Genomic DNA, 72,089 nt, shown 5'->3' with positions numbered 1-72,089 from the left:
TTTTTTTGAAAGTCCATGAAATGCTAGAGAGGTCGGCACCCACAATGTTGGTATTCTTTACCACTGCATTCAGTTTTATCTGCTTTGGAAACTAAAAAAGGAATGATTACAAGTTATTTGAGTTATATTATGAGCCGTGGCCATCACTCCCCTATAATAATGCTTTTGAACGAGTAAGATGGAAGTGGTCTTCATCCTCATATCTTGAAAAACATCTGTTATTGACCATTATTGTTCTGACCTGGCAGGCGAATCTCTGTTGCCGTTCTGTTTCTCGCTCTGGTTCCTCTGCTAAATGCCAGCTGTGAATCGAACACCTGACACCCTTTTAAAGGACACCCTTATATACACATACAGCAGTGCATACTGTGCTGTAAATTACCTAATGCTAAATGTGGAATATATTGGTTCAATATCAATAATTTCATCTATGAGAATGGGAATGTTTTTCTTTGAAAACATTTACATATTTAGATATATGTCTCTGGAAATAGGCCCACTGCATGAAATGATCAGAATGCGTATTATCATAAATATTTGGTAGAATAATTCATATTCTAAAATTCTGGAAGGAAAAAATAAACATAGTATAGGCAATAATATGCATAGTGAAGATTTATCAGTTTATAAATCTCTTAAACATTGCATTAAGTTGAAGAGAGATTTTTCAATCCAATGCGTGAAATGTGAAAAGATTATAAATCCCCTTCCAGATTTAGCTGGTCATCAACTGCAATAACATCACAATTCTGCTATTGATTGGATTTCAGGGATAGGATGGCTGAAGTAGCGGAATCATATTTTCTCAGTGTGTCATCACATTATTTAGTTAGGCAATTTCCAACGTTTAATGGATGAGCTTTATATGAAGGCATGATATACTGTAAAAACAAACACTATTGAAGGAAAATGTTAAAATCACAAATTTTCTCTGAGCAGAATAAAAAGAGCACCTATCATGGATTTTTGAATGTAGTGTGGAATATAGCTCTAAGGGAATGAAAACATCCTGCAAAGATTTATATCTGAAAGCGCACCGTATATAAAGTTATTGTCTTTCAAAAGTGAGAGTCGACTCTGAGTCTATGAAATGAATTGTTTATGAAACGAGTCATTAGCTGTTACATCGTGACGTAGATAGGTCATTGGCCGCTCCCAACAACTGCGCGTGCATACGTAAGTGTAAACTTGAAGTGACATCTAGAACACATTCAAATACTTCAGTATTTGATCAGTAAATACTGAATCGCATCATGTCGAGAAGACACTGTGTTCTACATTGCAAAGACAGTTCAGCCACGCTCGCATGTGAAGAATCAGTGGTCAGAGTTCATTTTTTCAACACCCGAACCTTGTGTTCTCATCGTTTTAATGACGAATCATTCAAAATTCAAAAACCTAAATGAATTCAAATGTGTTGACTCGCAAGCCGGTTGTTCCTACGCTATCTCACGAATTCGTACGAGTGATTCAAAAGTGGCTAATTTGTACTGATTCATACGACCTCACTCGTACGAATTGGTACGATTTGTCTAAACCCGCGTGACGGTTATGTTTAGGGGCGGGGTCAGGGGTAGGTCATTCGTACGAATTCATACGAATTGGCTAATTCGTAAAATATGTACGATTTAGCAAAATCGTACTAATTCGTACGAGTGAGGTCGTACGAATTGTTACGAATTAGCCACCTTATAAAATTCGTACGAATTCCCGTGAGATTGGGTTGGTTGTTCCTGAAGGAGGGCTCAGTATCCAGTGTATATGGATCAGGTTCGTCCTCCTCCGAATCACAATCTGTAAGTAATATTAATTATGTTTGCTGTTATGTTTTCTGTAGCATGCACAATATAGTTATATTGTGTTGTGTGTGTTGTGTGCACTCCGTGCAGCTTCTAAGCGAGGTAAAGTTAGTTTTGTTTTTGATATTTACCAGACATTCATTGAAAAATGGCAATAACCTCCTAGATGACTTAGCCAAATATGATTTCGCTCTATATAATAAGCACTGTCCCTCAAAAGCCGCCGCAATGTGAGTTTCACCGGGAAAGCTTGCTCTTTACGGAGACGCGAGTAAGGGACCGTGTGGAAAGTGCACTTTTTCTGACACGTTTGTTCAAACACTATACAATTTTCAACACTTGACAAGCTATAATCCTGGTTATGGGCGTTCCGTTGCCGACAGTCTCTGCCTACCGTTTACCAATAACAACTGACTGGGTCATTTGACCAATCGCCGCAGATTCACGTCACTCAAAGGTGTTTGGGAAAATGAATCGTCGAAGGAATCATTTGGGAGTCGTTGAGCAAATCAGTTAAAAATAAATGTATATTATAAGACAAATAAAGTGTTTTTTATCCTGCACGTTAAACTGTTTTGGGAACTCCTAAAACAAAAATAGGAACATTTCAAATGCTACGATAGGGGCTCTTTAACACATGCCATGCTGCTAAATTCTAAGCCATGCTTATATATATATATATATATATATATATAAAGGCTCATCCTTTTTCTTTTTGATCAGATTTGCTATCTCTCTCTCTGCTATTTAAATCAGGTAGTGTTGTTTACAATCACACCATGTGACTATTGTTTTTTTTTTCTGGAGGCGAATGCATGCTAGATTCTAGATGTGTGAGGGCAAAATTATCAGTGAATAATACATTAAATTTACAAAACAAATAAATGTATTGAATGGCTTCAGCAAAAATGAAATACAAGTTAAATAGACCACTTTTGGGTTACATTTTATTTTACGGTTGCATTGACCTTAATCAAATGGTTACTGAATTAACTACATGTAGCCTACTAACTATAACGGTTATGGTGGTTAGGTTTTGCCTTAGGGTTAGTTACTTGTAATTATGCATACAGTAATTTATGTTATTACTCTAGTAAGTACATGTAGTAACTACTTCACCCTAAAATAAAGTGTTGCCCACTTTTGGGGTGATACGACTGTTGAACCAAGAGATGAGGAAGAGTAGCATGATAGGATCTAAATGTGGCTTTACTTAATCAAACAATAGTCCAATCACAAGGAACAGAAACCAGGAAACAGGAGCAGAGCTGATCAGGACAACAACTGACAAACAACACGGAAAACACTGTGGCATAGAAAAGCAAATTAAGATTTTCAACAATACAATTTTCCAGTTTTTCCTTTGTGTTTTTACAACACAGTCTCAAATGCGTATCTATACCACAAATGTCATTTCTCGTGGCATTTATACACCAAAAATGTTTTTTGCGTGCATATGCTACGCACTAAAAAACCCTGGGGTAGGTTTAGGGGGGAGGGGTGGGGAGTTTGTGCGTATTATATGGCAAAAATGCGTATCGTATGCACGTGAAAAACGCATACCATATACACGCAAAAACTGTTTTTGGCGTATAAATGGCACGAGAAATGACATTCGTGCTATAGATACGAACTTTCATGAGATCGGGCTCGTTTTTCTTGTACAGATGACAACAATGTCAAAACGATCCCCCGTTCACACGGATCCACTATAACCGCTGTATTATGCATGCCAGGCCAGTAGTTGGCGATGTCACTTGCTGAACTGAACATGTAATATGCTTGCGCATTTTTTTCAGAAACATGCAGTTTGAAACCCATTTTCAAAAGTTTTGTTTTGCTCTTTCAGGCCCTCAAAACGCAGTTGTCCTGTAAATGAACGGCCAAAGCGCATACAAATCTACACGCTTTTCGTTAAAACCGTTGTTGTGTAAACCAACCCTATAACAAGTCACAGTAACAGCATATGGTTTTGTAACAAATTGGGAGTGAGGAAATGAGCCAGTATTTGCATTTTGTAGTGAACTATTGATTCATTCACATCAGTGTTTCCCTGCAGTTATTTTTGCATTAATAGTTATGCATTATTAAATTAAGTCTAAAAGAGATTAATTGTTTTCAGGAGTGTCTCACAACAAGTGCATTCTTTGAATTATTTTACCAGCACCTCTTACTAAGGAGGTAATATCCAAATAGTTTTATTTTTTTCTGCAGGGAGTGCTGGATAAATGGGAATTATCTCCAGGTGTGATTAACTCTCTAGATCTCTGCATTGGTTTATGACCTGATCTGAATGCCTAATTTAATTGAAACTGCATGTGTAATGAGGCTGCTTTAATTGGTAGAGGCTAGAGCAGTCTATTCTTTTTGTATTTGTCACTTGAAGCCTGTTGAAACTATATTACAGTGCAGCAACATTATGAAAATGATGCTCATATACTTATATTTGTTCAAAATCTGAATGATAGAATTGGCTTGTGTTTGTGTAATGTAAACACAGAGGCAATAATAAAAAAAAAAGAATATTGGATTGCTAAAACTTGCAATAATGGAAGTGTTCCTTGAAAATTCATTTAGGGTGTCGCATAGCAAACTCATTTGTGCAAAGCATCCCACTAATGACTGAGCTCGGGGGGCAACTTCTCTTCTACAATTTAAATGACATGGCTCACATTTTATTTTATCCCATAATATTGGATTTCATTTAAAAATGACATTGCATTTATCTGCCCTATATTTAATTATATCTGTCTTGTCTGATATCCCCTTGTCTAACCATGTATAATAAGCTGTGTTGGCAATGTGTGACACATTGTTCAATAATGTGCAATAATAATTCATGCTACAGTACATTTGTGCAATAACAATAATGTTGTTTACTCAATTTTTTTATATTCTGAGCAACATTTTGTAGGATGGTTCTGTTGCCACAGCTTTTATATTGCATTTCATTATTGTATTGTTATGATAATTATTCATATTTTATCTATTTTCATACTTTCATATAACTATTTAATCTTGTACTAAGTATTGTTAACTACTTGCACTTTGATTTCACGTTGTCACAAGAGTAACTCCACAATGACAATAAAGTCAATAAAGTTGAATTATCAGTAAACCACCTTCCTTTCAGTTTATTTAGTCCTGTTCAGTAGCTCTCTCTGTTAGGATGAGTGGAAATCGCCTCGGTTGCAGTTTAATGCTGAGAAGGGCATTGCTAGGGATGGTGATTCTATGTTGTTATTGACTAAAATGTCACACAGATTGAATGCATTACTCTAAGCATGCCTTGATGTTTATTACATTCATTATTATGCTAAAATGGGCAGTTTTTTGAGTGATAAGAAAGAAAAATTACAATTTTGGCAGATTATTTATGCTTTGATTTTTATCTATCATTTTGTCATCTATCGTGCAACACTAGTTAAAAACATTAACATTTAATGCATTGTGGATCTAAAGGTCTGAGATCACATTGCACATCACATGGGATTCAAACTTACTAAATACTGTAACTAATAAAACAATACAATGTCATTGGACTAAATTAAATTAAAATGAATAATACTAGTACTTTACACTAGCAATGAAGAATACATTCGTATTTATACATCTTTGTTAATATATATGAAGAGTTCAGATGCAAAAGCCTCTAAATGCCATTTGAAATTTTCATCTTTAATGATGATTTTTATCAAACTTGTATATTTAAGTTCAGTAATTTCACTTAAATAACAATTAATAGGTAATTATCATTGCCATTTAAGTGAAATTACTGAACTTAAATATACAAGTTTGATAAAAATCATCATTAAAGAAGAAAATTTCAAATGGCATTTAGAGGCTTTTGCATCTGAACTCTTCATATATATATATATATATATATATATATATATATATAAAAAATCAACCGTTATTATTTTGATCATTATTAGCTCTGGTCAATTAAATAATATTAATGGTAACTTTTGATTTCAATAATGTATTAAATGTTGAAATTACCATTAATTAACATTAATGAATGCTTTAGTTAAGTAAATGTTAACAAGTTCAACCTCTGTGTTAACAGTTAGGTCCTGCAATATGATTGGGCGAGAGGCGTTTATAGAATGTATGATATACTGTAGATAGCACATCAACAGCACTGGGACTTTTCACTGTTTGTATCTCTCACTCCTCTTTTGTGCATTAGACTGCAGTCATTTTGTGCATCAGTGAGTCATTTGAATCATTAAGTGAATCGATTTGTTCAAAAGCATGGAATCATTCAGCAACAAAACACTATTGTGTTGCAACAGTTATGCTGAGGCTTTTTTTGGGAACTATTTTGCTGGCAGAGAAAAAAAACAAAACAAAAAATGGGCTTAAATTATAAGTTACCCAGATTAACCTTTTTTTCTGTTGTATTAAAGGAGTAGTTCACTTAAAAAAAAAAAACAAAAAAAAAACAAACTAATAATTTAAAAAAACTTTAAAAAAAATAATAAAAAAACCTTTAAATAAAAAATAATTAAAAAAAAAAAAACTTTTGCTAATAATTTACTCACCCCATGTCATCCAGGATTCCCATGTCTTTCTTTCTTCAGTCGAAAAAAAATTAAGGTTTTTGATGAAAACATTCCAGCATTTCCAGCAGTTCAAGGTTCAAAAGACAGTGTCAGTCCAAACTGCAAACTGTTCAAAGGGCTTTAAATGATTCCAGACGATGAATAAGGGTCTTAACAAGCGAAGCGATTACTCATTTAAAAAAATAGCAAAGTTTAAGTTTTCTAAGCTCAAATGGTCACCTTGCTCTGTTCAGTGATGCGCGTTTGTTACTCTCCTGTTCAAACTCGTTCATCAAAATGAACGAATCTTTTTCCAAGTTAATTCGTTCATTTCATTTGTTGAATGAACCAAATGACACGAAAAAAACAGGAGAGTAACGAACGTGCATCACAGAACAGAGCAAGGCGACCATTTCCCACTCATTTGTTAACAAAAATGATTTTTTGGGGAGCGGGGGGCAAAATTTCACTAGTGAAAAAGCCTTTTCATTAGTGCTGTCTAACTAATCCTATGTTGACCATATAATATTAACTATTATATGAACAGTATCCGCAACTTCAATAGTGTTTTTTCTGCATGCATGTGCTCCTGTCCTTGTGATTCCAGTGCAAAGTGTGGTTCAACAATCCTGCCTATGTTCATATTGACTAATGACACTTTACCCCGGTTGCTCCATGGAAACTATCCCTGTAATTAGTGTTCTAGTGCAATTTCAACAGCGCTCAATGGAAAGCTTCCACCCTGCAGGTAAGGAATTAACACTGAAATCTGCCATGATTCAATTGAGTGGTGTTCCATGAATGCAGATTACAAATTTTAAGGCCTTACATTTGACACGGTCAAGTCGGATTTCAGAAAGTAATTTCTAGCATGTACTGTATCTAAATGATTAGATTTGAATGAACTTTGAATGAAAGCTACAAAAAAATAATAAGACAGTATATCTATCTATCTATCTATCTATCTATCTATCTATCTATCTATCTATCTATCTATCTATCTATCTATCTATCTATCTATCTATCTATCTATCTATCTATCTATCTATCTATCTATCTATCTATCTAAGTTTACATGGAAATAGAAGCAGGACTCTAATCATCCAAAGTTTTGTTGTAATCTATCAATAGATTTGCAAAAAATCTGCATATTTTTGTTCTATACCCATTGCCACTCTTATCTAAAGGAAATATGAGCATTTTCAGAGCAGAAGGCCAACTGGGAGATAAATGACGACCCAACAGAGAGTAAAACTCATTTAGTTGTCCAATTTGAATTGACACATGTTGATTGTTTGATGTTTCTAAGCTTTAAACCAATTGTTGCAGAAGTGATAGTTTGGGTCGTGTTATGTGGTCCCTATTTATCTGCCAAAGTCTGAGGAAGAGTGGCTAAACTCATGGGTAATCTGCTAATGTTGTGAATGTCAAAGTTATAAATCATTGCATATTGAGAAATACAGTTCAGCAGTGTGCCTCTTTTTAAAGATATTGTTCTGTTCAGATTCATTACTAGAGAGCAGCTGGATCTACTATGAAATATATTAAAAGTAGATTAAAAAGGACAAGGGCTTTACTCACTTATCACTTGTGATAAATCGAAACAGTCAAGCCCATTTGTGGAAAGAAAGTAAGATAAAGCTTCACATGAAAGTTATGTTAGTGTGGGACAAATCAGACAGATACATTACTCTCTGCAACTTGGACTAATTGAGGGTGCTTGATTAATGATATGCCTTATTGCAGTAATGTGAAAACAATAAGAAATCAATTACCTAGTCTTCTAAGGAGCAGCCTTCCCATTTAAGATGTCAAGATGCTAATTAGCAATGCGACTTTATGGTTGTTTGCGTGTACATGTATTTTTAAAACACTCATCTCCTTATAAACGTGGAATCAGTTGATATGTTGCTCATGTAAAATAAATGAATCAGTAAGCGGTGGAAGCAGGAATTATTTTTGCGTTCTCAAACAGCCCATTCTCACCCCCAAGGCGTCACTTAACTGACGCCTTGGGAAGCATTTGGACATGCTTCAATATCTGACGCTTTAGGCGCCCTTTAGCGTCAGTTAGATGACGCCCTAGGATCGCGTGTACCCTACCCCCACCCCACACCTAAACCTAACCGCGTCCTCTAACTGACGCTTTCCTTTGGCGTCAGTTAGATGACGCCGTAGGATCGCGTCATGTAAGTGACGCTAAAGGGCGCCTAAAACGTCAAATATTGAAGCATGGTCAAAGGTGACGCCTTGGGGTGAGAATGCGTTGTCTCAAAACTTGATTCAACAGGATTGAATCTAACACACAATAGGACTTTTATTCATCTCAACAAAGTGTTGAGACCATCTGTGCAATGTGACAAATCAGTCATAACAAGATTCCAGCCTTAACAAGGAAGATAGACAGCAGTGCACTGCCAGGATATTATAATATACCCTTGTAATAAATACAGCATATCAAACTCTCATATCTCCATAACCTTTCCTGTTTTGTTTCATTTTGAAAGGGATTTCGTCTTGCTTGTACCTGCAACATAGTGCCACTTAAAAGAAATAAAAAAAAAAAAGCAAAAATAAAAACCCGGTTGCTGCCTTCATGTCCTCTAAAATGTGCATATGGAAGAATGGGGTTAGTGTTACGTTTCTAGGTAATATAAAGCACACAACGAAATACATTCAGAGAAATCAGGTAAATCACAAGAGAGGAACTTAAATACACAGAGGAATGAAGGGGGAAACAAGACACAGATGGGGCGAATGAACTCAACAAAGGTGAATACACAGAAAACTAACAGGGAGTGGGAAAACTGGGACACAGGACTGAACCAAAAACACTAAGCAGGGGGAAACACAGGACACACATTTAACAGTTAGTTGGCAGATACTATTTTCATTATTTGGTGAAAAAAAACACACAAAAAAACTCAGTGCAAATGTGTAAAACATAAAAACTGGATGTAAAGTTTTGAGAGAGGAGCAAACTAAAATAAAATCTAAAACTTATTGGCTGCATTAAAAACCGCATACTGTCTGGAATTTGGGAATTTGAATTTACTTCGCTACTTTTAAAAGGTTAGTTCACCCAAAAATGTAAATTCTGTCAGTATTTCACCATAAGACTTTCGTTCATCTTCGCAGCACAAATTAAGATATTTTTGATGAAACCTGAGAGCTGGATCACCCCTCCAGGCTTCAAGGCAATTTCATTCTGCCGGTCAAGAAAAGTTAGTAAAATCATTGTTAAAATAGTCCAAGTGACTAGAGTGGCTCAACCTTAAGTTTATCAAGCGACGAGAATACTTTTTGTGCTACTTTAATTTTTTTCTGTGTGGGCCTCTGATGTGAGTTCACAAGAGGGTCACGTCACATGTGCGAGAACAGAGAAGATGACGCTCACGATCGATCATTTTTCGATCAAACTCAGATTTGAACAACAATAAAGGGCCCTTCCACGAGGCCGTTAGCGAAGGGTATAGGCGTTGGTCACTTTAAGGAAGACATTTTATATTTGATGGTCATGTGACCCAGTGAATAATCATGATTCATTTTAAAGCTGAATATAATGGTCAAGAAAGACAACTGTAACTCATATATCGGTAACACTTTACTATACGGGTGCACTAATAAGCATTAATTCATGCTTAACTAATGCACAAATAATACTGAATTAATAACTAATGATTATCTAAGCTATTCATTAATGATTATCACATTAGGAATTAATTAAGAGTTTTTAAGGTTAATGTATTAGTTCACACATGAATTGTTTATAATTAAATATGTAATTGTGGATTAATTCCATAATAACTATTTTTTTTAACTAATAGTGTTAATTAATATGTTAATTACCAAAATGAGCCAAAGCCTTGTATTTCAATATGACAGGATAATATGACAGGTACACTAATTTGCATTAATACATGATTAATTACTTCATTGTTAGTGCAAACTCATGTGCAAATTACTACAATTACTAAATGACTAGTTAATAATGATGTGCCTCAACAAGTAAAGTCATAGCATAATGATACCTTTGCAAATCATTAGCTAATGATTAATTAAAGCAGACAACTGGAAGCTTGAAGTGCATGGCTTTGACTAATTGTGGTAATTAATTAACACATGCACTCTAAAAAATGCTGGGTTGTTTTAACCCAATTTTGGGTCAAATATGGACAAACCCGAAATGTTGGGTTAAAAATGTAATGTAAAAATTTAACCCAACGGCTGGGTTAGTCCATATTTGACCCAAAGTTGGGTTAAAACAACCCAGCATTTTTTAGAGTGTGAATTTACACTATTAGTTAATAAAATATGTTATTAAGGAATTAATACACAATGACACATTGAATTAATAGCAATTCATGTATTACTTAATCTATTAATCATATAGACTCTTTATTAGTTGCTGATGCACTAATCATTGATTAATGGGCTATTTCTTAATTAGTTATACATTAACTCATGATTATATGTGCATTAGTTAAGCATGAATTAATGCATATTAGTACACCACTGTAAAGTGTTACCCAAATATCACTTGTTACAATATGTAGAAGAGCATCTCTGAACACACGTACCTTGAAGCAGATCAAGACTACAGCAGAAGAAGACACACTGGAGCCAATCATATCAGCTAACAACAGGAAACTGAGGCTACAATTCACAAAGGCTCACCAAAATTGGACAATAGAAGATTGGAAAAACATTGCCTGGTCTGATGAGTCTCGATTTCTGCTGTTACATTGAGATAGGGTCAGAATCTGGTGTAAACAACATGCAATTATGCATTCATCCTGCATTGTATCAACGGTTCAGGCTGTTGCTTGTGTAATGGTGTGGAGGATATTTTCTTGGCACACTTTGGGCTTCTTAGTACCAATTGAGCATAATTAAAACATCACAGTCACCATAACTTTTTTGGGCTGTGCTGGAACGGAATCTTCAGATCATGGATGTGCAGCCGACAGATATGGTCAATATGGACCAAAATCTCTGAGGAATGATTCCAGCACCTTGTTGATTCGATGCAAGGAAGAATCAAGGCATGTTCTGATAGCAAAAACTGACACTAGCAAGGTGAACCCGGGGGTAATCCACCAGCCGGAAACTGAAGTCACCCTGGGGGCCGTCATTGGCTAACAAGCAGGGCCTGAAGTTAATTTTTTCGGCCACCGGCCATTGTGGCAGGTGGATTTAAAAATTCACCTGCCAAAGAGACTTTTTACCAGCCATTTTTTTTTGCCTCATAAACGTAAAAAAAAAAAAAAAAACCCAGGAATTTCACAATATTGTTCTTTAACTTCTGCTGTCAAGTAATAATAACTCTAATAACATACATTTAAAAAAAAAAAAATCTTTTTATTCCTTGATTTTGACAGACACACACACACACACACACACAACATATAGTATAGGCTATAATATATACTCAACAGATAGACCTACCGCAGCTCGTAAACAAATCACACGCGGCTGTGTTGATGGCGGATTTAACAGCTTTTAGTTACAGCGTTCAGGAACGGTTAAACATGAACTAAATTGATACTGTTATCACTGATAAAATTACCGGGTACCGGACATTTTCTCACCGGTTCCCAACTCCCAACATGCACAGTTGCACACGCACACACATCTGTGCAACTGTCATTGTACTTTAACCTACAACAGCGACGCGTTACATTATCTCATCCCATCTCACCAACAGTTTAATACTCGCACACGTAATCAGAAAAAGAGCCTCATCTTCTTTCTGATCGCATGAACGTTACGAAACAACAGTCGCTGTCATAAATCAGCCGCTCACGAACCTTGCCATTGCCGCCGATTGTTCACTTTGTATTAAAATGTCTTCTTTACTTTTCTTTTTCTCATCATCTTTTTGTTGGCTGTTTTGTTTCAGCTGGCCTCTTTACCCCAGTAATGTGCCGCCACATTTTAGCTAAAGTCCAACGCAATAGCGGACTTCGTTGAAATGTAAAAATCCTATGAATCACTCACAATTCTCATTGGCTACCTGCCAATGTGGCAGGTAGATTGACAGTGTTACCCGCCAATAGCAAAATTCACCCGCATTTGGCAGGTGGTCGGGTGTTAATTTCAGGCCCTGCTAACAAGCCAGTTAGCATTCCATTGACTCCCATTCATTTTGGCGTCACTTTGAGAGCGAAAAACTTTACATATTATAAAAGGCTCCATTACCTTGTATCTGACATTATGGCCCCGTAGAAGCAGTTTTTGTAAAAATAGGCTAACAATTGCATCATAACGCAACTCTCTGTCACACAGTAGAGAAATGACCATATAGACAGAAGTAGAAGCTTGCACGCAATCGGGGGGATGTGGAGGCATAAAGTCAAGAGAAAAGCCCATAGAGAGTTGTAAAGTTGCTCCTTCTTCTAGCTTATGGACAGCTAATACTCACAATCTCCAACTCTGCAAGATTCGGAAGGGAATGATTCAGATTCTGCTTGGCACAGCTACTAGAAGACATACAACTGTTAGACAGGTTGCTCATGTCACATCTCATCAAGCTCAGTTTGAGAAAGTGAGGAAGTGAGTGCTTCTAATTGACTTCACTTTTTTCTGTTGAAGTCTATGGGGTCGCTGTGTCCGTTTCTTTGACTATCTATGGGTGAACATAATAAAATGGCCAGTGAGTGGCCAAAACATTTTTCTGATATACAATTTTATGATCAATTTGATTCATGTTATATAAATAAGTAATTTCAAAAGGACTTATAATCTGTAATAATAGTTTAATGGCTAGGTTTGACTACTATTTTAATTAGAAAATCAGCCAATAAACCATTGAATCACCATCTTTGTAAGCTTTTTCTTTTTTACACAATTGCTATTTATGTAGCTGCACTCATTCACTTTTTCCCCCCCTTGTTGTGTAACGTGTGCTCATGTAAATCTATTAATGTGCTTAAATCAATGGATGGCTTAATAGCAAGCCTGTGATGTTGAAAAGAAAAAGAAGCCCCAGGCAGAAAAACCTTTTTTACCTCTTTACTTTTTTTGGAGGATCGATAAGCCATTAAAGGTTTCCTACACCCTTAATAAGACATCCATTGAACTACACAGACCCTCTTTATATGTATCTCGGGCAGCACTGTTTTCATTTTCACGCCTCTAAGATCACAAAGTACTCATTTCAGCTCCCTGAATTGGTTGATGGGATAGATTCAACATTAAAGTATTAAGAGTGAAATAATTTGCCTGTGGGTCAATGTATAGCATCGCTCAAGCGCTGACCTTAGATTGGATTTGGCTCCTATTGCACCTCTTAAAAGTAAATCAAGTCTTTAAGCGAAGTACTTTTTCCTTTACACCACTGATTGGACCATCATGACACTAAGTGGTATGCTTGAGCAAATCCAAACACACACTGAATCATGTCAAGGGGCTACTTCCTTCTCTACAAAATGTTCAAAAACGCTAAGATGATGTTTTGTCAAAAAGGTCATCAAATCTGGGACATAACATTCAACATGTATTTTTTTATGTAGGCCTACAATGTACTTATGTTCATGTGTGTATTGCAAAACACGCTTGGTGCTATTGAGTGAAATGGTAAGGTTAGGACAGTTTGGTGGTTGCCTATGGTTAAGTTTAAAGGTGCAGTGTGTGATTTTTAGCGACATCTAGCGGTTCAGTTGTGAGTAGCACTAAAGGCTCAGCCCACTTCTCACCCCTCCCTTTCGAAGAAGCTATATGGTGGCTAAAACGGGACAAAACTATCGTTGTCTGGGACAGCAGAGAATATAGCCAGAGTAAGCCAAGAGCGTGTAACATTGTCACGGTTTCTGTACCACAGTCCATTATGAACCACATCATGGATGAAGTTTACAAAGCCATAGTCAGGTGAGGATCAAGGGTCTTAATATATAATATGATAATAGTAATCAGCTGATTGTCTCACAATCAGCACAACTCCCTACATCGAAAACCCATAATACAGCGAGAGAGAAGATCCATGTGAAACTATGCAACTATTTATTTATTTTTTAACAGGGTAAAAGTTTAGCTGGCTAAATATGAGCTGTTACTGTGGGTGAGCTGGTTAAAGCATAAAGCCTTGTTTAAACTCCGCGTCCGCATGAGCCCAAAGTTGCGCATGTTGAAACATGTTGATATAAATGTCTCGTTCTAAGAACAGGAGAGTCACGAACGCTCATCACAGAACAGAGCAAGGCAAGCATTTGTGCTTATAAAACGTAAACTTTTTTATTTATTTTTGAAATTACCAATCATTTCGCTTGATAAGACCCTTATTCATCGTCTGGTGTTGTTTAAAGCCCTTTGAAGCTGCACTGAAACTCTCATTTGGACCTTGAACTGTTTGGTTCCCATTGAAGTCCATTATATGGCGAAAATCCTAGAATGTTTTCATCAAATACCTTAATTTCTTTTCGACTGAAGAAAGAAAGACATGGACATCTTGGATGACATGGGGGTGAGTAAATTATCAGCAAAAGTTTTCTTTTTTTAAACTACTCCTTTAAGATTAATCAATCAGAATGTAAGCTGTACTGTATTTTATTTGTACTGGGATGATTATAAACATCCGTTTCATTCTAAATGGAAGTTTATTATATGTCTCCCATCTCCAGTTCCTGCCATTATTTATTAAAAAAAACCCACAATATTCTCATAACACATTTAGCCATAAAATAAAATCTTGTAACATTATTATTTAAAAAAAAAAAACCTATACGTATTTTTCGTACAACAAATAATCATATTTTATGACGTTCATTCATTCTTTTATTAGTACAAAATAACTATTTTTAATGACTTTTATTTTGATAGAAAATTGAAACCAGAAAGACAGGGGCGTTCATCACGTGTGTTTTTCTGGAGCACACAAGTTCAAGTTGACAGTAAGTTGTTCCACTTTTCCTCGTTGTTGTATGCAGGCTCTACCTAAAGCGTTTTTAATTGTGAAGTATCTAGGGTGCTCAAGCGTGAGCTGCGTTTTTTATTTTTTATTATCATATTTACGGTCATTTATTAGACTTACTGCTGCACTGAATTACCTTTACACTCGTCACGTGACACGCTTTAGACCCATTTTCAAACGTAACTAAATTAACGTCATATAATACATCCTTATGATCCAAGATTAATCGTTCACTGCCTCGGGGACCCATAAACTTATTATCAACTAAGTCATTTGTTTGCTGCAAACGATAACTCTTCATTAAACTCATTCCTCTGCATTGTAAAGTTATGTCGTGTTGCTCATTCTGAATATAAAAGGTAACGTAAGGCTACTGTCTGGATATTTTAGTAAACATGGGATATAAACATGACTTTTCATGGAATATAACACTTCCATTGGGATGTTAAAAACCAACATGACTAAAAAAAATAATCCAGTCTTTATATATTTTAGCATTTAATCAAACTAACCAACCTATGCTTTTTCACACTTAGGTTATTATCGAAGAACATGGGCCGTTTGGACGGGAAAGTGATTGTCCTTTCTGCAGCAGCACAAGGCATTGGAAAAGCCTCTGCAATAGTAACCATTTATTTTCCTTCCATCACTTCCTCATTACAGCTCTATAAGTTTGCAGCACTCCTTTGGCATATTGACAACAGTGTGCCACTTTGATGTGTATAATAAATGGATTTAGGCTACTCTGAGGGGTTTCCCTTTTGAATAAAAGCTTGTCATACAAGGGCTTTCAGCATGGTATTTATGAGTCTGTCTGTCAAGTGTAAAGTGCAGTTCTGACATAGTAACTGTGGTAAATGTTAAACCCATCTCGAGGGTTGAAGTATTCTAGCTTTTGCAACCTGTTTTCTATTTTTACCTGAGTTTTTTTATTATTAAAACGCTATAATTAATCAAGGGCGGGGTGAAGAAAACAGTGTTTCAGATAATTTAGGCAAATTTGATCTCTGCGAGTCAATGGCATGTTATCAGCAGAACGCTAGAGGTGGTTAAGATGCACACCTGCTAGGTGAATACATTTCCATATCAAGTGAATATTCTAATGATTATTAAATCAGAGAAACTGCAGATTGAGGAATCACCATAGCCCTGAGCCAGTTGGCAAATCACATGGAGGAAACGCATCCCATTGCACATATTTTTGTCAAATGAAATCTTATTTGTAGTGTTTTTGAAACATTTATTTGTGAAAAATGTACTGTATATTACCCAAGCCCTGTTGTTTGCTCTAACCCTGCTCAATATGAGTTGTGCTGTTAGGTGAAATTGGTTTGATGAATTTATACCCACTGCCATGGTATTGCATTACATTTGTCCATCTTATTGTAAAGAGGATGAACTTGACTCAAAGACGTTGAGAAAGTTAACAAACATCATGTGGTTTAGTAGTAGTGTGATGAATTCGGAGAGTCAGACTCGGAACACGCACTGATTGCTCTTTCACTGAAACAAGTGCGTGTTTGTATTTGTACTGTTAGAATTAGTTCATCTTAATTATGCATGTTGTTGTTTATTTACTTTGACTGTAGTCTTCTTAAATGTAACAGGCTTTTGCCAAGGAAGGTGCTCAAGTCACGGCTACAGATATCAACGAGGAGAAACTTAAAGAGCTGGATGGAATTCCAGGTAACTCATTGCTATGTATTGCCACCTAGTGGGAAATGTGGTGAAAAAAATCTAAACAGAAACTAGATCTTTAAAGGGATGGTCCACCCAAAAATGACAAATCAGTCACCATTTTCTCACCCTCAAGTTGTTCCAAACTTGTATGTAATGTATTTTGAGGAATGTTGTAACCAAACAGTTGGTGGGCCTCATGGTTTTTTCTCATACTATGGAAGTCAATGGGGCCCATTTACTGTTTGGTTACCCACATTCTCATTCAAAAAATATTTTTTTTTATATTTTTTCCAGCTATTTTTTAGGTGTCTGTGAACTTAAACTGAAGGCATCAACTCAAACTGACTTTTGACTCGAATCTAGACTAACAACGCAAATTTACTCAATTATGAATGACAATGATTATTTCATTAATTAACATGCTGTAAAATCTTAATGATTGGAACCCAATGCACTTGACTTCAAAAGGATGGAATATGAATGTCTGTCAAAATTGTATTCATCACTATGCAAAATCTAGCTCATGCTTTACCATTCACAAGTTTGGAATATATATATATATATATATATATATATATATATTGTTTTTTTTATTCTCATCAAGGCTGGATTTATTTGATCAGTAAAAACTGTAATCTTGTGAAATATTATTCAAATTTAAGTTAATTTTATTAACTAATTTCTATTATATTTTGATGAGTTGTGTGATATTTTCCTGTGTTGGCAATGCTGAATCGTCAGCATCGTTACTTTAGTCTCGTCACATGATCCTTCAGAAATTATTCTAATATGCTAACATTATAAATGTCTTTACTGTATCTGTTGAAGTATGTTCAGTATGCTAGTATTTATAGAAACATTTTAATGTTTTTTTTTTGTCACATTTTTCACTATTAAGTAACTATGACTTTTGCCTCAATAAGCTTCTAATTACTGCTTATTAATAATTAGTAAAGTAGTTGTGAAGTTTAAGAATTGGGTAGGATTAGGGGATGTAGAATATGGTCATGCAGAATAAGACATTAATATGTGCTTTATAAGTACCAATAAACAACGAATATCCTAATAATATGCAACTTAATGTGAATTGGACCCTAAACTTAAAGGGTTAGTTCACCCAAAAATGAAAATTAAGTCATTAATTACTCACCCCCATGCTGTACCAACCCCGTAAGACCTTGACGGCCCAGAAAGTCAATGAAGAAAATGTTTAAATATCCCAAGTGACTACCGTGGCTCAACTATATGTTTATCAAGCGACGCGAATACTTTTTGTGCGAAAAAACAAACAAAAATAACGAGTTTATTCGACTATTCCTTTTCTTCCTTGTAGGCCAGAACGAGACTTCCTTAGATTTCCACGACGCATGCGTGAGAATTGCGATCTGCTTACACCAGCTTACACTACTTCAGATCGCAATTCTCGCGCATGCGTCCTGGGAATCTAAGGAAGTCTCGTTTCTGGCCTACAAGGAAGAAAAGAAATAGTCGAATAAACTCGTTATTTTTGTTTGTTTTTTCGCACAAAAAGTATTCGCGTCGCTTGATAAACATATAGTTGAGCCACGGTAGTCACTTGGGATATTTAAACATTTTCTTCATTGACTTTCTGGGCCGTCAAGAGGCAGTCCTTTAGGAGCCAATGTGGTAGTTATACAGCTCTCAAAAATATCTTCATTTGTGTTCCGAAGACGAACGAAGGTCTTACGGGGTTGGTACAGCATGGGGGTGAGTAATTAATGACTTAATTTTCATTTTTGGGTGAACTAACCCTTTAAGTGTTATGTTTTATTGTATCGTTATTACATGAAATGTCTAAATATCTTTATAATCCAAACTTTTGTGATGGACACCTGGTCATATGTGTTTGGTTCTTAATTTGCTCAAGCATCTTCCTTGATCTTTGAGCATGTCTGTACTCTGTATCATACCGCTCTGCTTTAACACATAATCCCATTATGTAACAAATTGTTTTAGTTGAAGGGTGCTTCTCCCCTTAGGCCATTGTATGCTCTTCTGATTCCTGGAATGTCGTTTTCCCCCTTGCTTTATTAGGTATCAAAACCAAAGTTGTTGATGTTACCAAGAAAGACCAAGTTGAGGCCCTGGCCAAGGACTTTGACCACGTGGATGTGCTCTTCAATGTAGCTGGGTTGGTCTTTCTCCTTAAATCAGTGAATATATAACTTTAGCTAACTTTTAAAGACACACACAAAAAAAATGAATATTAAATGGGGTTTCTATATGTACTGTAGCCTATCCTGCTTAGTTTCAGAATACATCCCCCTCCAGAAATCACTTTTCAAGAATGACTTTGTTTTATTCTTGGGTGAAATATTCCTATTCTTTTAGAGTGCATAAAGGTTCTCATTCTTCTTTCTTTCTCACAGTTTTGTCCATCACGGCTCAATACTGGAGTGTGAGGAATCAGACTGGGATTTCACCATGAATGTGAATGTTCGTAGCATGTACCTGATGATCAAGGCCTTCCTTCCTAAGGTCATCTTATCCTTCTCTTCTCTAGGATTAGACCAGAACACATGCTAGTTCTTACATTTAGACCTTAGACCTTCACATTTAGGGATTATTCTTTTCATCCCCATCTCTTTTGTTCTTTTCTTTAAGAGTACAAAGCCGACCCGTAACACACAGTTAACTACTTAATCCCTCTGACGGCATAAATGTGCACAAAACATTATTCCTTCATTGATTAAATTGAAATGTCTGTCAAATGCGTAAAATTTGTGTACCTTACTATGTCACATGATCCTTCAGAAATCATTCTAATATGCTGAATTGGTGCTTAAGAAACATTTATTATTATTAGGTGAGTTCACGCCATGTTGGAATTACCGTAATTGCGAGATTCTGAATTTTAAAAAGCAACACCTCCTCGTAGAACTCGTAATTACAACTTGCACAACATGACCTCTTCACAGATTCATTTTGGCATTGATAAGCATTGACATAGAAACGCATAATTTCGAGGACAAGGGCAGCTCCGAGTTGAACTTCACGTTATCATCCTGTAAATACGGTAATTCCAACATAGCCTACCTATTATCACTATTGAAAACAGTTGTACTGCTTAATTGTTTGTGGAAACCGTGATGCTTTGATTAAATAGGAAGTTCAAAAGGACAATTATTTGAAATAGAAATATTTAAAAATATTATAATATTAAATATAACATTAACACTGTTTTTTTAATGTAATATTACTTTAAAATATCGTTACATTTACAGTTTTTAAAGTGAAAATGAACAACTCATTGCATAATTTATTATTATTCATTGTAAATTCAACATTATATCAGATAAGTCTGTAAAACCTTGTTACCGTAAAGTCTTGCTACCGTATTTTATACGGTACATTTCTGGCAACCACAGCTGCCGGTATTTTACCGTAAATTGAACACATTTTTTTTTTTTACAGTGTTGTCCAGTTTAATGTATCCATGCTGAATTCAAATATTAATTTCTTTGTGCTTTGAAAAGTAATGTATATCAGGTTATGAATCTGTTCTGCATGAACATAATCCTGTCATCTGATTTGAAGAATGTTACTTCAACCAGTCAGCCAATTTAAACTAAATTCCCCTTATCCTTCTCTTTATAGATGCTGGCTCGTAAATCTGGTAATATCATCAACATGGCATCTGTGGCATCTAGTATCAAAGGTAAATATTATATTATGTTGCAACCCATTTGCATTTTGATGCTGAATTATAAATTGGCTGCTGTAATAAATCATGTTGTATATCGAGTTTTGGCCATTTGCTCTTAATTACATGTGGTGATTGACATTGTTCTATGTAGCTCTTGCCATATTATTTTACCCTCATTATCTGTAACTTGGCTGATGTATGGATAAATGCCAGGTCAAATGAAGTTTGCCCTCTCCTAATTGCTCATCCTTAATTGCATGTCCAGGAGTTGCTAACAGATGTGTCTACAGCACATCTAAAGCTGCCGTCATTGGACTGACCAAATCAGTGGCAGCTGATTTCCTGGAGCAAGGAATCCGCTGCAATTGTGTCTGCCCTGGTAAGCTACTTTATTGATTGTTTCCCTCTATTGATTCCCTCTGTATCTAATGATTAAATGGGTCATTTTGCTTCTCTTGAACTTTTGAACTCTACAGGAACTGTAGATACTCCATCTTTACGTGGGAGAATTCAGGCTAGACCTGATCCAGAGCAGGTACTGCTTCCCCATTACAAAGACATTGTGCTACACAGCCAAGTGACAGTAATCTAAAGCTGTTGGCGTAATTTAAAAAAAAAGGTGTTTTTTTTACAAATGCAAAACTCAGTTTTTTATGTGAGAGCTCATAGGAAAGATAGGTAACAGCCAGCTGACTGAAGCGGTTCACACATGAATCATAATGGCAGTTAGTTACTCTTTATCGGCTCAGTTAGTTACTCTTTATAAAGAAAGGTGATTTAAGCAATTTTGAGCGTGGCATGGTTGTTGGTGAGAGACAGGCCGGTCTGAGTATTTCACAATCTGCTCAGTCACTGGGATTTTCACGCACAACCATTTCTTAGGTTTACAAAGAATGGTGTGAAAAGGGAAAAACATCCAGAATGCGGCAGTCCTGTGGGCGAAAATGCCTTGTTGATGCTAGAGGTCAGAGGAGAATGGGCCAACTGATTCAAGCTGATAGAAGAGCAACTTTGACTGAAATAACAACCGAGGTACACAGCAAAGCATTTGTGAAGCCACAACACGCACAACCTTGAGGCGAATGGGCTACAACAGCAGAAGACCCCACTGGGTACCACTCATCTCAGCTACAAAAAGGAAAGAGAGGCTATAATTTGCAAGAGCTCACCAAAATTTGACAGTTGAAGACTGGAAAAATGTTATCTGGTCTGATGAGTCTCGATTTCTGTTCAGAATTTGGCGTAAACAGAATGAGAACATGGATCCATCATGCCTTGTTACCCCTGTGCAGGCTGGTGGTGGTGGTGTAATGGTGTGGGGGATGTTTTCTTGGCACACTTTAGGCCCCTTAGTGCCAATTGGGCATTGTTTAAATGCCACGGCCTATCTGAGCATTGTTTCAGACCATATCCATCCCTTTATGGCCACCATGAACCCATCCTCTGATGGCTACTTCCAGCAGGATAATGCACCATGTCACAAAGCTCGAATCATTTCAAATTGGTTTCTTGAACATGACAATGAGTTCACTGTACTAAAATGGCCCCCACAGTCACCAGACCTCAACCCAATAGAGCATCTTTGGGATGTGGTGGAATGGGAGCTTTGTGCCCTGGATGTGTATTCCACAAATCTCCATCAACTGCAAGATGCTATCCTATCAATATGGGCCAACATTTCTAAAGAATGCTTTCAGCACCTTGTTGAATCAATACCATGTAGAATTAAGGCAGTTCTGAAGACGAAATGGGTTCAAACACAGTGTTAGTATGGTATTCCTAATAATCCTTTATGTGAGTGTATATGCATGCATGCATGAGTAAATGTAAAAATATTGGGCTGTAAAAATTGTAAAAACGTTTTGGAACGTTTGAATTTGGATTCTGTAATCCAACGGCCATGACACATCTGCTCTTTGCAAACCTCTAAAAATGATTGTGTCTGTGCCTTTACAATGCGCCTCTGAAAATAATTTTCTTTTTCCTTTTTTTGGCATTAGCGAACAATGAAGAATTTTAATGTAGTTTTTTTTTTTTTTTTGCCTGACTGAATATAAAAATCATTTTTTATTTTTACACGAACAGTAAAACACTAACCAACAGCTGTGCTAATCATATAAGCACACTGTTCAGTCTTTCAGTCTCTTTGACAGTTCCTGTCTTTCAACTCTAAGGCTTTTATAGACTTCATGGCCAGACAGAAGACTGGTAGAATGTGCACGGCAGAGGAAGTGGCACATCTGTGTGTGTACCTGGCCTCAGATGAGGTGAGTATTTGACCATTGTACCTTCTTCTTTTCCCTGATATCATTTTAAGACACAATATTTGGTACTGATGTTTTTTTTACTGCTCACTTAGATATTTATATGGCTTTTTACACTTATTATTAATGCTTTCAAGTTTAAAAATAATTTTTATTCTTGCAGTCTGCCTACGTAACAGGAACAGAAGCCATCATTGATGGAGGATGGAGACTCTGAGGATGTTTTATCACTCAAAATCTAAAAAGTTAATGCTGCTGTGGGCTCTTCCTGAGTCCTGTGAATCCATGTCTTGATTGCATTTAATATGTATTGAATCATTCTTAGCCATTGACATTAAAAGCCTCACAGTTTATAAACTACAAATTATTCTCCTAATAGGTCGTGTTGGGTTCAAGTAGTTCACTTATTGCTGAACATCTTACAATTTTCTGCTTGGTTTAAAAATGAATTGCCATTTTTAATTGAAAACAAATATAATAGGCCAAATGTAATTAAATGATTGTCAATTACAATCTTCTTTTAGAATTTTTAATCAATATTCAAAGTTAAGAATTGTAAACCATGTTTTGTGTGTGTGCTTTTTTTATTATTAACTGAAACCTATAATTAAAAACAATAATTTAACAGAATAATCTTTGAAACTCTTAGGTCTGGTTTTACAGACAGGGCTTAGTTTAAGACAGGATTAGGCCCAGTTCATTTAGGGCAGTTAAGTAGCTTTTATAAACATGCATTAGAAAAAAAAAACCTTTCTTGTTTACATTTTGACGAAATAATGACACTAACATATAATGTATGTCAAGGAAAGTCGCTATTAACTAAAAACGGCTCAAACATGCATTTTTTAGTCGGGGTCTAGCTCGTCTGTGAATCCGGCCATTTATTTATTATTATTTTTTTTTATTAATCCCCTGGTTTATTTTATTTCGTGTCATTTATATATGTTCAGAACAGGTTCAGGTCGTGGATGCCGCATGATTAGGGGATCATAATGATCATAATAAACTAAAGTTTTTTGAAGACGGCTTGTGATTGGTCAGTTGTTGTCAAATCTAGCCAATCATGTTCCGCAGGAGACGGGACTTGTCAGAAAAGGGGCTGTCTTCGGTTGTGAAGATAGCCTGATTGGATCATTTTATTTCTTTGGGTTTGACGAACGGTAAAACAACGGTCACATACTTCCGGATGCCTCCGCCGGGTAAAAGATTAATCTTATTAAATGTATCCATTGCACGCATTTTGCGATCAAGCGCGAGCGCCTATATTTTCAGTATTATGTGTTATTGTATGTGTAGTGCTCTCCACGTTCCGGTTAATCACTTGAAGACATACTTATACACTTCAGCATGAGATTTTGTTTCATTTCATGTCAGTCAACTGATTTATTTTTGATTACAACAATTATAATCATCACATATGAAAAGACAATGTCTCTAGGGGGAATAAAATGACACCATACTAGTGGACCATTTGAAGAATATAGTGTGTAAATTGACTTAACACGTTGTAATGTCTATGGTGCTCAGATGTTCAGTGAGTGGTTTACTACAGTCTTATAAACAGAGACCATATGCCACGCGCTCTTCAGTCTGATAAACCACCATATGGCCCAGGCGTCGCGTTTAGTCCTGCTTCAATCCGATTAACTTGTTGAACAAACCAGTCGCTTTTCCCTCCTAGTAACGTTACTCGGGGCTATTTCCTCATTGATTACACCTTAGCGGGATTTATCGATAAGTTGATGTAGTAATAGCTATTTATTATTATTTACACAGGTGAAGTTTTAATGAACAGGAGTCGGTCTTGAGCACCAGCAATGGCTGGAAGACTAGAGCGAAGATAGAGCAGAAGAGTAGTGCCATGGAGGATGCCCAGTCCAGACCTCATTCAGTGTACTCCACATACTCACAGAGGACTGAGGATGCACCATCCGCCCTGGGAAATCATGCTGAAGTAGGTTATTTGTCAGACTTCCCCACTTTATGCTGTCTATTTTGCTGTAAAATTGGTTCTATGGAATGGGAGAGTTGCCTTTTATTGTTGTTATCTATTAGCCGACATGTTATGTATCCTCACAGCTGATCTCAAGACAATATGAAAGATTTAAGACTTTAATAACCTTAATTTAGATAATTAACAAACATTCTAATGCTTTTGAATCAATTTATGTACCTTCAAATATGAATAAGAAAATACTGTGAGTGTTGACAATATATTATTCTATATTGCACTTTTTTTAATTAAATTCCAATATGTTGTTTACATATTTGTCAGCATAAAGTTTGTTTGACTGGAAACAAACTTTGAGGTTTTTTTTTTTTTTTTTTTACAAAATATAACATTGGCATGTTTAATATTTTGGTATGTCCCCCTTTAATAACAGCAGTCTAGCAAAAATAATGTATTTTTTATATTAACTTATTGTTGTTTTAATTTTTCATCCTTTCCCCCAAAAAATCATTTGTTTATGTCCAGGTTTACATCACCATGAAATCAAAATTGACAATTCTTATTTTTATGGTAAAATTATTGCAGTATTTTTACTAATGACTACAACTTGTACCCTCATAATCTACTCAAAATAACTTCCCCTTCCACATTCAAATAACATCTTTTCGGTAACACATTATTTTAAGGTGATGTACACGTTACAACATGTACTTACTTTAGTAATAACAGTAAATTATGCATAATAACAAGTATCTAAACCAAAACCTAAACGTAACTCTATAGTAAGGACATGTATATACGTCACAATAGGGAAAGAAAGAGTATGACAACTTCCGTTTCTTGTTGACTTCAAATAAATGAATGTTGCAACTAAGACACTGCTTCTCTTTTCACTCTTCATTTTCTCATACAGCATCACCTTATTGTCAATCAGACAGTCCTCGTGGTTCCGAAGCGCCCAGAGAGCCCCAATCTGAGTATGACTGAGGAGACGGCGTATGTCCCACGACCGGTGTCTTCAGTTGACGCTTACACCAACACAGACCCTCCATACGAATACTGCCCATGGTTCCGCAGACTATGCCCGTGCCCACCCAGAGGCCTGCTGGCTGCAGTTATCACCAAAGGTTAGAACAAAGTCTAGAATCTTCCAAAACCTCATGGTAGAGATTGCATGTGCACTACCATTCAAAAATGTTGGGGTCGGTAAAGTTTAAAAAAAAATATATATTTTAAAATATTTTATGCTCACCAAGACTACATTTATTTGATCAAATGTAACGTTGCTTTCCATTTATTACTTAAAGCACACTTTACGTACTTTAATACCACCACAAAAACTACTAGCCTAACTAATAAGGTTTAGACATTATTAAAGACAAGTGAACAGTCATTAAAAAAAAAAGATCAAATACACTAATTACAAGCATAGATCCAGTAAATATAAAAACCATGTTGTTCTAAGTATAAGACGACCCTGATTATAAGACGACGATGCACCTTTTTTGGAAAAAATGCTTTTAATTGAAAATAATTTTCATACTGCATATTTTTCACTTTTTTTTTTTTTGTATTGAAAGTATGGTAAATACTGGTCAAATGTACTAACGATCACGTTTAAAAATAAACTTTTTGGCATACCATAAAACTAAGCTAACAATTAGGCTAACTATCTCATAGTGAAAACCAAGTAGCCTACCAAAATTGTTCAGAATAAGTGAAATCTTATTAGTTTTGAAATCATTTTAAATCATATATGGGGAAGTCTGGTCCCGTCAGCGAGGCACGCAAACATGACAAACGACGCAAACTTTTCTTTGACTGTTGTGATTGTCTTTTTGCACTCGCGTCGCGATCTTCTAACATGACACTGAATTTCTTGGCACACTCCTTTTACATGTATTTGGCGCCACCTATAGTTGCGGCTGTATTATTGACTGGCAATTCTAAACCCTGAATATAAGACAAACCTGTTTTTTCAGATGTATTTCTAAGAAAAAAACATTGTATTATAGTCTGAAAAATACGGTAACATTAATAATGACAGCAGCAGGGGGGTTGCTGTCATTTATAGGTTACTGTCGCTTTAAGAGCAGATGCACGGATCCAGTATAATGATACACATTCGATTTATTTCTCAACCGTTTATGTTCACTTAAGACTTTACCGACTGTTTACAACAATACTTACTTGCCGAGGTGGGTATTTTGATACCATTTTGCGTGTATGTGTCCGTTCAAGCGCACAGAGATCTGAAAGAGCTCTCCGGGTGTGTGTGCGGCTATCCTCACAGATAATAGCGCACGAGTACTGAATTGATGGTTAGTCTGTTCGGATCAACTACCTACCTACCCTAACTTTGATTAATGTAAAGCTTCCTTGCTGAATAAAAGTAGTAATTTCTTTAAAAAATAATCTTACTGACCCCAATCTTTTGAACAGTGGGTGTATTGTAGATAAAAATGTATTAGGTTTACTAAGTTATCTGCTGGTAGATTGAACCCAGTATCTGTTTGTTCTTGCAGTGACCATGGCCGCAGTGCTCTTTGGGGTGGTGTGGTCCATTACAGAGAAGGAATGTCTCCCAGGCGGAAACCTCTTTGGCATCGTGACCTTGTTTATTTGTTCCGTAGCCGGGGGAAAGCTGTTTGGACGCATACACTTGCCGAACCTACCACCTTTACCTCCCCTTCTTGGTATGAGCAATTTCTTAACATATTTAAGGTGATGCCACATTATTACAATTTCCATGGTCAGTAGTGAAGTGCCCTCACGAAAAACTACAATTGCACAGATTCATATAGAAATGACTAGATCTTGTCCGTAAAGTTTTGGTAAATGTAACCTCATCTTAAGATGTCTATGTTGAGGATGGAAATTTAAGCTATTGCATACTTCACAGAATATACTGTATACTACCTGTAATTTTTATAAATCACAATATTTCCATAGTGAATAAAAAAAGTCTTTCTGATGCTTACTTGGATAAGAAACTTAATTCTGAATTTCTACTACTGAATCTTCTACTTATTTGAAAGTTAACATGTGCAAGTATGGGGTCAGTAAAATTTTTAAAAAGACATTACGCTTTTAATCAGCCGGGATGTACTATTTTGATCAAAAGTGACTGTAAAGACATTTATAATGTTACAAAAGATTTCTATTTCAAATGAATGCTGTTCTTTTGAACTTCCTATTTATCAAAAAATCTTAAAATAAATGTATTGTAGATTCCACAAAAATATTAAGCATCACAACTGTTTTAAACAGTGATATGAGCACAAAATCATGTGACACTAGTTATGTTTTCATCATTTCATTTCATGAATTTTGGGTTATCGCATTAAAAAATGCTGGATGGAAATGTGTATAAATTCCATAAATATGCATACAAACGTATCTTTGCTCAGGTGAGGCGATCCAAAAAGGAGTAATGTGCATAAACTATGATGGAAACACATTTACTGAATAAATCCCTCAATGTGCAAAAACAAACAAACTCTGGACTAACCAGCTGATTTACTGTAATTTGCACAGCATCAAAAAAGTTGGTTTTGTTTTGTTATTCTGAAACACCTTAGCCAAAGTCTGTCATCAAAATAGTTGGGTATAGTTACACTACCTCCCTGTAATCACAGGCATCAGGTGTCTGCCTCCGAACGCAATATAACAAGTCATGTGTAAGTCATTTATAATGTACAAAAAAAGAGCCACAGACATCTTCGTTTGCAGGAACTTCTGATTTTATTACAGATATTTTGCGCCAATGTCCTAGAAAAGTTTGTTCATTCAAACACATGGGATTGAAACACTGCTTTATTTACAAATGTTTAATGCAATATTCCAATTTTGCTCACAGTTAAATACTGAAGACTGGAGTAATACCTGCTGAAATTATATATATATATATATATATATATATAGATATATATATACATTTCACAATATTATTTTCTTTATATTTGTTTAAAACAGAATGCAGCCTCAATTGATATGAGTTTTGTTTTGTGTTTTTTAACTCTAAATACTCTTCAGACCCCACACTTTTCAACGGTAGTGTATAATTTAATTTTCCCCTCAGCTCAAAGATAAACAAATTGTGTTATTCTTTTTTCCTGTATTGACAAAGTGGTCAGGTTCATTGTCAGTGTTATGAAAAACTGTGGGATTTCAGTTTGTGTTATTTCACTCTGTGTGTATCCGCAGGCATGCTGCTGGCAGGCTTTATCCTCAGAAACATCCCTGTGGTGACAGACGCTGTTTACATTGATGTTAGATGGTCCGCTTCTCTGAGGAACATCGCCCTGGGTGTCATTCTGGTCAAGGCTGGTTTGCAATTAGACGGCAAGGTAGGAAACTGGATCGGCCTGAGAAGATTTGCCTTCATACTCATACATTTTTCATCTAAAGGAGTAGTTCACTTTTAAAAAACCATAATAATTATTTACTCACCCCCATGTTATCCAAGATATCCATGTCATTCTTTCTTCAGTCGAAAAGAAATTAAGGTTTTTGATGAAAACATTCCAGCATTTTTCTCCATATAATGGACTTCAGTGGGAATCAAACAGTTCAAGGTCCAAAAGACAGTGCAAACTGCAAACTGTTCAAATGGCTTTAAACGATCTAAGACGATGAATAAGGGTCTTATCTAGTGAAACTATCGCTCATTTAATAAATAAAAAACAAAATTTAATTTTTATAAGCTCAAATGGTCGCCTTCCTCTGTTCTTTGACGCATGTTTGTGACTCTCATGTTCGAACTCGTTCATCAAAATGAACAAATCTTTTTCCAAGTCATTTGGTTCATTCAATGTACGAAACGAACAAATTGACTCGGAAAAAGATTTGTTAGTTTTGATGCTTATAAAACTTAAACTTTATTTCTTTATTAAATGAGCGATCGTTTCGCTTGTTCCCTTATTCATCGTCTGAAATCGTTTAAAGCCCTTTGAACAGTTTGCACTGAAACTGTCTTTTGGACCTTGAACCGTTTGGTTCCCATTGAAGTCCATTATATGGAGAAAAATGCTGGAATGTTTTCATCAAAAACTTACATTTCTTTTCGACTGAAGAAAGAATGACATGGACATCTTGGATGACATGGAGGTGAGTAAATTATCAGCAAAAGTTTTAAAAAAAAAAAAAGTGAAATACTCCTTTAATGAAGGTTGTACTGTAAGACAAAATGGTTTCACTAAATTGTTTTGTATTAACATAATACTTATGTGTGTTTCAGGCTCTGAAGAAGCTGAAAGCTGTGTGTTTACGTTTGTCCATGTTCCCTCTCACCTGCGAGGCAGCTACTATGGCTGTGGTCTCCTATTTAATACTGGGACTTCCATGGATCTGGGGCTTTATTTTAGGGTAAACGGCTATTTCTGGTAAGATAAGAACCTCTGAAAGGTCTGCTGCTACCAACTCAATAGCTCTGATTTTTTGCTCTGTAGGTTTGTTCTCGGGGCTGTTTCTCCTGCTGTTGTGGTTCCGTCCATGCTGCTTCTGCATAAGGATGGGTACGGTTTAGAGCAGGGTATACCTACTCTTCTCATGGCAGCATGCAGCATTGATGACATCATTGCCATTACCTGCTTCACCACCTGCCTGGGCATAGCTTTCGCCACAGGTATGCCAAAAGACTAAATGTAGCATATATATGATATTCCTAAGTTAAATTAAGTGAATACAGCAAGAGATTTTGGACATGATATCAATAATTTAACCACATAGTGTTAAAAATGAATTCAAAGAGCTTTTAGACACACAGAACATGTTTAGGATAGACAACATTATGCTACATTCTAAGACTTTGTATTCACACTACCAATCAAAAGTTTGGGGTTGGTATTAAATAGCTGTGAAAGAAAAGTCTCTTATGCTCACCAAGGCTGTTTTTATTTAATTAAAAACAAAGGAAAACAGTAATATTGTAAACTTTTTTCTTATTAAAAATAAATAAATAAATAAAATTTAATGTCATTTACTCCTGTGCTGGCATCAGACACATGATCCTTCAGAAATCATTCTAATATGCTGATTTGGTGATCAGAAAAAAAAAAATTTCTTCTTCTATGCATAGAGTATACATTTTTTTTTCTTTCCATGTTACTTTTTTTTCAGTGTGTTTGAAAAGTAGAAAGATCTTTTCAAACAGTAATGTTTTTGCTGTCACTTTTGAACAATTTGATGGATTCAAATATGACAACTGACCCCACACTTTTAATAGTGTATGTATTTGTACATTTTGTAAATTAACACATACAAATGTAAATGTTTCTGAACATGTTTTTTAGAAACTGATAGTGTCCTTTCTCCAGGGCTGTGTTTGAAATCGCCCATTATACCCTCACTCACTATTCCCTACATTAGTCCACTGATATAGTTCACTTAAACAAAACAAGTGAGCAAATTTGGCCGCTTAGTGCGCCGAAAGGGCTGCTGCTTTTGTGTAGTTTGTGCTTGCTTTTTAATAATCATTTGGGCAAACTGAAGCTCCAGTAGTGATGAAAAGATCATGAGAACTATGCATATAAATCATTATTAAACAATATAATAATCAGTTAAAAGGTATTTATACCTGTTTGATATTATGCTGTACCCACATTGGACCAGTGTTTTGGAAAATAGATGGATGATCCGTCTTCTGGCGAGACGCTGGAATTCATTTTTTTTTACGTGACTCACAAATTATGGGTATTCTCTAGCCATCTAGTGTACATTGGTTGTAAACTGGTTATTTAGGTGCATTGTGGGATTGAATGAGTGCCCTCGATAACATCCACTATGGTTTTGGACACCACTACAAATTTCTGTTCCTTATTTATGGATATACATTTTGAACTCAGCCCAGGTTTTATGGATTTCTTTGTTGTTAGAGGTCCAGTTTATATGAGTGCTCTCTGTTGCCCTCTGCAGGCGCCGTGTGGTTAAATGTGCTGAGAGGACCACTGGAGGTGTTAGGTGGTGCGGTCACTGGTGTGGTCTTAGGATACTTTCTACATTACTTCCCTAGCAGAGACCAGGTACGTGAGATGATTATGTAGGTCATGTTGAATTCAAAACTTGATGTGGGGTTTATGTTGTCAGGGGTAACAGGTTTCATGATTTGTGTGTTTTGTCTTTCCACGTAGGGAAACCTTGTGCTGAAACGTTCGTTTCTGGTGTTGGGGCTGTCTGTGTTTGCATTGTTTGGCAGTAATGTGGCCGGGATTCCTGGCGCAGGAGGTCTTTGTACACTGGTGCTGGCGTTTGTGGCTGGAATAGGCTGGGGAAAAAATAAGGTCTGAATCTCTTCTCCCAAACACACATTTTTTACTAAAATATGAAAAATAGATGTGAAAGAGGAGTTTTGACTACTTTCTCATTCATATATATATATATATATATATATATATTACACGCTCACATTTTTTGCAACAATGCTAAGTATTAGAATTTAAAAAAAATATAAGAGTGTGACAACACATTTTCTAAGATCACATATTTTAAATCTCTGTGTATGTGTGTTACAGGCACCCGTGGAGGAGGTGGTGGAAAGGTTTTGGCATGTGTTCCAGCCTCTTCTTTTTGGTCTCATTGGTGCCGAGATTGTGATTAGTACTTTGGAGGTCACGACTGTGTGTGAGTGTCTGAGATGTTTTAGTAACAGAGATGATTTGGAAACACTTGAAAAGGATAGGGATAGTTCACACACAAAAAAGAAAATTCTATCATCATTTTCCCAACCTCAAGTTGTTCAAAACCTGTATGAATTTCTTTCCTCTGCTGAACATAAAATACATTTTGAAGAATGTCGGTAATCAAATACTTGATGAGTCCATAGTTATTTTTTTTCATCAACTGTTTGGTTATCCATATTCATTTAAATATCTTCTTTTGTGTTCAGCAGAAGAAAGAAATTCATACATGTTTGGAACAACTTAAGGGTGAGTAAATGATGACAGAATTTTCATGTTTTTTGTGAACTATCCCTTTAACCCATTCAAGTCATTCTAAACCTCAGGTAAACAGAATCTTGGGTTATCTTGCTTCACACTTCACTTTGCTCATACATTTCCTGCTAAACCAGCTCTGGATGGATTGGTAAAGGGATTCATATCAATGGGTAAAAAAGACCTGATAACCCCACTTCTGGATTGCAAGTGTGAGATATTCAGGGTTATACAGGATTAAAAGCAGGGCTTAAAGGGATACTCCACTTTTTTTGGAAATAGGCTCATTTTACAACTCCCCCAGTGTTAAACAGTTGAGTTTCACCGTTTTCGAATCCATTCAGCCGATTTTCTGATATTTGGAAGAATATCAATAACCAGACAGTTTCTGGTCCCATTGACTTCCATAGTAGGAAAAAAAATATATACTATGGAAGTCAATGAGACCAGAAACTGTCTGGTTACTGATATTCTTCTAAATATCAGAAAATCGCCTGAATGGATTCGAAAATGGCGAAACTCATCTGTTTAACTCCGGGGGAGTTGTAAAATGAGCCTATTTTCATAAAAAGTGGAGTATCCCTTAAAGGGTTATAAAGCCAAGTGTGAAAAGCCCTAAAGTAACTGGAATGTAAGCACATACTGTATGCACATGTGTAGTGTTTCAAACATGCAGTTGATCTTCTCTAATGTAATATGTCCTCAGTTCTGGGTATAGCAGCTCTGCTCATCGCACTCACGGTACGGCTGCTCATCACTTTTGTTTCGGTACTGAGAGCTGACTTTAACCTGAAAGAGAAAATCTTTATCGCTGTAGCCTGGATGCCGAAAGCCACTGTTCAGGTAAAATTGCCTAGTTTAACAAATAGAACTTCCATTTTATTTTTGTTTTATTGTCTTTATCCTGCACCCATTCCTTCTGTTTCTTTGGACAAGAGTGAGCTAAATGACAAATAAAAATGAAATGCATTTGTAAGTTCCTCCTTACAGAGCAATCCCGTTATGTCATTGGTTTCAGGCTGCCATAGGCTCTACAGCTCTTGACATGGCACGCTCCAAGAATGACCTTGAGCTGCAGAAGTATGGCATGGATGTCCTCACTGTGGCTGTGCTGTCCATTCTCATCACTGCTCCTATTGGAGCGCTTCTCATCAGCCTGCTCGGCCCTCGACTCCTGCAGAAACCAAAGAACCCTGAGTGGGGTGAGATATTTGTACACACACACACTGGCCACTTTATTAGACACAACTGTTCAACTGCTCGTTAAGGCAAATATCTAATCAGCCAATCACATGGTAATATCTCAATGCATTTAGTCATGTAGACATGGTCAAGACGATCTGGTGAAGTTCTGAGCATCAGAATAGGAAAGAGAGGTGATTTAAGTGACTTTGAAGGTGGTGTAGTGAAGTTTTAGTCTTCCACGCAACAGACCAGGAGACTCTTGAGGTATCTTTCACACAGAAGTTCTTTATTGCGTCGCTGTAGTCATCTCAAGGATAGTCTGATTTAAAAGAACCTTACATTCTAATTTATACATTTCAAAGAGGGTGGGATTACCTAAAGGTGGAGACACTGAAACAAAGCAAATGGAAATGCATGTGACCCTGGAACTCCAAATTCCAAGGCAAATGGTCTCAGACATTAACATACAGTAGCAGCTGTTCTAACTTCAAACAGGCATTTTCACACGGTGAGACGAGAAACAGGAAAAGCATGGCTTTCCGTGTGGTCAAAGGACAATCAGGAGGGTCACACTGGGAATTCCTACTGTTTTCAGACTTTAACATATTAATTAAATTTGTAATCTCACAGTGGCATGGTTGTTGGATGCCAGGTGGACTGGTTTGAGTATTTTCAGAAACTGCTGATCTACTGGAATTTTCACGCACAACCATTTCTAGGGTTTACAGAGAATGGTCTGGAAATGGGAAAATATCCACTGAGTGGCAGTTCTGTGGGTGAAGATGTTTTGTTGATGCCAGATGTCAGAGGAGAATGGCCAGACTGGTTTGAGCTGATAGAAAGGCAACAGTAACTCAAATAACTGAGCAAATAACTGAGCAATAATTGAGCATCATTAAAGAAACACTATGTAGTTTTTCAACCTTCAATATATATTTTCAAAACCCTTGTGATGGTACATCGACTTACAATAGGTTGAATGACATGTCTGCCATAGCCTGACGGGGTCTGTATCGCTTTTACTGGCACTATGTAACTTCGGGGTTCGGGTAGTAACCGAGCACAAAAGGAACTACAAAATTCGACTGCTTTACGGCATCCCTTCATCCAGAAGGCGAAGGTTTTGTCGGAGGAGACTAGAAAGAGTAAAGGGGAGAGTGATAGTATCAAAGGCCAGACGAGGATCAATATTGGTCCAGCGTTCGCTCGCTGGCGTGGGCTAGAGGAGGAGGAGGGGGGCCTAATGTTGGACTAGTGTATTATTTTTATTTTGGCAGGGGCTACATTCTTGCAAGTAAATCATACATGATTAAATCATCTTTTAGGATAACTATCCTAATGACTGAACTGAAAGTTCAAAAACGCATGCATTAAGATATATTAGCTAGGTTTATTTCTGGATCATGTTATGACACATCATCAAATCATCTTCAATGAACATGGATTGGATCCATTTAACATTTAACATGCATAACACAAACATAACATGTATACAACAAAAACAATATATATTTGAAATTAACAGTGCTTTTCAGGTTGGTCTAACAGTTGTTTTCAGAGACAGAAATTGAAAAAGGTGATCAAATACAAGATAAAACTTTCTCATCACCACAATGGCAATTCTCAATGCATCATGAATGACTGTGGCTAAATAGTTGACAATCGTGACCAAATCCAAACATTGTTTTTGTGGTGTGTCAGTGTGTGTTAGTGGGCGTTAAGCTGCTATCTACACAATTCACATGCTCAAAAACAAAAGATATTATATATGATGGTTAGGATAAAAGTTTGCTGACTTTGTAGATTTGTGGATATATATACAAGATGATATTTTGAATATGATGTATGTCACACAATGTGGATGACAACTAATATATTTTGATAAACAAGCCACATGCGATGCACATGGAAATGTATCACCACAGCTTGGAGAATTTGCATGCTAGGTCACCCTTTGTCCTGTGTCACTCTGCATTCGCTTTATCGTTTGTACAACGCAGCCTCTCAATTTTGCTAATGTGTTAATGTGTAATTAAAATGCTCCAGCCCCTTTAATTAAGACCAGTAGATCCAGTTTGCTTCAAATTCATAAACCTGTGATTTGTGCAAAAATTATATTAGCACACAGTATCTGTGACACTGAAGACTGGTGTAATAATGCTGAAAATTCAGCTTTGTCATCACAGGAATACATTATTTGAAAATGAATTAAAATATAAAACAATTATTTTAAATAGTAATATAGTACTGTTTTTACTTTATCTTTCAGCCTTGGTGAGCATAAAAGGCTTCTTTGAAAAACGTTTAATGTTTAAAATCTTTACAGGAACATATACATGTAAATAAATCGTCCAAAATGTACATAGATTTATGTAACTGAAATCTGAGACTTGCATAGTACTAAACATTCTTCATTGTATTAAATGTGTGTATTGTTTTAATTGTCATTTTCTGAATTACAGCTGTCAGTCAAGGTGCTTTGTCTGCATCAGGGACACCGGTGACATATGAAAGTGCCCTGTGATGTTTCTGGATTGCTTCTGGGAAGTGACACCCCAGCATCCAAAGCTGCTGATGATTCTCAAACTCATTATTACTACAACCCTCTGAAGTCGGAGTGGGAAAGTGGGCGGACATGCTTTTCAGATGAAGAAACCCAACTGTTTTTTAACCTTCTAAGGTGAATGAAAATCACTCAGAACATTTCTCATTTCAAGTTCTTATTCTACTCTAAAACATGGGATTTTAAAGGATTAAGTTATGTTAAGGATTGACCATTTTTAGCACTATCAAGTACAAAAACTGTTGTTTATGAATATTATAAATTTTTTAAATATAAAATTAGAAATATACCAGATATCAATTTATCAGTGTGCAGCGACTGCATGTTAGTGTTAGTCATATAGTGGCCAGTGTTATGACTATGTTCAGAATGGAATACTAGCTTTGTTTACTTTGCTGTATTGTATACAGCCTTTTAGTTACATTTTTATTGTTAAAATGTCACACAACCTGACTTTTGGTGATGGATGGTACCAAAGGAATCGTCCCAGTACTAACCAGTAAAACATTGACTTATTGTTATGCTGCTCAAACATTTAAAATCAGTCTGATCAGATAAAGAGGCTAGAAAGTAGAAAGAAAAGTCATATATTTCCCTTTGCACAGTTCATCATGGTATTTTTTTTTTCATGAACAATATTTAGTGTAATTTTGTAATGTTTTTTTGTTTGTTTTTTCATAAAATGTGTATTTGAATGTTATAGACACATGTGAAGGGAACAGTATTAGTGGATTAACTTTACTGCTTGAATTTTTACAAGATTTTGTATTGTGGTTTTGTCTCAAAATAAGAGTATTGGTAATGCTGCATACAGTCATTCTTACTTTAAGCTATTAAATGACTACTGTTAAGCGTATTAGACCGTTATTTTTATATTGTATGGTGTATGTGTAGTTATTTTAATTTATTCAATGTATTGCTGCAGAAAATGAAAGACATGCCTTGTTAGTAAATGAAAGGCAAAACCCCCTGCTTGCATTTTGGAAGCATATCTTGATATATCATCTAAGGCAAAACAGATGCAAATAAGCATCACTGTTACTTTAAAGACATGGTGCATCAGTGTAGTTGCACTATTGTGTGTTTTAGGAAAAGTACACGGAAGAAATAAATAGACTGTTACATCACAGCTCACATTCATCAGTCACACAAATCATTTTCAGGAAGATAAAACAAGTTTGGTTACCTTTTATTTTATAAAAGTTATTAGGCACATTCCAGTTATCATACAAATGTATTTTTTATGAAAACATCTATGAACAAGAGCCATCAAATACAAAACCAAGTGGCACAAGAAAGAAACATTGGGATTGTCAAACTATTTATAACTTTGAATATGAAGAATGGCATGAATTGTACTATGAATTGTATTGTCGCAGCATGTTGGTTCAGGTGGACAGAGAAAAGATGGCACATTTCTTTGTAACATTATGGTAAATTTTGTAATATATGAATGATTTGTGACAATAGCTGTGACCAAAAGGCAACGGGAAATGTCTGTAGGTATACGAACAAAAGTAAAATTTAGTATCTTGCACTTGAAAATGTTAAAATAATTTAGCAAACATTTTAGAACTATTGTTGGTTTAGAAATAATGCTGTAGAAAACGAAAAGCAAAAGCAAATCCTAATGTACTTCACATTGAAAAGTCAAAAGTATGATTTGTTGTTGTCTTACAAAACGTCAAACGCACCTAAAAGGCAACTTAGTTAAAACTGAATCTAGATGTAGATTAAGATTGGAAAAGACACTTTCATGGCCACAAAGATTGATTAGCGATGATAACCGCCATTTTTCCTTATGGTCCTATTATATTGCACTCAAAAGTCAAACTACATTTGCCACACACACAATAAACACACAATGATGTAACAAAACGTAAATCATTAATAATTAATCTCTTTGAATCAACCACAATATCATTATAGTCCGAATTTACAGCTCTGTTTCTACATAATAATTTGGAAACAATTTGGGATAAGAACAACTACAGTAAGTTTTTCTGTGGAGAAAAATAGGCATTAAAAAAAACAATTACCACTCCGAGCCAAAACAGGTGGGCTACAGAGTCTTCTTCTTAAGAATAAGTGGACCAACGTTGTCCCCCGTCAGCTCATTATGCTTTATGTGCGATTTATCGCAAACAGGAAACTGCAAGATAAGAAAGAACAAATTAAGTGCCATAGTGACAGGGGCTCTTAGACTTTTGACAAAACTCACACTCTCAAAGAGGAAGCTGAAAATAACACATTTTCCAACACAAATTAACAGTCGAAAAGGACTCATATCATACATTTTTTATTACTTATATATATAACAACTAAATTCTGACGTATTGGCACAAAACAAAACCTTGATTAATTACTTGGAGCTTTGGGGAACATACGTACGCGTGTGTGTGTGTATATATATATATTCCCCCAAAGCTCCAAGTATAATGTTAATCAAGGTTTTGTTTCGTGCCAATATGTCAGAATTTATTGTTCTATGTTCATTTCCCTTTGGTGCTGTTACAGCATGTTTTGATTTGATTGGGGTTTTTTTTCTCTCAGGCATTCCTACCGTTTTAGATCGCCAGCAGCGACAGTAACAAACATTTGGAGTCCTCAGGTCCTCTATGTCGATCTCGTTCACCACTTTAGGGTTTTCTTTTTGGATCTTCAGATTTATTAGACTGTCTCTTTGCTTTTTCTTCTTGGGCAGGAAGGGCCGGATGGTCAGATAACCCAAGAGAGCCAAAATCCCCAATAATGGCAGAAGCCGCAACCACTCTGAAACTGAGACACAGTGTTAGAAGTTATTATATACTTAATGACAACAAGCTCTTCTGCTTACAGTGGAAAAATAAGTGCATGTCAGTCAGATAAAGTAATATTCAGTGAATATTAATACACTTTTTATATTTGCTCTCAAGTAAATTATAGATTAACTATTGCATTACACAATGACAGTTGTTGGACCCTGATGATTGCTCATTGTTGGTGTCGGTACAAACAACTTTAACATATTTAACTTAAGGATGCAAATAGTTCTGCATTTCTTGTGCCATTACCTATAATACTACACTAAATCATGTCTCTTAAAGGCATGTTTTGTTCTTCACACATTTCTAAAATAGACACACACTGGTCGTTAACGTTACTTTGTTTATGAAAATAGAATCACTTGAAAAAACCTCTGCCTCTTGAGAATCTCCTCATGCAATTGTATGAAAATAGGTGAAAGTTCATACAAAAACATGTATTTTTCCTACCCAGAAACACGTGTGGGCAACCAATTACTTATTGATGCGTTATTTTAATGTTCAATAGATGCAAAACATAGACACATAACTTACATCACGCTTTCTATGCAGGCATGCGCGCGTAACTTTCCACCTACGCTTGTGACATGATGAAACACATAAGTTACCTGTCAGTCGCGCAAAATCTCCGATTGTTTCTGGAAGGGGCAGTTTCTTGAGGTAGGCTGGAAGTTGTATCTTAATAATCCTGGAGATATTTACTAACACCATCTTGAATGACTTTGTGCGCTTCTAATTGAGAGACCGAACAGGAGGATAGTTCCTGAAACGTTCTACGTCATCGCGTTAGTGCACTTGCGTAGTCGTTTCCGTTTGCTCTTAAAGAGGGACCATTCAAAGCTGGAAGAATATACGTAGTTTTGAATATGAATAAGCGTAAGTGTACCACGCCCCGTAAAAGCGTCAACCAATCACCATCTGCAGAGTTGGTTGAGCGTGATTGGCTCGTCTCTCACCGCGCCACTTCAGAGCCATGCGCCACTTGCTTTGCTTTCAGCTTTTAATACTGACTTTGATGAAACCATGGATGAAACTCAAATTGAAAAAAAAAAAAAAAAGGGAGTTTCTTGACGGAATGTTAGAGAAATCTATCTAAAACACACTACAAAAAAGTATGTAAGCTAAAAAATATGCAAAAATTAATTAATCCGAATAATTTGTTTAACAGTGCTCTGTGATATTTGAAAGGATACATCTCTAACTTTATTAATTATATAGTCTTTGTTTAATATTGTCCAGATCCCTCTCCTTCTACAAAAGAAAGTAAAGACAAAGCCAGTCGACGGAAAGCCTGGAGTGCCGAAGTTATCACGTCACTTTGTAGGCCAAAACACAGAAATGAGTTAGCATTTTAGCACTCCCGGTTTCCTCGCTCTAAAGTCTATGCGATTTTTGAATGGTTTTTTGCTAAATCGCCTGAAATAAGGTCTGTGGTGAACAAAGCTTCTAAATATTTTTACGTTTTGATCTATGGCATAAAACACACCAGTTATAACCTGCGTGTGTTTTTTAAACTTTATTGTGTCTCCTTGTGTTTTTTTAAAACTTAGGCTTCAAAATGTATACATTTTAGATTAACTTGTAAAGATTATCTTGATAGACAAAACGTGTAAGGGTCACAACTCTTTGTTGAACACAGATCTTATTTTTTTTTGCGATTTTCCAAAAGTCTATGGAAAGCTCAGCATAGCTTTTTGATCAAGGGAACCCATGCAAAGCTAATATAACTTCTGAGTTGTCCAACAAAGTGATGTCATCACTTCGGCACACTATAAAGTCCTATTGTACTGAATTTTGGTTGTAGTTCCACCAGAGTTCCACTTGGGGCGATCGTCCGAGTGCAAAATGAATGGGAGTCTATGGGGCAAGGCCAAGGGGGGTAATCCTCGTGGGAGCTGCCATCTTGTAGCAGAACTTCACTTGCGTTAGCCTTTCCATTGACTCCCATTCATTTTGCGAATAACTTTACATCTGAGGCATTTGAAGACCCCATTTGTCCTTTATTTACTTCTAAGAAACACGACAATGTATAAAATGCTCCATTACCTTTTAGCTTAGCCTATGTTATGGCCCCGTAGAAGCAGTTTTAGTGAAAGTAGGCTAACGATTGCGTCATAACCAAGCGACTCTCTGTCGCACAATAGAGAGATTACCGTATGGACAGGAGGAGAAGCTCGCGGGCAATCGAGGAAACGTGGAGGCAAAATTACAAAATAATTAATCAGAATACCTAGCAAAATTTTCTCCTGCTCCTAGCTCATGGACAGCTCCTACTCACACTCTCCGCCTCTACATGTTTCGGAAGGGAATGATTCAGATTTCTCATGCCACAGCCACTAGAAGACAGACGGGTTGCTCACGTCACATCTACGTCGTCAAGCTCTGTTTGAGTCGGTTTGAGTCTGCGCGTCAGGCATGGGCGTCAGTTTGGTTTGAAATGTGCTGGGGACAGAGACGTATTCAGAAGGGTATTTTCAAAAGTGCTGGGTACAATGACGCATTCATTCTTTTTTTCTCTTTCGAGTAGGTCATGTTTTGAAAGAAGCTATCTGATGTACATAAATAAAAATGAGCACAATGTCCGAGTAAAGTGACTATATAGAGTATATACACCCTTTATTGCATATGTATAGTGATGGTCCAGAGGTACAAGTTTTGCCTAGCGTGTCGGGACTCGGGAGGTTCGAGGTTCTAATCCGCACTTGTATATAGTTTTTTTTTTCCCCTCATCAAAACCAATAATGTTTATCAGTGGTTGAATTGATAATGTTTATCAGTGGTTGTATATGTTTTGATGAGGGGAAAAAAAAATACGAGAGCGGATTAGAACCCATGAGAAAGAGGGACACGTTTGTGTGCATTTTGAAATTGTGATTTCATCGGAACGAATCTCCGCAACGGATTGAAGCGTGCTTCCGAGAGAAGACGACACGTTTCAGGGCTAGATCGCCTGTTATTTAACAAACAAATGAAACGAATGTTGTTAACTGGAAATGTTTTATTTGTATTGGTACATCTGTGCCACGAGATGTTTTAAAAGTGGTGGGGACAAAATCGACCCTGGCAAAAAGTGGTGGGGACATGTCCCACCCCTCCCCCCCGTAAATGACGCCTATGGCGTCAGGAACGGAAGTGCTAAAAAAATTGCCAAAAACTGGCTTCACTTGTCTCAATGTAGTTCCAATGAGGTGTCTCTGTCCACTTCTGTCTATGGGCTAGACGGCTAAATTTGTCTCGTTCTGTCTTCTTATTTCTTTTATTTCTTATTTCTAACCCCCTCACAAAAATGACAAAATTTAAAAGAAGAAAAAAAAGTATTGTTTTCAACTATAAATAACATTTAAATAACAGTTATTCTCTGTCGCTTTGGTGCATTTCACTATTTACAACAGTTAATGCAGTTCTCAAAACAGTTAGCACAAACCGCAAAACCTAAACCTAGTTGATAACCTAAGCGTGTGACTTGCTCAAAATGGATAGCACATTCCTCAAAAGGAACTATTTATGTCAATGAAAGTGTCAGAGTCATCAAGATAAAAGTCCTGACACCAGTGTTTATGAGCAAGATGGCTTTGTCATGTTTTCATTATGACAGTTTACTCTATAATTGCAAAAAAGTCAGATCTTGATGACACCTGAAATTGCCCAATACAGCATTATATACTATTTGCACACAGACATTTGAAAACTACAGTAAAAGTACAAATGTCTTTAGTGAGGTAATTAAGTACAAGACACTGAATATGTTTGTTTCACATTTTTACTGCAATTCTAATTTGTTCACAGCATTGTGCAAAAGAAAAAAAAAAAACACCCTTATACAACAAACATAAACTCCCTTTGGGTAGGGTGTGCACAACTGTAAACAATACTCCAGTACATATTGGAACTGAACATACAGCATACATAGCCTACTGTAAATCATTCATGCACATCCCTTCTCATCTGTGAAAGCTGATAAATTTTGACAAATTTTAACAACAGCTATGTATTTAATTTTGACTGACATGACATAAGTAAATCATCCCAAAGCGCCATATAGGACGCTTTTGCAAAAGCGTAAATATCCAACGCACATGGCACCCTTTAACGTCTAATGAGACGCTTCGGTTAATGGTTAAGTTTAGGTATGGTGTAGGGTAAGGGTTAGACCACTAGGGGGCGCCTTCTGCCCAAATATATCTGCGTCTCATTTCACGTTAAAGAGTGCCATGTGCGTTGGATATTTACGCTTTTGCAAAAGCGTCTTATATGGCGCTTTGGGATGAGAACGGGCTCCATAAGTAAATGATAATGTTATAAAACAGCAGAGTTGTATGAAATTAATTGATGCATGTCCAAAAGCATTTGCAATTGGATCGAATGAGAAACTGCAATTATGATGTTCACAAATGACTAAATATTGAACTAACTGTCCAAAAGCATTTGCAATTGGATCGAATGAGAAACTGCAATTATGATGTTCACAAATGACTAAATATTGAACTAACTGTTGTGGTTGAACTAGGTTGAGGTTGAACTAACTGTTGTGCAAATGTAAATAGTGCAGTGAGAAATGTACCAAAGCGACTGAGAAAAACTGTAATACACTTTCTTTCAGTGGTGTATACTGCAAATAATCAAAATAATGTAATGCTATTATTATATTATATTATATTATTATATTATATTATGTAGAACAACGTTGTCCAGAATTCCTTGCGTTTTAAAGCAAATAATGCCCGTTTTCATGGATTAATTCACATTTATTTCTAAAATCGCATATAATGCTATAGTGTGTTTAGATGTCTGTTACCCATAGACTGTAAAAAATGTAAGGCGACTATATTTCTTCAGGCATCTAGCAGGACTACTATGTATACTGACGTTTAGGTCCATGTCTGTCCGGTGTCATTGGTGAATGACCGAAGATGTCTCATAGCAGGTTGTTTGCCCGGTTCCTCTGTAAGTAAAACGAATACGAGCGTTTTTACATTTTAAACACATCTCTGTCTTTGTTTGGACGTTGTTCCAGCAGATATTGTAAACGTGGGATTCATTTATTTATTTCTATTTCGATTAAACGGACACAGTCAGCTAATGCTAATGCTGTTCTTGTGTTGCTGTTTTCAGCACCAAATGTAACATATTAACAGTCAACTTATGAACGAATGACCTGTTCTGGTAAAATGTGTTTCATTTCAACCTCGTCAGGAGGTTGTCTTTTTAAATTGTCTCTAATATGTTAATGATAGTAGCGGAGTAACGTTAACTTGAAGGTAACAGACACAGCACTATCATTTGAAACTTAGTGCTTATTTATATGCTGTAACGTTAAGGGACAGAGACTATGTCTTTGCAACAGTTATTATCACAATGTTGTTCATTGTGAATCCTCAACTAGAATAACACTATTCTTTATAAGTCTGCTGAACGCGTGTTGACCGTCTTGACATGTAACGTTAGGTCTGTAGTTGCTTTCTATAATAATAATGTAGCAAATCATGTTACAATGTCTGTGAAAGGGTGTTGCCATTTTTGAAACTTTTGGTTTAAGTTTTCCAGTCTTGTGCAATTGAATTGTCTGTCAATTATGGAATTTTCACTCCAGCTGAACAGAAAGCAGTGTTGACCAACTTCCCTGTGATACACTGCATACTGTGCTTTTTAAGAACCGTAAATCACAAACTTAATTAAATTACAATTTAATGCAATATGCAGTAATGCAATGATCATATTGGGGGTCCATCATGGCATCTAAAAGATTGAAACCCCCTGGTCTATGAGTAGTTTACGTGAACTTTAACCTAGAGAAATGTGGAAGGGCCGTTTAATCCTGTCAGCTGTGGTCAATAGCCCTTTTCTTGAAGTCCTATAGAGTAAAAGAGTCAAAACTGTTTGCTGATCACTGATAAATTTATTGGATTTGTTGGTTCAACTATTGCCGTCTGTTCCAACCCTGTACTATTTCTAAACTCTTTGAGAGGTCGAAGCTGCATGACCTTTGGACATCAGACCCTGCTGGGAACGTATAGAGTAATGGGAAAGAGAAGCCAACAACTACTACTTTGGCCTAAACTAAGTTTACTAATATAGCCTCCTAGTTGACTTTGCATTTACTGTGACAGATTAGTAAATAAACTGCTGGCAAGGTGTGGTGGACACAAAATGAAAACACGAACTCCAGTGTTTATACAAACAGCAACATTTGATCATAATGCAGACTTGTAAACATCTGAAATGTTTCATACACTTTTAGATTTATTTGATCATTGATTCTTATTCCATGGCTGTTGTCTTTGTATTTGCAGTGCAGCAGGCTGGGGTGAGACACTGTTATACTGGAAACAGGAAGAACCTTTACATCGACAAGAACACTAAGGTCATCTGTCAAGGCTTCACAGGAAAACAGGTGTGTAATCCCAGTCTATGCACCCCAAAACACCCTGCACTTCAGCCCAAATTATGTGAAAAGGTCTGGTTTTATTTTAGTAATTTTATTTCAATTTAGTTACTGATTGAAGTGCTGTCTCAATGGTTGTGGTCTACTTGAATGACAGGAAACTGGCTGAGCATTGAGCAATTACAGGAAATTTTCACACACAACCATTTCTAGGGTTTACAAAGAATGGTGTAAAAAGGAAAAACACCCAGTATACATCAGTCCTGGGCGCGAAAATACCTTGTTGATGCTAGAGGTCAGAGAAGAATGGGCCGACTGATTCAAGCTGAAGAGCAACTTTGACTGAAATAACCACTCGTTACAACCGAGGTATGCAGCAAAGCATTTGTGAAGCCACAACACGCACAACCTTGAGGCGGATGGGCTACAACCAGAGCATATGAGCGGTGAGAATCTCCGCTCCTCGCTCACGGAACTGTTCTCCTCTCCCCTGCTCAAAGCCACACCAGGCCGCTCCGCTCATTATCGCTCCGTGCTCAACACAGTTTGCTTCGCGCTCCACTCAAATCGCCCCCGCTCGCTCCAAAAAAGGGAAAAAAAAATCTGCATGTATTTGTATTCACTTTTAGGTATTATTGGGGATATTCAAATTAAATGATCCATCATACCATTGATCATCTCTACCAGTCTTGATAGTCTTTTTTCATGAATAAACAAACACTGTGATGTTGTCTTGATTGATACTGTGAAGCAGCTTTGATACAATCTGTATTGTGAAAAGCACTATATAAATATATTTGACTTGACTTGACTATTTCCTGTTTTTGTATTTCCTAATTTTCCACAAATTAGGACTAGCCTATGTAAGAACAAGAATGTAACCTACACAAAAAGTCCAGTAAAATTAAACGAATAAATGGGCCTAATAATTTGAATAAAAATGATATAAACAAAAATATACATAAAAGTTTTAAAAATAAATTAACCAGAATTTTGATAACTGAACTTTTGCTCTACGCGCACGATAAAAATTTAAATTTGAAATTAAAAAAATAGAATTAAATTTAAAACACACAAACTGCTGTAAAATTAAACTAATAAATGGGCCTAATAAAATAACTTAAAATGATATAAACAAAAATGTAAAAAAATATATACATAAATGTTTAAAAGTAATTAATTATTAGGCCAGATTTTGATAAGCCTAACTGAACTTTTGTGCAGCGCGCACTATTAAAATTTTAATTGGCTTAGGCCTATATCAAAAAAAAAAAAAAGCTGTAAAAATAAACGAATCAATGGGCCTAATTATATAAATAAAAATTTGGCTATAGGCCTACATCAAAGTTTTAAATTAAAAAGTAAATTAACTATTAGGCCACCAGATTTATATCTAACTGAACTTTTGCGCAGAGAGCACATGGATAACAATTTAAATTGGCTCAAACTTAAAAAAAAAAAGAAAAGTATTGCTTTCCTTATCTAGCCTACGGTTCTTTTGAGTTCACCTTCAAGAACATGAGTTTGGACAATGTCTGAGGCTTCAGACACATGCGGTGGTTTCTTGAAAGCAGGCCAGCCGCGGAGAAAACCCTCTCTGCACTCGCAGACCCGCTTGGGGATGCTGAATACTATGCAAGCAACTTTAGTCAGGCGGGGAAAAGACGTGGAGTTTTCTCGTGGTGTGAGTGGAGCGGGAAATAGGGCGTTGCTCTGTCTTTTTATTAAAAATGCTGCTCTGCGCTCTGTCCAAGATCCACCTGCTCGCTCCCACTCCACTCCGCTCACATGCTCTGACAGCACGAGGCTCCACCGGGTCCCACTCATCTCCACTACAAATAGGAAAAAGAGGCGACAATTTGCAAGAGCTCACCAAAATTGGGCAGTTGAAGACTGGAAAATGGTTGCCTGGCCTGATTAGCCTCGAATTTAGACTGAATCTTCGAACAAACTGTTTTCAGCTCCTAATAAATAAGGTGATCAGCAATTTAAAGGGGAATATGGCAACTCTAGCCATTTCTTCACTGATTTTTACGTACAATATTTTCTCATCAAGCTCCCCCTACAGCTGTTGGGCGTATATTTCCCTACACTGTCATTAAAACACTCACTTGCGGCACCCTCCTCTGTCTTTCTACCGCTGCTCATGTGCATGTGTTATTATTTGAGCCGGCCAACTTTATCGTGTGAGCTATGTTTACCGAGGTGGGTAATGCATCATACACAGTAATACAGTATCATAGAATTATGTCGAATTGTCATAAAGCAGTTTTGTGTTTCATGCTCATTCTCGCTTCTCACAAGACTTCCTATTACAACTTACGCCCGTTTCACACATACTCCGTTTGCAGTGCGTATGCGGTGAGTGTTGCGGTGCGTATCCGGTACAGGAGCCGCACGCGCTAAAGTGCTTTCACATATGCTGCGTTTGCAGTGCGTGAGCTGTACCACAAACACTCGCTATTTTTATTTCAAAATCAGAAGTTATGCAGCAATAGCGTGACCAGTGACCAACAGTCCTGTTATCCCAGTCCTGTTTTCACGTCCTTCCTGGCCGTTTTTTATAAAGTGATGTCCTGGTTTTAAAAAAAAAATTAAAAAAACGCTGGAAAAGATCAGCTTTATCGCAAAATATAGGAGATGAGCAGACAAGGAGGATGAGGAAGAAAAACAGGATAAAGAGGAAGGAAACTAGTTCGTTTTTGTACGTTTGTGAGAGGTATTTTTGTTCAATTTGAAGGTATTTCTTTTAGTTAATTAATATTATATATTTATTTTTCTAATACAGAAGAGACATTATTTTTTAATCATTATTTCATTCATTATTTTTTAAACCAACCTGTCATAATAAAACATGTTGAGTATCCCCTGAGAAGCCTATCTGAATTTGTGTCTTAATTTTCTCCACAGAGGGGGCATAGCCTATTTTAATTGTATTGAAATTAATAAGGCATCTTTGAGTAAACTTCGAGTATCATTTTTCTGGGCCATGTGTCCTGGTTTTTGGCAATCAAAATATGTTCACCATATGCAGAAACTTTTATTAAAATAAAAGTTTTGCCATGGCTTTGCGATTCTCTTTAACAAACTTGAATGGACGCATGCTCGTTTAAACACGATGCATACAATTCCATGCATTACTTATATATTAAGATGTCTTAAAGTATAAATATGAAACAATTAAATACCTTTATGGAGAGATTATTACATTTTATTGAATTAAATGCATTTATGGTGAAACTACTACATTTCGAGGTCAATCTGAGTTCATTTTGACCACGAACCGTGCGCTGTCACTTTATTTCTGCGTTTGCAGCACAGCAGAAATAGACTCGGTACGGAAACGATCTCTGCACTGCTGTATACGCACCGCAACTGGAACGGATCGACGGACTGCATTCGCGTGTGAAAGCTCTAACCTGTTAACATGGGTACGGAAAAAAATACGGACCGCATACGCACTGCAAACGGAGTATGTGTGAAACGGGCGTTACCGGGACTTTATTCCCCATGTTGCAAAAATGGTTTACCGCCTGGGAACACTGGGGGGAGCAGGGAAAGTCACCATTTTCACCAGAACAGGTTATATAAAGGGTTAGTTCACCCAAAAATAAAAATTAAGTCATTAATTACTCACCCCCATGCTGTTCCATCCCCGTAAGACCTTCGTTCATCTTCAGAACACAAATAAAGATATTTTTTATTGAATCTGAGAGCTGGATCAGTCCTACATAGACTGCCTAAGGGACTGGCTCTTGACGGCCCATAAAGTCATTAAAGAAAAGGTTTAAATATTCCATGTGCCTACAGCGGCTCAATTATAAGTTTATCAAGCGACGAGACTACTTTTTGTGTGAAAAAACATAAATAACGACTTTTTTTATTTTTTTTATTTATTCGACTATTCCATTACTTCCTTATGGGCGCATGAGCGAGAACTGAGACGAGGACGCTCAACTTCGTCTACTTCTTGTTACCGGCTGCTCACCGCTTAGGAGTTTTACCGCCACCTACCGTATAAAATGATGATCCATATATAAGGCGCTCCGGATTATAAGGAACACTGTCGTTTTTTGAGAAGATTAAAGGCTTTTAAGTGCACCTTATAGTGCGGAAAATACGCTAATTGAAAAGCGTATGTACAGCGCGCATCTTCCTCTGCTTGTAAACCGAAAGTTTTGCGCTTCCAGCTATATCAGAACATCATCTTATACGGTAGGGGGCGGTAAAACTCCTAAGCGGTGAGCAGCCAGTAACAAGAAGTGGTCGAATGAGAACGTCCTCGTCTCAGTTCTTGCGCATGCGCCCATAAGGAAGTAATGGAATAGTCGAATAAAGTCGTTATTTAATAAAGTCTCGTCGCTTGATAAACTTATAATTGAGTCGCTGTCGGCACATGGAATATTTAAACCTTTTCTTTAATGACTTTATGGGCCGTCAAGAGCCAGTCCCTTAGGCAGTCTATGTAGGACTGATCCAGCTCTCAGATTCAATCAAAAATATCTTTATTTGTGTTCCGAAGATGAACGAAGGTCTTACGGGGTTGGTAGGTACAGCATGGGGGTGAGTAATTAATGACTTAATTTTCATTTTTGGGTGAACTAACCCTTTAACCACCCAAATGATTTCTAAATGTCTTTTTTCAGTTGACAACAAGCGTTTGTTCAGCCAGTTGTCACATTTTCAAAACTCAGCATCGGTCTTTTGTGGCCATACCATTCACACATTTCCTGTAGTTTTCACACAATATGCAGTCAGTGCATTTCACATTTCACAATGCTTACATTTTCTTAACAGACAAGCTATACCTCCCTACAAAATTATGGATTGTTTTTGTAGTATTTACAAATGTTAACACACACCATCCCATAATAGCAAAAACAATATTCCAAACCTTAGATACAGTATAAAAACCTCTGCTTCTGCAATGATATCAGTTTTGGTAAAGTTAGTGTGTGCAGAGAAAGATGTGTTCTATTTTGAAACGAAGAGTTAGTATATTTTTAACAAAATGTTTTGTTTTTGAGAAGAAAATTATCCATTTGGTCAATTGTAGTTTTCCTGTAGTTCAAATAGTAGAGCATTGGTGCTTGCAACGACAAGGTCATGGGTTTGATTACCAGGGAAAGCAAGAACTAATGAGAATGTAAATGTGTAGCTTGCAATGTAAGTCGCTTTGGATAAAAGCGTCTACATTTACATGCGTAAATGTTAAATGTGTTTTGTAGGTGGGTGAGTTTTGAAAAAAAAATGTATGTAAAGTATGGGTAAGCGCTTGTTAGCGATAGAAAAAAAAACCTGTAAGTTGAAATAGTTGCCAAGTTCCCCATTAAAAAAAAAATAATACAAATTAAAGTAGTAATAAAGGAGACCTCCAACACAACACAACCTTTAAAAAAGCATAATAGGGCACTTTTTAAATGTATAAAATAAAAATATGACATGACCGTTTTAAAGACTATTGTTATGTGTTGGGTTGAGTTTTAAATGTACTATTCTTTCATGCTTTATTTCATATTGTGAGGAAAGACAATCAAGATTGTTCTTGACATCTGCCCATAGGTCCTTTACGCTAAAACTGCTGTCCACAGCATCCAATAACCTTGCTTTTCTCACCCCTGTGATTTATTTCCAATCTCTCATTGCATTTCTCTAACTCTCCTTCACCCTCTTACAAACGGCTCTTTACCATAATAAAGGGTTATTAGATTAAGTTTTAATGAACACTCATTATAATTAGAAGGGGATGAGGAATGACTGGAGTGTCATCTCGGCATATTAACTTTGCTGTTCGGCTACATAAGCAAACCATACCTCAAATTAATGGCTACAATGTTAACGGAGGCAGCGTGGAGGAAAAACGGCAAAGTTAGCTCAGCACTTCAGCCTTAATGAAAGCATAAGAACAAATGATGGTAGAAAAGTTGGCAAGTTGGACGGTCGGAGGGGAAATGGAGCGGAAACGTGCCAGGTTTCCTCATTCCTTCTAATTATATATAAAACATTACAGTGGTAGATATTGATGTGATATGGGCGACCCTTACCTTTGGACTTATCTGTGATGTTTCAAAATAATTTGTAATAATTAACATGGACATATCGGGAAAGGAAGGTTGAAGTTCGTGACGTACCATTTTCACTGACTGTTTAAATCCTTAATCATGGGGAAATAGTATTTTACTGATCCATTTTTATTTTACAGAATTCATTGATTTTAAAGTGCTTCACTTAATGAAAGTGCATTTGTAAGTCTATGTTCTGGGCTGCATGCTGGGAAATTATATATATCATGTTCCACATGTGTCTTTACATTTAGTCTGTAATTTAATAACCAAGCAGATTTATCTACATACTGCGAATCTTGCAGAATCGTGCCTAAAATATGCTATACGTGACCATTGCGCATAATATATTTTTTTCTTTGTGTAGTGGTTTTGGGTTCGGTGTTCCAGTAGTGTGTCACATGTTAGTTATACAGATGTAATTTAAAATGTCACAGACTTTTTAATTACATTTTTTGTTTTATTTTATTTCATTAAGGTCATTATTGTTTTATTTATTTATTTTTGACTTTATTTTCATCTGTTTTATTTTATTTAGGTCCATACTGTACATTTGTCTATAATTTTTATACTTTTGTAAAAAAAAAAAAAAAATTTTTGTGTGTGGGAAACATTTTCCCACACACTCTTTGACACTTTTTTTTCCTCTTTTGACAACTTTTTTTTTTTTTATACTTCTGCCTTTTAAGAAATGTCACCTTTGCACTTTGGTCTGCTCATGCTTTGGCAGCGGGTTTGCTTTTGAGTTCAATAGAAATGTCAATGTTTAGCAGTTTCTTTGTGTGTACAACATATCACTTGTTGTGTTGTCACAAACCAATCAAAAATTATGCTGTATTAATGGTTAAGATCAAATTGAATAAAATGATCATGGACCTGGTTAAAAATACATTTCAGCCACTCCTTCTACTGCTAAGGTTTGCAAAACAACAGGTGCTTCACATGAGCAGAAATGGCTCAAGGTTTAGTGAACTTTCACACACTTCACTTTCACATCTTTTATTCTTTTGGTGTTTAGAAATGATAATATCTGTGTGTTCAGAATGAGTAGTTTGTATCAACAAACAATCTTTTTGGACAGGGGATAAAGTTTTGATAGATTTTCCTTTTGTTTTGTGATGTGACCCATTTAATCTTAATCCAAAACAAGCGGTCTATGCTGAACAATGAGCCAAATTAATCTCTTTCCTTCCTTGAATGATCTCCTTTTCTCTCTCTGTCTCTAGGGCACCTTTCACAGTCAGCAGTCTCTGGACTATGGCTCTCAATTAGTAGGAGGAGTGTCCCCAGGCAAGGGGGGCAAAACACACCTGGGTCTGCCAGTCTTCAACTCCGTGAAGGAGGTAATGGTCTGTGTGACTGCTGACGGTTTCCTTTAAGCCTCAGTTACTTTTTGGACAGCTGGTCTGATTCTCTGAGGGTACTAGGGGACATTTAAAGTCCCCGTGAACCGGAAGTTACAAACGATTTTTCTCCAGTGCTGTGACGTATTTCCAAGTGAAACGGAATATTGAACAGAGGGCAGGGTTTTACTCTAGCGCTCCTCCTCTCCATCTCTCGCTCATAGCAAACTAACGGTTTGAGGGGAGTGGTTAAGCGTTTCCCCACCCAAACTGTGAAACCTACGTCATCAGAAAAAGAAACCGTTCCAGACCGGAAGTAACTTTTCAGATTTTGATTAAAGATTACCAAGGTAAAACATTTTTTAAATATATTTTTACTTGCACGGATTAATTGTTCACCACAAGACTAGTAATATGCGCTAACAAAGTAAATAGGTTCAATTTTGATTTCACGGGGACTTTAAGGGGACTCATTTAGACGAGCAAGCAATGCCAACATAACAGAAGTGTTAAAGGCTAGAGGCTGGTTGTTTAATCTTTATCAGTTTAAACCCTTTCAGATAAAACCCAACTGCAACTGAAATGCTAAAATTAGATGTTTGACCAAGTGTTATTTTAGTTCTGTGAATGATATGTTATTTTTGATTGAGTAATTTGTTTTTTGTTTTTAGGCTAAAGATGGCACAGGGGCTGAAGCCACCGTGATCTACGTGCCGCCCCCTTTCGCTGCAGCGGCCATCATCGAAGCAATTGACGCAGAGATGCCTCTAGCTGTCTGTATCACTGAGGGTATCCCTCAGCAGGACATGGTGCGGGTCAAACACAAGCTGCTTCGCCAGAACAAGACCCGCCTCGTTGGCCCCAACTGTCCCGGTGTCATCAACGTGAGAGCTGCATTTATGCTGTTTTTTTTTTGGTCACACTTTAGTTTAGGGTCCAATTCTTACTATGACTAACTAACTAACTTTTCCTCAATTACTGATTATTAATAGTTAGTAATGTAGTTGTTAAGTTTTGGTAGTGTTATTAAGTGATGTAGAATATGCTCATGCAGAATGCAGTGCTTTTTAAGTACTAATAAACAGCCAATGTCCTAGTAAGATGCATGTTAATAAGCAACTAGTTAATAGTGAAAATTGGATCCTAAACTAAAGTGTTATCCTTATTTTGTACTCACACAGGTTTTTGGAAACATTAGTCAACTAACACAGGATTTGTATTATGAGATTAAAATGCTGTAAATTTTGAAGAGAAGGCATATGGTTGAATTTGGCAAAATTGTAGATGTAATTTTAACACAAAGCCACTATTTGAACACTGTCTCTTTTAAAAACAGTTTAATGTTAATATGGAACACATTCACAACCCATTTTACTTTCGTAATGTGACCGTTGAATCAAGATATTAGGGGGTGGAAAGTAAGATAGGTTCCTTTATCCATCTGAAATGATTTAGATTGTGGAAAGCGGTCTCTATACTCTACCATTTTAAAGTTTCTTGGAAAAAAAAATGTAAACTGTAGTAGTAATTTTTGTAAAATTAGTACTTCTATTCAGCAGGGACATGTTAAAATTCATGAAGTGACAGTAAAACTTTTTTAGATTTCGAAAGATTTCTATCTCAACTAACTGCTGTTCTATTGAATTTTCTATTGATCAAAGATTCTTAGAATCAGAAATATGTTCCATGCAACTATTTTCAGAATTTATAAAAAGAAGAAGACTTTGAGCAGCAAATCAGCATTCAGAAAATCAGCAAAAACATAAAGAAAAACTTTTTTACCTACTCTTTTGGCGTAAGTTGACTTGCATAGGTTGTCTGTCGGAAGGTAGTTATTTTGGACAAAGTTTTAAATATGGGTATGTTTCTTTCTTACACAAACTCTTCACTTCCGAAGGCCTTTAATGCTCCTCTAGAGCCGCATGGAGCACTTTTATCACGCATGACTTACACTTGAATACACTTAGATTGTTTGCACTAAAATATCTATAATGTATAAGAAAATTAATATAAAAATGTACCATAAATGTCCTGTGAAATGTCCTGAAGTAAAATGTATTTTTTTTTTTTTAAATCTCTACTTGCAGCCTGGTGAGTGCAAAATTGGGATCATGCCTGGACACATCCACAAGAAAGGAAGAGTTGGTAAGAGCTCCACTGGATGACACCTTTTTTTTATGACAAAGTAAACGCATCCTTCCAGAAGAGTTTGACACTGGAGCAGCTCACATACTGATTGAATAGAATCTTAAAAGATCCTTGCAAAGCCTAGCGCTCCTCCTGTCTTCACGTTCATAAAAGAAGCATCAGACAGACAGAGCCACAGGGTCTCAATTTGAAATGGACACTTTTTAATGTGTTTGATTTGTAAGAGTGTCTCTCACCATGTCAGGGATGATGAAAAGTCTCTGCTCGAACATGAACTCAGATGTAGACCGCAGCGCAGTGTTCAGACTGCTAAAAAGAGAGCATGCAGATAACTTCTCATCAGTGCTCTGTCTAGGAATTTTAAACTGCAGGGCTGTGCCGTTACATCACTAGACGGATAACACAGGTTTTTGAGGAGCTCTGATGAATAGTACTCAGAGTTCGGCTTGGTGTCTCTTCCTATAATAAGAGTTATGACCTCGTCTGTCTGAAAATAGTTCAGCTGAAATTGGCCTTTCCCAGTACTGTTTTTCTATTAGGTTACGGTTGACATTTGGAAAGATTTTTTTTTTTTTGTTTAACGCTGGCTAGTTTCCTCTTGGTTTCATTGGGCATGAGGGACATAACTGAGAGCAGCAAAAGTGCATTAAAATGTTAAATCCTGCTAGGAATTGACATTTTTGCTCTAGAATATTGTGAAGCAAGGAAACTACACTCTTAGAAATTAAAGCATTTAATGTGGTTCAATGTAAAAACCTAGAATTCTCGACTTCTGAATTTTTAAGGAACTCTTAATGCCCAAAATGTTCTATACAAGTATAAATGCCTTAAAGGATTACATAGTACTGTCATGTTTAATGGTCATTTAATTTTTATCTTGTGATAAAGTATGTTTATTAACTGTTTAATTCATAAAATTTCATAAAAATAAATCAAATTATTTATTAAGACTAAATCTTCTAGCACCTGAAAGAACCATTTAAGGTTCTATACTGTAAGTGTATGGTCTGCAGAACACAATCAATGGAAGAGACTCACACTTTGATGTATTCATTTGGCTGTCTGTTATTACATTATACTGTACCTATTAAGTAATCATATGTTTGAACCTTTACCTGTTAAATAATGCAGTGTGAATTTAAATTGCTAGTATTGTTTTTTTTATTTTTATCTAATAATTAGTAGCACTATAAAATTGCAATTTATCTTTATCTTGCTCTATTCTCTTTATTTTCTCAGGCATTGTATCTAGATCGGGCACTCTTACGTATGAAGCAGTACATCAGACGACCCAAGTGGGTCTGGGCCAGTCGCTGTGCATTGGTATGGCAAACTAGCCATCAGTCATCCATTATAATACATCTGCCTAGACTACAGGAAGTGTTTAGTACAGAGAGGTCTTTGAATAAAGTGTCTTTTCTTTCAGGTATCGGTGGAGACCCTTTTAATGGCACTAACTTCATTGACTGCCTGGAGGTGTTCTTGCACGACCCAAAAACCGAAGGCATCATTCTGATTGGAGAGATTGGAGGAGATGCAGAAGAGAATGCGGCAGAGTACCTGAAACAGCACAACTCTGTAAGTTGCTTCCAATGTTCACACGTGGTTTCGTAACTGAGAAATCCTGTTAAATTTAAAGAGTATATGTCGGAATGTTTTTAATTTTTTTAATATTACCTCAACCTTTTAACACACACTCAAAACACAAGGCTATCTTTGTGCTATCTCCAAATCTTTCTTCAACAGCAACCTCCTGTTGTTGGTTAACGACAATTAAAATATTTTTTAGGGCTGTCAAACGATTCATCGCATCCAAAATAAAAGTTTGTGTTTACATAATATATGTGGGTCCACTGTGAATAATTATTTTGTATATATATAAATACACACACATGCATGCGTATTTAAGAAAGAAATATTATTTATATACAAAATATTTATATATATAAAATAAATATCTATAAATCTATATACAGTATTTACATGAAAAAAAAAATATATATATATATATATATATATAAATAAAATAATTATACACAGTGGACCCACATATATTATGTAAACACAAACATTTATTTTGGATGTGATTAATTGTTTGACAGCCCTAATATTTTTTATTATTTTTTAGGCCAAATTTGTTCTGCAAATGCATGTAAAATAAACAATACTTCTGGCTGTATACAGGTAGTAGTTCACCCTAAAATTAACCTTCATTCATTCATTCATTCAAACTCAAATAACTTCTTCTGTCAGTCACAAAAGGAAATGTTAGTCAAAATGTTCACAATACTCTTTTTCTAAACCATCAACACTCAATAGACACCAGGGGCTGGCAAGCTCCAAAATAACAAAAGCATGAAAAAAAGTATCATAAAAGTAATCCATTTGACTCTTTCACTAAAGTCAAGTCTTCTGAAGTCATATTACAGTTTTGTGTGAGGACAGAGTAAAATATAGGCTGTAAGTCAATGGAAAACATCTCATTGACAAGTCATGTTCTTTTGAGACATTGAGAACTAATGATGTTTGGCATCGTTAACATCAGATGCCATATTTAAACATGCAAATTAGGTTTAATATTTCCATCTGTTCATCACAGAAAGCTATTTTATCCATTCAAAAGACATCTCATGCATATTCTAAGCTGGTTTTATTTTATTTTTGGTGAACTGCCTTTAAGAACACACACACACACACCACTCAAAGGTTAAGAATCACTGCTATTCATTCATGAGTCACTTTTAGAACCATGAATCATTGCTTACAGTATTTTTTTCTTCGCCCTTGGGACGTACACAATGTTTTTTATCTCCTGGATATCGCAGCTTTCTCCAGCAAACAGGAACCCCCACCTCACATGGAGCTCCTCTTTCTTTGCTGGCTGGAGCTACTCACCCCTGAGCTCACATTGTTTCTGTGAATGAGAAATCAGCCTCCAACTGCTCTTTGATCTGTTTTGGCTGTGAAGAAATATCTACAGGGTTTTCATTGTGATCTTTGGACCAGCCTGGCTGAATTTCACTCACAATCAAAGACCTCCCCCACATCTCTAACAGCGCCTCAGCTTGTGTCATCATTAAACATGTCATATTTATTCCTCCAGTCTGAGAGCCATTGAGAGAGCTGATGCATTTACATGTTTCTTGCATTGGGAGGATTTTTTTTTTATGTCTGTGATGTTTAAAAACAAGCGTTCGCGTTGGCACTAGAAACACTCATGGAATGGTTTCAGCCGTGCTGATTGTGCCAAATTGCGTACAGCAAACCGATGCACAAAAGTCCATTTTCTCAAGAGCAACTCAGACAGCCAGACATTATTCAGATGGAACTCAAGTCTGAGAGCGTGGCAGCGGAGGGGCACGGTAACCTCAGAAAAATCAAGCAAATCACTTTGCACACGTTAACTGTGTGAACAAGTGCCTCATGTTCAAAGAGCCTCTTTTTATACCCTGTGAATCAGACTGTTTTAAAGAGCTCGTTTTTATTGTTGCCAGTGCCACATTTGAATTGAAATGAAACGGCCAAATCTCAACCTGCAATTTTCAGCATTGTTGAAGTTTCATAGTTGCGGAAACTATTAAGCGTTTTTGTGTTCTCTGAGAAAAGCAAGCGTGTAGCTCTTTGAGCACGCATTAGCGCTGTGAAACTTTCCTCTTTCCCCACCTGTCAGTTAAATTAGTGAGGAAATTAAATTATTCCTCACCGACTAGTTGCTGATTGTCTGAAATTGGTCCTTTCAGGTAAACTTTTCTCATTACCTCAACAAGGTAGTTTTTAAGTGAATGCTCCAAAGATGGCCTTGGCCATGAATAATGGAGATCAATACATGGTCATGCTACATTTCATGCAGTGGAGTCAGCCTTGGGAGAAGCATTTGACAGTTATAACATTTCCCGTTTGTGCCGCTGTTAACAAGACCTGAATCGATCAGATTGTTAAATGCGTACGAGTCTCATTAAGAAGTGCAGACAGGGCTGATACAATAGGTTCCAGACGGTAATGGAAGCGGCAATTCATGCAGGAGCTTGTAAACTTTTAGCTCTTGAAAAAGTTGCGTCAGATTTATGTTGTATGAACCCTTTTAGACTGGCCTAGGCGTCTGGTTTTTTTTTGTTTTGTTTTTTTCTCTTAGAATAATAGTAGTGACAAAGCTCATGGTCCAATCCCATAACTTCACAGCACATTTAAACGCCCCCACACTTCCTGTTGGATCCATATCTCTTTTTATTAGCTGCGGTGGCATTGTGCAAATAATGGTGTGAGTACCCTGTTTTCCTCTTTTCTGTCAATTAATCAACTGCCTACTACACACATACACCAGTAAGTCCTTGTGTCAGAATTGCCAAGGCAAACTGCAAAATTGCTTTTCAGTCAAATTAGCATATTGATATGAATATTCCTCTCAAGTGGTTGTCAGCTATATGCCTGTTTTTGCTTATTGCTAACATTTGTCACCTAGGGAATGTTGCCCATTAAGATCCACTTGCAGTCCACAGTCACTGCGACAATACAATATTGGGAGTTGCTGAATGATCTAGAAGAACATTTCCAATAGTTAACATGAAAACCTGACAAATTGTGCTTTCTGCAATTGTTCATTGCATGTCTGTCTATCATTTTCTTCGGTAAAAATCCATTCAATTCGCACACTTTTAAAGGGATTGCTCACCCAGAAATTACAATTCTGTCATTATCTGCTCATCCACATACTGTAGTTCCAAACATGTATCTTGTTAGTTTTTTTTTTTTTTTGGACACAGAATTTTCGCAACAACAACGAGTAAATAATGACAGCATTTGGGTTACTTTAAAATAAGGTTGTCTGGAGAGTGTCTGAGAAAGTCATTGTCATTCAACAAAAGAGGAGCACAAAATGAAAGGATGACGTTCCATTTCAGCATTCTCACAAGGTTTTGTGCATGAACAAAATGTAATTTCCTCAATTCATTATCGTAATCTTCCCAGATTAGGCTTTAGTCTGCAGTCGGCTGCATGAACATGAACAGCATGAGCAGAGCTTGAGCTTTGAACCGAAGACGGCTCCTGTGGCGCATTATAATGTTAGCGGGTAGTTGAAGATTATCAAGTATTAGGTTAGACTGTCTTTGACTGGCGGTCACATTCATTTCATCGTCTGTACCTCAAGTTTGCATTCCCATTTAAAGTTTTTAGTGAAATCAAAAATTGCCTGTGAAGTTTAGGGTCCTTCCCTCTTGTGAGATTCTAATGGGAACGTCTGAATTAGTGCTTGCTCCATTTAAGCCCAGGGAGGTCTATTACACTGTAGAAAACAATCCATTAGCATCCCTATTGATCTCTGGCAATAGCTCAGCTGACACTGGACGGGAACCCCCGAAGTATACAACTGAAAAATATCTTCTGTAATATAATTATAAGATAAAATAGTTTTATCAGAATATACAGCTTTTGCAGTGGCTGTCATTACAGAAATATGCTTTCCCCCTAGCATGATGGGACTGACACATGGTAACCAGCCAAGCCTTGAGTTTTTGGTACAGCCTCATCAGAGTTCAAAGTTAGTATTTGGCTTAGTATTTCAGCCTTTCTAAGAAAAGCTGTCAAAACGGATTTAAAAACATCCAAAATGCTATTCTACCGTTTCATTCTAGACACTCTTGTCCACCTGTTGCCCCTCGCTGGTGCGATTACGACAGCCCACATCTCATTCTGGAATTATGATGTCATTCATGAGGGCAAAATATGGTTGGAATGAAGAAAAAACAGCCTGAGCATGATGGTCCATCAGCGATGGCAGTTAATTGGCATGGACATGACAAATTACAGTACCCTCCATGAAAGTGAGATTGTATTAAATGACAGACTCTAACCACTGTCTGCTCATCTGCTTACTCCCACATATGCTATTAGATGCCTTGATCTGCCTTCTTTGTAATGCCAGTTTTGTGCACAATATGCACCACCTAAAAGCCCCTGCACTTATCTTTGTCTCTTATTTACAAGTCTAAAAAAAATAGACTCACTTTCTGTAATTTTCTTAAAACATTATTCTTGTATGCCTTGCTTAGCTTTACTATGACCATAGTTTTTTTTTTAATGGATACCCATAATGCTGTGCTCAAATTAAAACACTTTTCTGCTGTACATTGTGTTTATACAAAATTAGTTTTGGGTATCACAGACACACACTACCATTCAGAAGTTTGGAGTTGGTAAGATTAAAAAAAAAAAATGTTTTTGTAAATTCTCACTAAGGCTGCTTTTATTTCAATAATTTCAAGAATCATTTCTTATTATTATTAGGGCTATCAAACGATTAATAATGATTAATCGCATCCAAAATAAAAGTTTGTGTTTACATAATATATGTGGGTGCACTGTGTATAATTATGTTGTGTGTGTGTATGTATATATATACAGTATATATATATATATATATATATATATATATATATACACACACATGCATGTATATTTTAGGAAAAAAAATTATTTATATATAAAATATTTATATATATATATATAATATAAATTACATATAAATCTATATACAGTATATACATGAAAATATTTCTTTAATATATACAAGCATGTGTGTGTATTTATATATATATATATATATATATATATACACAATAATTTTACACAGTGCACCCACTTATATCATGTAAACACAAACTTTTATTTTGGATGTGATTAATCAAAATTAATCATTTGACAGCCCTAATTATTATCAATGTTGAAAACTATGGAGCTCTTAGGGGAATTTACATTTTTAAAGCGAACGCAATGTTTCTTGGGGCAACAAAACATTTCTTGGGGAACACAAACATTTTACAAGCAAATGCAACATTTTTTGGGGCAACGCAAAAGTTTTACGAGCAAACAACATTTCTTGGGGGAACACTAAAGTTTTACAAGTGCACGCAAACATTTTTGGGGCATTAAAAGTTTTACTAGCAAGCACAACCTTCCTTGGGGCAACACTAAAGTTTTGCAAGTGAACAAAACGTTTCTCCGGGAAATGCAAACGTTTTGAGAGCGAACAGCGTTTCTCTGGGAAATGCGAAAGTTTTGCGAGTAAATGCGAACTTTCTTGGGGGAAAGCAAAAGTAATAGTGTAAAAGTCTTTACGAATCCTTGCTGGATGTAAGTACTAATCTAGTTTTTTTAAAAAAGGTCTTAACTTTTTTTTTTTTTTTTTTTTAGGGTGCCAATGCTAAGCCAGTGGTGTCGTTCATTGCTGGCTTGACAGCCCCTCCTGGAAGGAGAATGGGCCACGCAGGAGCCATCATTGCTGGAGGCAAGGGGGGAGCCAAAGAGAAGATCGCCGCCCTGCAGTCGGCTGGAGTCGTCATCAGCATGTCTCCGGCTCAGCTGGGCAGCACCATGTTCAAGGTGAGACCGTTGTCTCTCAGTCTTGCTGTCTAAATCAGTGTTTCTCAACCCCCAACTCTGCACATTTTTTGCACAAGAGCATGCCACACCAGCAGGCGGCGATATAACCCTAACCGTAAAGCCACAGAAGCCTAACAAAAAGTTTTTACAGGTTCCGGTAGGCGGATAACGGATAACGCGTGCGCATACTCTGACGTTGCAAGGCAAAAACCCCGGTTTTCTCTACACGACAACACTGTAACCGGTGTTTCTGAAAATCCTCACCCTAGGAGGGGTATTCAAAAATGTTCGGTTTCTGTGTCTGTTTCAGTGGACGAATGGCCGAAACGCATAAAAAAATTCAGTTATAAAAAATGTCCGTGTGGACATGGCCTAAATGCTCAACCGTTTTTAGCTTCTGCAAACTCAAGCGTGCTGAGAGAGCAAGCCATTAAATATGTTATTTTTTGTAAAAAACCTTTTTAATTTCTCTCCTTTTAGTTTGATTTCTCACAGTAAGCTGGTCAGCTTGCTGAGAACTCTTTTTAAAGTGTTTTTATCGGTTTGTGTGGCTCTAGGAAATCCACTGTTCTGTGGGCCAAACAGTCACTTGTATAAAGGGCCCCCTTAGACAATCACAGCAGTTTTTACCGTAAGGTATTCAATAGAAAGCTACACCACAAGAGAGAAACTGAACAAACCTCCATTTATATTGGTGACTTAGCAGCTCTGCCTCTTTATCTCAATTTATCACAGCCAGCGTTTTTAACAAGATGTATAAAAAGTGAAAGCGTGTATTACCCTCATTCATCATTTTAGCCTTTCATTATCAGCACTAGCAAACGCTCCTTCCTCTGCATCAATACCATTTTCTTTCCTCTTCCACCACACCCCTGGATTCTAATTTGTAATCATTGGAAGTAATGATGAAAAACACTCTGGCTGGTTGTTAATTTTGCAGCCCATTGTGTTCATACGTCTGTGTTTATCTCATTGGCCAATTTAATAATGATGCCACGTACGCACGCCTCAAAGCTTTTCCTCCATGTTATCACACACATATGTTGGCAACTGACAATATCTTAACCTTTATCCCATGGTGTTTCTCATTATTCCTTGTGTTTCTGCCTGGATGATATAACCAAGAAATATTTGTCCACTTTATGACTATTCAGTATTTTGACCAAATCAAATTTAAAACGAAATACCTTTTGTTCATCTTTTTGATGAAATCTGAGACCTTTCTGGACTCGAAAGTTTATAGAGATCATAAAACTAATCTATATGAATTGAGCGGTTTAGTCCAATTTTTCTGAAGAGACTCAATCACTTTATATTATGAACACGTATATTTTATTCACATACAAATCTTGATCAGCGAATATAAGCAGAAGCTCAACCGAAACTGCTTGACCCGAGAGAATGAACCTCATTGGTTCCTGCACGTCAAGCAAACGCGTCTTCCATAACTGATGTGTGTTGATGAATGTTTATGTACTGTAAATAAAAGCCTAAATTCAATCTCTTCATTATATAAAGCGATCATGTCTCTCCAGAAAATTTGAAAAAAACAAACAAAACAAAAAAACGCTCAATTAGACTAGAATTAGGTTTATTTTACCATCTATTTATGAACTTTTTGAAGTGTCAAAGACAAGTGGTAATTGTGTATGCTGTCAACTGAGGGACAGAAAGCTATCAGATTTCTTTAAAAATATATTTATTTGTGTTCCGAAGATGAACGGAAGTCTTACAGGTTTGGAATGACACGAGGGTGAATAATTTGTGACAAAATTTTGATTTTATGGCGAGCTATCCTTTAAGTTAACACTTTTGTTATGTTATCTTAAAGTAATGATCACTTTTGATTAAGTGAACTGAAGAACAATTAAATGCTATTGTTAAAAATATTTTTGGTCAGCAAGATTGTGGTAATACTTCTGTTCAGTAAGGATGCATTAAATTGCATTTTGAACTTTCTATTCTTCAAACAATCCTGAAAAATATAAAAATATTTCAGAAAAATATTATGCTGCACAAACCTTTTAACAAAATTATAATTTCTTGCACACCAATTGAGCATTTTAGAATGATTTCTGAAGAAGGATCATGTGACACTGAAGACTGGAGTAATGATTACTCCATCAGCTTTTCCATCACTTTTGAAAACGATACAGCTTGAAAAAAAAAAAAATATATATATATATATATATACACACACACATACATATATACATCATATAGAGTGTAAAATGCCACACTGGGATGCTTCTGTAAAGATTTTTTACCGATTATACAAACAAACTTTTAAATTAGTGTTAAACATCTTAATGTAAGCAGACAATTTGAACTGATTCATGGAAATGTATCAAAAAAAAAAAATCAAACACTATTTTTCCAAAATATCTTTCTTAACACTACATTTTTAAGAAAATTAATGACTTAATATGCACGATCGTTCAATTTTACATGTAGGCCTATCACAAAAGCTTTGCAAATATGTTGTGAATATTCAATAAACCATCCAGTCCTACTAGTGTACTACTGGATACAACACGGGAATATACTAATCACTTTCATTCATTTACCATCTCTTTCATTACTAATGATGTAATCACAGCAAATACTTAATTTCTTAAGTTACTCAAGGCCATTCACTGCAATATTAGTTCAGAGTGCTGGAGACAATGCACTGCTTGACCACTAGATGACAGTGATGCTTCAAGTATTTTTACCGAAGAACCCGAGCATCTTCGTTTCTAAAACATGACATTTGCATAAGGGAATTCTCTCTGAAATGCACCATTCCGTCACCCTTAGTTTAAGGAAAATGCATTTTCAAAAACAAAATACATCACCCTGTTGCTGTATGCCTTTGTAAATTAACTATGTAAATAGCTATTCCTGACTGAAACAATCTACATTTGTCTTTGTATCATGCAATGCATTTCTCACAGCTTTATGTGTTTACCCACAGCTTCCCTAAATGTGTTTTTTTTTTTGTGCTATTAACCTTTATATGGCCTCAAATCCTGAGACTCACAAAGCCATCTTCTATTTAATGCAGGGAGCTTTTCAGATTTTCCACATATATGAAAAAAAAAATGCTATAGATTCCTAAAGAAAGACTATTAGAGATGCCAAGATGACTGAATAAAGCCTGAACAATTTAGCCATTTTAAAAAATGGTACAAACACACACACAGCGAGAGCAAGCACTGATTGCAAAGATTAAGTAAAACACAGAAGAAATGTCTTCTTTTAAGAGAAAAGCTCTATTTGGCAACCCCAAGAATGAACAGACGAGGTTTGTTACCAATGCGCAAATATCAAATTAAAAGAAAAACGGATTTTCTGTATAAATTGTTGTGCAATATTGTGGCGGTTATTTTTGATTAATCGAGAGAAGCAGAAATCGTTTTCATGATTAAAATGCAATTAATTGTGCAGCCAAAGAAAATAGCAATGTGGACATTCTCTTTTTGTGTTCCATTTGAATAAATAAATTTGCTTCATTTTAATTTTCGTTTTAATTATAATAACAGGTTTTGAAAAGTGCTCTGCATAGTAAAAACAGCACATAAAAGGTTTGTAGGTAAGATTTAATATGAAAATGATCAAGTAACTGCCTTTCTTGAACTGAATTTCTTTTTCATATTTAATTTATCTTCTGTATTGTCTACTTCATTCTTTTAAACAAGTAAACTGTTGACTCGCACATAACAGACCCCTGCTCCGGTCATATTCGCGGCGGGCCCTTGCTGATCATGTTTGTTTGACTCCTGTTTGCACTTCCCTGTTCTCTGCAGGAGTTTGAGCAGAGGAAGATGTTGTAACGTGCGAGATACAGACTACCCTCCCTGCCTTAGGACCTTCATCCCTGCTGGAGTCCAGCACCTTCCTCCAGGCTCAACCGGGCACACACTTTGTGTTTTCACCTGATTCCCATGAATACATGGTCCGTATTTGGACCAGAGGAAATAAAAACATTTCAAAGTCTATCACAGCCTTTGTCTTAGAAGTGTACAGCACAGGAGCATATCCACCTTGTAATCCAGCTACACTCGGAGCAATGTCAGCCATTTGCTGCTTTATGTGATGATGTCCTCTTCTTGTCAGAAAATATAGCTCTAATACACCACCTTGTTGTAGTTAATTTATTTGTAGATGCTCATCATTGTCTACGCTCCATTCACCGACTGCAGCTCAATTGCATGTCTCTGGCGATGGTGTACTTGAAAGATGCATGTTATCCTTTGGGCAGTCTTGATAAATCTATCGTCCCTCTGTCGTGAGAGCTAATTTTTGAGCGAACTGAATCGCTCTCGAAAGCTGTTGTCCCTTTGCGCTGGAACTCAATTGAAAGCCTTTGAGTTTCTTTTTGCAATTCACACGGGCTCAGTCTTTGAGTGGATTAAATCCCATTTTTCTTTGGCATTGAAAGCAAAGATATTTTTTTTCCACATCTACTTCATGTGGCAGTTACGATTATAGACACGAAGATAGCCACGGTAGATTTCGAAAAGCTCTACTGAAGGCTGTGTCATTGTCGGGTTATTGTTGTCATGAAGTATCATTGAGAGTTGGACGGCAGATGGATTATTTTAGTCCTTTCATACGACAACTTTCACTTTAGCGTGACGAATTTGCAGAGCTAAATGGGCCAAATTATTGAAATCTAGTCTGCATCGAAAAGAGCGAAACTACATGTCACCTGTCCCATGCTTTTAGCAAGGATTTTCATTTGCAGACACAGGTTTATTAATTCTGACATGCCTCTCTGGAAGGTAAAAATGTGTGTGGGAGGACTTTCTCCTTTCGCCCTGTAATTGCATCTCTCCTGCCTAATGACATGCATTCACATTTTACTCCGATAAAGAATGAAAATGCAAATTTGTTCTCTTGCCAGGTGCATTTCTGAAGTGCTCAGAGTTGATGAATATTCTTAGTTTGAATCACATATTTATCAGCCTCAATTATGTGAGGTTGCACAGGTTGTCTGTCGGAAAAATGTGCGAGTTTGCTCAGATTTCAATAACGCCAATTTGTGTGGAAAGAGTGGGAGGAGGTCAGCATGGAAATGTCACCAAATGTATCGTATCGTTACAGCCCTCCAGATGAAGTGTAAGAAACATCGGAGGGGGAAAAAACACAGAACTGACACATCACATCTCTCTATCTGCCTTTGTGGCGAACAGGAATTGGGACGCGTACTTTGAGGAAAATGATCACAGATTTGCTGACTGTGTGATATCTAAAGTTACAGTGGTGGAAATTTGTGGATGCGCACCAACTTTTATTCTTATATATTAAACTCGAGCTTATTAGTGCTCAACAGGGGAGTCAGTTCGCACCAGGTCTTGAGCTCTTTTAAATTGGGACAGAAAGTTCGCAGCTAGTTTAGTTTGTACCTTGCAAAGTGCAGTCGTGTAAAATGACATTTTTCTTCTTGAAACTCAACAGAGACATTGAAAACTCGTACATGGATAGTTATAGTTATGTAAATTATTGGTCGCACTTTTGAAAATCTACTCATGACTCTTTGAAATCGAAAAACACTTGCTGCTGTTGAGGTGGCATAAGGGTAGAAAGGAAGGCTCAATTATAGATAATTACAGAAATTAATTACTGCTGTAATTGCATTCAGGGATTAAAAAAATATATATATTTAAATTAAGTATTTACATTTAATATAAAGTAGGACCAAATAATATTCACTAACAATATAAGGTAACACTTGTTGTTTACATGTATTTACCATAGTAATAACAGTTAATTATGCATCATTACATCGCAAATAACTCTCAACCACATCCTAATCATACCCTCACCATATAGTAAGTACATGTTAATTAGTATTACTCAGTAGCCTAATTCAATAAATAATTACACAATGACACCTTAAAATAAAGTGTTACCATATAGACCATTTCACAAGATGTAAACAACACTGGTCCAGAAGCACTTCCTGTTTCAGTTTGTAACTGTTTTCTTTATTTCACATGTAAAGAAAACATCTTAAAGATGTTTGTTTAACTTTTTGATTCAGTTTTAAATGTTCTGTTGGTTGTATTTAATCCCAGCTTTTATGTAGTGTTAAAAAACTGAAACAGGAAGTGCTTCTGGACCAGTGTTGTTTACATCTTGTGAAATGGTCTATACATATTATTTTTTTGTGTACTTTCTTAACATCATATATTTGTGAAAATGTAATTTAATTAGGCTCTATTGAACAGGCTATACTTTATTTCTCACAGATTTGTTTTAGTTCAAGTAAGGTTTAATACAATGTATATTGTATGCGCCAGCCAAGGTCCACAGCTTGAAAAGGGACGCACATATCGGCTAAAAAGCCAATATTGACTAAAAGGGACACGCATATCGTCGTCTGAGACAGCAGAGAATAGCCAGAGAAAGCTAAGAGTGTGTAACATTGTCACCGTTTCTGTACCACAGTTCATTATAAACCACATCATGGATAAAGTTTACAAAGCCATAGTCACGTGAGGATTAAGGGTCTTAATATATAATATAATATTAGTAATCAGCTGATTGTCTCACAAACGTAACCAGCGGCACATTACTCCCCACATAGCAAACCCATAATACAGCGAGGGAGAAGAACCACTTGAAACTAAGCAACTATATATTTTTTCTAACAGGGTAATAAACGTTTAGCTGGCTAAATATTATATGTTACTGTGGCTGAGCTGGTTAAAGCATAAAACCTTCTTTAAACTCGTCGCGTCTGCATGAGCCCAAAGGTGTGCGCGGCAAAAATGACATGATTGTAACAGCGTGCACACCTCCACATCCCCTAGACACCATATAATAAACACAATAAGCTTTTTTTCTCTGATTTTGAAAACTCTTTGGTATCGACTTACCATGCTTCCAAGATCGACTTGTCAACATTATGGTTTATTAAGTTCTTTACACACCACTGAAAACTGAGTTATGGATGTCATAATGCATTTCTGTTAATAGATACTCAGAATTTGTACACATAGCACCTTTAAACCACACACTTTTGACAGTTGAGTCTGTAAAAGCCAAGGGTTTCACTTAATATAGATTGAATTTCCATTAGGTCGCAGATGCTAATGATTACATGAAAATGTCTTAAACTACATGCCTCCTCCTCAGGTAGCCTACTTCATACAGTCCTCCTCACAATAGGCTCAATTAAACAACAGTGGCAGAGAAGCTCTATAAATTCATGACAAAGGAAGAAAAATGGAAGCTCTTTGTTACTTAATGACGCAAGCCTTTCATATATTATCATAAAGATCCATTCTCCATTGTCATGCGTCATCATCACTACTTCCACGACCATTCCTCACAGTTTACCTCACACGGTATACTTTCAAACAAGGCTTCGTGCAGGGAGCTTGGTATAAACCGTTTTATAGAAATTTATGAATAACTTTGAGAATAATTGAGTCTGGTCAGATTTCATTTTTTATTCCTCTAAATAAGACTTTAAAGGATAATCACCCAAAAATGAACATTGTCATTTACTGTAGGGTACATTCTAAGTTGTGTGAATTTTTAGCCTACCGGTTTGAGCAAGAAACAGATCACATTTAAGTCATTCATCTTGATATAGGCCTATCCACCATAGCTCTCCCTTGAACCCTTCATTTTAGTGATGTACGTCTGATTTTATGAATGAAATGTTCTTTTACATCTGTTTTCCCCCCTCAATAATACAACTGACCGAGTTTGCAAAGAAAAGTAGGCTATGATTTGTTTACAAATTGGACTGATCTGGTTCTCGACTAAATCTGGTTGCAACAGTTACAGCTCACCAGGAAAATGTATTGTATCATTAAATCATTAAAATGTTGATATGTTTGACACGAGAAGCTCTTTATCTTTTAGTGGAAAAGCATGACTGGGAGCAAAATGTATTAGCCTAGGCTATTTAGTGGTCCACAGAAATGCAAGTCAATTGACTTTGGGAACTACATGTGTGGGTGAGTAAACGATAATAGAATTTTCATATTTTGGTAAACTTTTTTTTTTAATACAATGCTCTAAATATTGCTACATGTTGTAAAAACAGAAAAATAGATGTTAATGGAGCCTGAATGTCCTCTTTCACCAGACTTCTCTGTACTCTTATCTCCATTCCGTCACTGTCAGGCAGCCTAGGAAAAGATTAAGCTGTGTACATATTGTTACCAATTATGTTCCAATCTGCATTAGAGAAAATTACCATAATAAAGATTGGGAGGTCGAATTTAAGACTTTATTTGTTTGGAGGCTTAGGGTATCTACTCTCCCGGAACGTTACTGTGGCCAAGACTGTCGTGGCAGTCGTTATCTTTGCGCATAACTAATGAGGCAGCGGTGCACACGTGCTCTTTCCATTCATACTTCACTCAGTGACTTCGATTTGGCTATGAAGAGCTGCGCACTGGCAACGTGACAAGTGATAATAGCCTACGAACAAAAATAACTAGCTTTTTTCATACACGACAAGTTTTAGAAAAGGTTTTGTTGTCGCTTACCCACTAAGCACACTTTATACACGCCTGTCACGATGTAGCCTCCTCCTGCCTGCGTGGTGTTTATTGACTATGTGCACGAGAAAAATGCTAACTTCCGCTTTGAGGGCGGATGTTGGGTACTTCGGTTCCGGTTGCCGTTGTTTACATCCTACATCAGTGGACCGGCTATCTAAAGCTTAGCTATCTAAATATATTTGTCTAAAACTATGTTCGTTTGTTCATTGTCAAGTCAACCAACACAGTTTTCACTCATATTTGGGTGGAGCCAGGCGCTGCTGCATTGTGAAAAGTAAACGATATTTCACATTTTGTCACCGCACCCAAGCAGTCGCTTCACAGAGTGGAGCGTTGCGTATCCATGACAACTAGAAGGAAGTTTTTAGGCTACTAATTATTTATTATATTATACCCTTTAACCAGGAGAAGCCCCTGGGTTTAGAACCTATTTTGAAAGGGAGACCTTTTTTAGAAATATGTGTGAACAGCCTAATATGTGTTAAACAGCCTAACTTGATAACGAACGAACCAACGTCGGATACCTTTACTCCCTGTATGACATGTATAACGTTAGTGGTTGTCAACACTGATCTATATGACGATAGTGGTTGTCAACAACATAGCCTCTGAACATCATAAACAAAACAATGGCCAACACAAACTGTTCTGGAAAATGCACTTTCTAACGCATGATTTCGCATTTTATAATGTATAGAGAGATATAACAGTTACCAAATCGCATAGCTTGAGCACGTAGCATGGCAACATTAATGTCCGAGTGATTCCACGTGTACCGCGTATACACGCCGTCAAATGTCCGAGCGAAACAAAACAAAATGTAGATCTACATCTGGGGAGCAATATTTATTTTTTCCTAGGATGGTAGGAGTGACGGGTAGGTTGGGGTTGAGGTAGGTCATATGCTATATATACACTGTGTGTATATATATACAATAATAACGTTAAGTCAACGGTATTCATAAACA

General features: G+C 36.5%; 4 protein-coding genes across 8 annotated transcripts; 3 read left to right on the top strand and 1 right to left on the bottom strand.

Moving 5' to 3' along the window:
- Positions 1-15,161: 15,161 nt before the first annotated feature.
- On the top strand, positions 15,162-23,888 carry bdh2 (3-hydroxybutyrate dehydrogenase 2). 5 transcript variants are annotated; one of them, XM_039689325.2, is made up of 10 exons: positions 15,162-15,234; positions 15,791-15,878; positions 16,862-16,940; positions 18,990-19,086; positions 19,325-19,433; positions 20,553-20,613; positions 20,867-20,980; positions 21,078-21,136; positions 22,776-22,868; positions 23,029-23,888. In XM_039689325.2, the coding sequence occupies exons 2-10, from the start codon at positions 15,807-15,809 to the stop codon at positions 23,080-23,082; spliced, it is 738 nt and encodes a 245-aa protein (XP_039545259.2). In that variant the 5' UTR covers positions 15,162-15,234; positions 15,791-15,806; the 3' UTR covers positions 23,083-23,888. The 5 variants fall into 5 exon arrangements, with proteins under 5 accessions (XP_039545259.2, XP_088988204.1, XP_088988202.1 ...); XM_089132078.1 differs by having other exon boundaries at positions 22,755-22,868; XM_039689334.2 differs by lacking the exon at positions 15,162-15,234 and adding an exon at positions 15,559-15,613.
- A 91-nt stretch (positions 23,889-23,979) lies between these two features.
- On the top strand, positions 23,980-38,484 carry LOC120491455 (sodium/hydrogen exchanger 9B2). The gene is made up of 13 exons (XM_039689312.2): positions 23,980-24,064; positions 24,642-24,819; positions 25,730-25,943; positions 27,342-27,512; positions 29,023-29,165; positions 30,056-30,183; positions 30,267-30,442; positions 31,732-31,838; positions 31,947-32,096; positions 32,328-32,436; positions 33,454-33,590; positions 33,766-33,949; positions 36,395-38,484. Exons 2-13 carry the CDS (start codon positions 24,727-24,729, stop codon positions 36,454-36,456), a joined length of 1,674 nt encoding a protein of 557 aa, XP_039545246.1. The 5' UTR covers positions 23,980-24,064; positions 24,642-24,726; the 3' UTR covers positions 36,457-38,484.
- cisd2 (CDGSH iron sulfur domain 2) lies at positions 37,669-40,101 on the bottom strand. The gene is made up of 3 exons (XM_039689358.2): positions 39,908-40,101; positions 39,059-39,273; positions 37,669-38,647 (listed from the first exon to the last, which is right to left on the bottom strand). The coding sequence occupies exons 1-3, from the start codon at positions 40,008-40,010 to the stop codon at positions 38,558-38,560; spliced, it is 408 nt and encodes a 135-aa protein (XP_039545292.1). The 5' UTR covers positions 40,011-40,101; the 3' UTR covers positions 37,669-38,557.
- A 4,030-nt stretch (positions 40,102-44,131) lies between these two features.
- Positions 44,132-66,731, top strand: suclg1 (succinate-CoA ligase GDP/ADP-forming subunit alph). Its single transcript, XM_039689300.2, has 9 exons — positions 44,132-44,243; positions 45,590-45,690; positions 52,970-53,086; positions 53,758-53,970; positions 55,174-55,231; positions 56,474-56,557; positions 56,661-56,812; positions 62,423-62,611; positions 66,400-66,731. Exons 1-9 carry the CDS (start codon positions 44,210-44,212, stop codon positions 66,424-66,426), a joined length of 975 nt encoding a protein of 324 aa, XP_039545234.1. The 5' UTR covers positions 44,132-44,209; the 3' UTR covers positions 66,427-66,731.
- The last annotated feature ends 5,358 nt before the right edge of the window (positions 66,732-72,089 follow it).

This window comes from Pimephales promelas, chromosome 6 (genome assembly GCF_988280905.1).
Source record: "Pimephales promelas chromosome 6, fPimPro1.hap1.1, whole genome shotgun sequence".
Taxonomy (NCBI): Eukaryota; Metazoa; Chordata; class Actinopteri; order Cypriniformes; family Leuciscidae; genus Pimephales; species Pimephales promelas.
Note: the sequence above shows the minus strand (reverse complement) of the source record. Positions and strands in the feature narration are given on the sequence as shown.

Excerpts from the sequence above, each read along its gene's own strand:
- bdh2 (XM_089132077.1), top strand. The coding sequence starts at position 15,807 with ATGGGCCGTTTGGACGGGAAAGTGATTGTCCTTTCTGCAGCAGCACAA. Across the intron at positions 19,087-19,324 it reads GTGCTCTTCAATGTAGCTGG|TTTTGTCCATCACGGCTCAA; the intron begins GTTGGTCTTTCT and ends TCTTTCTCACAG. Across the intron at positions 20,614-20,866 it reads TGTGGCATCTAGTATCAAAG|GAGTTGCTAACAGATGTGTC; the intron begins GTAAATATTATA and ends TTGCATGTCCAG.
- suclg1 (XM_039689300.2), top strand. The coding sequence starts at position 44,210 with ATGTCTCATAGCAGGTTGTTTGCCCGGTTCCTCT. Across the intron at positions 53,971-55,173 it reads ACTGTCCCGGTGTCATCAAC|CCTGGTGAGTGCAAAATTGG; the intron begins GTGAGAGCTGCA and ends CTCTACTTGCAG. Across the intron at positions 62,612-66,399 it reads TGGGCAGCACCATGTTCAAG|GAGTTTGAGCAGAGGAAGAT; the intron begins GTGAGACCGTTG and ends TGTTCTCTGCAG.
- cisd2 (XM_039689358.2), bottom strand. The coding sequence starts at position 40,010 with ATGGTGTTAGTAAATATCTCCAGGATTATTAAGATACAACTTCCAGCC. Across the intron at positions 39,274-39,907 it reads AGATTTTGCGCGACTGACAG|TTTCAGAGTGGTTGCGGCTT; the intron begins GTAACTTATGTG and ends ACTGTGTCTCAG. Across the intron at positions 38,648-39,058 it reads GCTGCTGGCGATCTAAAACG|TTTCCTGTTTGCGATAAATC; the intron begins GTAGGAATGCCT and ends CTTATCTTGCAG.
- LOC120491455 (XM_039689312.2), top strand. The coding sequence starts at position 24,727 with ATGGAGGATGCCCAGTCCAGACCTCATTCAGTGTACTCCACATACTCA. Across the intron at positions 30,443-31,731 it reads GGGCATAGCTTTCGCCACAG|GCGCCGTGTGGTTAAATGTG; the intron begins GTATGCCAAAAG and ends TGCCCTCTGCAG. Across the intron at positions 32,097-32,327 it reads TAGGCTGGGGAAAAAATAAG|GCACCCGTGGAGGAGGTGGT; the intron begins GTCTGAATCTCT and ends TGTGTGTTACAG.